General features: G+C 39.3%; 1 protein-coding gene across 1 annotated transcript; it reads left to right on the top strand.

Moving 5' to 3' along the window:
* Positions 1-11,637: 11,637 nt before the first annotated feature.
* On the top strand, positions 11,638-49,461 carry THBS2 (thrombospondin 2). Its single transcript, XM_074863053.1, has 22 exons — positions 11,638-11,726; positions 16,094-16,168; positions 17,123-17,679; positions 19,188-19,272; positions 23,664-23,857; positions 24,632-24,772; positions 25,023-25,119; positions 26,310-26,480; positions 27,293-27,469; positions 28,802-28,975; positions 29,404-29,531; positions 29,638-29,790; positions 30,858-31,076; positions 34,325-34,432; positions 36,200-36,359; positions 37,808-37,926; positions 38,535-38,769; positions 41,832-42,059; positions 42,517-42,788; positions 43,730-43,827; positions 46,065-46,204; positions 46,896-49,461. Exons 2-22 carry the CDS (start codon positions 16,099-16,101, stop codon positions 46,901-46,903), a joined length of 3,534 nt encoding a protein of 1,177 aa, XP_074719154.1. The 5' UTR covers positions 11,638-11,726; positions 16,094-16,098; the 3' UTR covers positions 46,904-49,461.
* Positions 49,462-72,089: the final 22,628 nt, after the last annotated feature.

The following is a 72,089-nucleotide window of genomic DNA, read 5'->3' as shown; positions in this document are numbered from 1 at the left end:
GATTGGGAAGTCAGGAGTGTGGGAAAGTAGTGTTGGTCAGGAGATAGCAGAAGGACAGCAGATCTGGGGACTAGAAAAGAGAGATGAAGGCAGGAAGGGCATCTTGTGATTGGTGTTCCATATAGGGGACAGATAAGGAGAGAGTGTTAGGAGAAAGAGAGAGGACTATAGTAGTGAGAGAAGAAATTATGTCCAAGAGAGAAGTTAACATGTTAGAGAATACTTATAGATTTAACACTCTCACTGCAGAGTTGAACTTTTGAATGTCTGAGTCCATGGCTCCCAAAGAGGTGTGTGAAACCTGTAGGAAAGTGTAGTACCATCCTTGTCCAAAGGCTGAGGCATTACTCAGCCACTGCTTTTCCCACCGTCTCTGCAATGTCTGGCAGAAGTCTGTACTGATGATCCAACCTGTGGGTAAATGCATTTTGACATGAAGGAATTTCTGGATGTTTTCATTGGGTCTTACATCACTTTGTGAACCTCTAAATAATGGGGTGTGCTACAAGAGCTGGAATAATTTATTCTTTTTACCCTACAAGCCTGGCTGTCTCACAGGTTTGTCTTGCCATTATAGAGCTTGGAAGGTCAATGAGAAATTAACTCCCCTTCAGAATCTGGTTTTATATGAGTCCAGCTTTGACTTAAACATCCAGATCTATACCTGAATTTAGCACATTATACTTTCCTCTGTTTCTCTGTGATGGGCTCAATGTCCTCATTCATTCACTCTGGGATTTTAAGTACTCATTCTTCTTTGTCTTCACTGTTACTTTTCAGAATCTACATTTTCCAATTTTTTTTTTTTTGGCTACACATTGAATTGTGAGGCCAGGTAAAAACAAATTATGAACTCTCAGAGACTTTAAGCAGGAAAGGCCTAAGGGACCTTGGAAAGGTTAGATAGATGGTAACACTTAAGGAAAAAAAAATCTATTCAGGCTTATCAGAACAACATATGAGCTCTGACATCTCAGTCAGTTACTGTCACTGTAACCTTTAAAGGCATATTTTGTTCATTTTGGTCTTTGGTAAGCACCTCTGGATCTTGTTCATTTTAAACTTGTTTTTAGGAGGTGAGGAGTCATCCTCTGGAAATGTCTGTGTCTCTGTGTTGACCACAGAAAGAGTCATTCTAAGACTAGCTAAGACTTGTATAACCAGCTTCTGAGTTAAGTGAGAAAAAAATATATTTTTATAGGTAGGGAAGTTCTCAACCCATCACAATCTGAATTTTTCAAAATCTCACTGTCCAACTTTACATTTTTTCTTCATTAGCTAGCATAATTCAATTAGTTTTAAAATTCTCTTTATGGACCTGCTTCTTTTCCTCACAAAAATAAGAAAAAAAAAACCTTTTTTTTTTTTTTTTTTAAATTTACCTGGGAAAGGATGCTCTTTGACATCTTTGTAAATTGACATGAAGTTGTAGAATGGACCTAAACAGGGAACATCCATGAGACGACACCGTTCCGTGATCCTGTGTCATGACCTGCTTACCACTTTTACAATGCACAGGCGTACACCAAATCTGCTTTCTATCACAAAGGCAGATGACTAAATGAAATTGTGAAATAGATTGTCTGTAAAGAAATCCAGTGAAGATCAAAGAAGATCTCAGGCTGGCTTTGTGTTATAAAAGCTCTTAAACACATTTCCTTTTGTCTGTGTGTTCAACCTTACACAGACTTCTATGATGCAGAAGTCTGGTGATGTTTTAATTATATCTGGGACTGAATTTCTAAGAAAATCAGCATTCTAACCAGGCCAAACCTCAGAAAAGAGCCTTTATTTTTTTTCCCAACAATAATCTGAGATAATTTTCTTTTGCGGCACCACAGTCGTTCTTCTATAGACCTGACTTTTGCAGGCCATATGTCTAAGGCAGTTGGAGGCTACTGATTTTCCTGGCAGAACTATCACTGCAGATTTGTATGATAAGGTCAGACTGTGTCCTACCAGGAGCAGAAGTCACTATTGTATGTTTAAAAGAAAGATGATAAACACCCTCTTAACTGAGATAGTAGCAATGGTCAGTGAATGACTTGTATACCTATTACTACACCACTGACATAATTAGCCAGATGTCTTCAAAGCTTGTTTGTACTACAGCCCATGTAAGCTTAACTGCTACTGTTTCTCTGTGATGTATTAAAGCTGTCAGTCTCATGATCATCTCATAGCAGTCTTTTAATTGACATACAACAACAAAGAGGCACATTACATCCTGTTCACACTGAGCTGATGCAGACCTCTAAGGAGAAAGCAGGGTGAAAAGGCAAGCTTATGCATCAGTATCAAAAAGCAACTCTGTAAGACCCACCTAGGCCATGAAGTGCAAATAATCTCATCCTTTGGTTATGTACTACTCATCAGCTTCCTTCAGAAGGTGGTTTAAGAGGCTGGAAGCAGTATTTGGCTGAACATACCCTACTCCATAGTCCATACAAGTTCCTACAAGGAACCCCAGGCTGGCTAAAGAGATTGCACCATTTCTATTTACAGAGTGAAATCCACTGTTTTATAGGTGGTGTCTAGCTTCACTTTACAATCCAAGAGGCTGAAATAGTAATTCTAAACAAAAGTCAGGCAGTTAGGTTGTTATTAATTATTAAAAACTTGATTTCCAACAAACAAAGAACCTCAATCTAATTTTGGCACACAAAATCTACACACAACTTTTCATGCTCCAAATATTCCACTAATTTACATATACTGGAAATGAATCTGAGAAACTCATAACAACAAGAGAGCACTGAAGAATTTAATAAAGGACACAAATCAGGACTTAGTTAACTATCTGTGATGGTGTGAAAAATAAACAACTTTTAAATATCTAATAACCTCCAACTGAATTTGAAAACACAAACTTTGTTTATTATATTGAAAAAGGCTTATCATTACATGTAAGAATGTGGTCTCAAGGGGACTCACATGGGTATAATTACCCATAAGTTTTTGAAAGTTATAGCTACAGTTCTTAGTCAAAGAGGTTGACGCAAGGTTCACGTATGTCTTACTATCTACTTTCTATCTGAAGGGAAATGCGTTTCAGCTGACCAAGAACATTTTTTCAAGATCAAACCTGAACAGGGCTATAGACTATCTACTAACCTCTTCTTATCACAGTAATATTATGCAAGCCATACAGAAAATTGAAATATTAAACTAAGTCATAAGACTTTAAAATGAGCTACTCCAAAAAGCCATCTTATTTTTCATCTAGTATCCAAAATTCAGTGCCAGGAATATTATTTCCCCTCCCAAGATCTAGAAAGAAATTGAAAAAATAACCCCACATAGAAGCCTATTTCTAATGAATTATAGAATTACAACTCCATAGACATTCTCTAGGAACTAGTCACTCTAAAACTGTGTTGAGTTGATTAAAAAACAGCTGCTTTTAAACGTGGGAGCCAATACCATTTTAGTATTATTTTGGATGTCTGAAAAAATAAAGATATATAGACAGTTTTATGTAAAAAGCTCTTCAATTCTGCACAGGGTGGTAGTTGGATACCTACCTCTACCATCCTTAAACACATCAAACTGCCACAGTAATTCTAGGGCCCAATGAAGGAAGAAGCTGAACAACAGTTAATCTGAGAGCATTTGTGTAATTTAACAAAAGTATCTATCAAAGTTACAATATTTACTTTGGAAGAAAAGTATGATTGACTGTTTCAGTACTAAGACAGCACTTACTAAGAAATTTAGTAGGAAAAGCTAGTACAACAATATGTTCTCTTCTTATTTTTTATACGAGCATTTCTTACTCAAGCCCATAGCCTTACTTAGAAAGCAAGTTCCATTTCAGACAGAGACAAGAATATTTATATGTACACAGAGCCATCGATAGGTCCTCTTGGTAAGTGTAACAGGCGTAACAGTACATAATTTAAATGATTTAGATTTTCAGGGCATCTTCCACCTCAAAATATAAAAACACCCTTAGGCATGATTAATCTATGAAATAGTTCCATGAGGGAAGTAAGATATATTACAGACATGGTAGAAAGGAGTAGATTTTGCCAAACACTAAGAAGATTTTTATCAAAAAAGGTTTTTGTTTTTTCCTAATTTTCTTTCAGATTATAATTTACAAATTCAGTAATGTTGTATGCTTTAGAAATTTCCTGAGAGCAGGATCAAGAAAATAATGAATCGTTTACCAAGCCAAATCTAAACTCTTCTGCTATCATGTATATTAAGTGTTTGTTATTTTCTCTAGAAACTTTTCAACATAGATCCATCATAGATATAAAGCAGTTGTAAATAGAGCATAGTAACTGTTGTAATATTAGTTGTAAGTGAAAGATATTCACTGTGGGTGGCTGAAGAGTTAGTACTGCAGAGAGGTCCTACAAGGGGGTCTTCTCGATGTAGTTATGTTCAGTAGTTGTATGTATAGAATCATAGAATCATAGACTGGTTTGGGTTGGAAGGGACTTTAAAGATCATCTAGTTCCAACCCCCCTGCCATGGGCAGGGACACCTTCCACTAGACCAGGCTGCTCAAAGCCCCATCCAGCCTGGCCTTGAACACTTCCAGAGAGGGGCCATCCACAACTTCTGTGGGCAGCCTGTTCTAGTGCCTTACCACCCTCACAGTAAAGAACTTCTTCCTTGTATCTAATTTAAATCTACTCTCTTTCAGTTTAAAACTATTACCCCTTGTCCTATCACTACACTCCCTGATGAAGAGTCTTTTCCCATCTTTCCCGTAGGCCCCCTTTAAGTAGTGGAAGGCCGCTGTAAGGTGTCTCTTCTCCAGGCTGAACAATCCCAACTCTCTCAGCCTGTCCTCATAAGGATCAGCCCCCTGATCATCTTTGTGGCCCTCCTCTGGACTTGCTTCAAAAGGTTCATGTCCTTCTTATGTTGGGGGCCCCACAGCTGGACACAGTACTCCAGGTGGGGTCTCATGAGAGCAGAGTAGAGGGGGAGAATCCCCTCCCTCGACCTGCTGGCCACACTTCTCTTGATGCAGCCCAGGATACAGTTGGCTTTCTGGGATGCGAGTGCACATTGCTGGCTCATAGTCAGTTTTCCATCCACTACTACTCCCAAGACATTCTCTGCAGAGCTGCTCTCAATACACTCTTTGGCCAGCCTGTGTTTGTGCATGGGACTGTGTTGACTGGTGTGCAGGACCTTGCACTTGGCCTTGTTGAACTTCATGAGGTTTGCACGGGCCCACGTTTCCAAGCCTGTCCAAGTCCCCCGGATGGCATCCCTTCCCTCCAGCATGTCAACCACACCACGCAGCTTGGTGTCGTAGGCAAACTTTCTGAGGGTGCACTCAACCCCACTTTCCATGTTGCCAACAAAGATGTTAAACAGCGCTGGTCCCAATACCAACCCCTGAGGAATGCCACTCATCACTGCTCTCCACTTGGACATCGAGTCATTGATCACAACTTCTTTGAGCGTGACCATCCAGCCAATTCTTTATCCACTGAGTGGTCCATCTGTCAAATCCATGTCTCTCCAATTCAGAGACAAGGTGTCATGCAGGACAGTGTCAGATGCTTTGTACAAATCCAGGTAGATGACGTCAGTTGCTCCTCCCTTACCACCAATGCTGTAACCCTGTTCTAGAAGGCCACCAAATTTGTCAGGCACAATTTTCCCTTAGTGAAGCCATGTTGGCTGTCACCAATCATCTCATTTTCCATGTGCCCTAGCATAGCTTCCAGGAGGATCCACTCCATGACCTTGCTGGGCACAGAGGTGAGACTGACTGGCCTGTAGTTCCCTGGGACTTCTTTTTGTCCCTTTGCAAAAATGGGGGCTATGTTTCCCCTTTTCCAGTCAGTGGGAACTTCACTGGACTTCCACGACTTCTCAGATGTGATGGATAGTGGCTTAGCCACTTCATCTGCCGGTTCCCTCAGGACCTGTGGATGCATTTCATCAGGTCCAATGGACTTGTGCACCTTCAGGTTCCTTAAATGGTCTTGAACCTGATCTTCTCCTACAGTGGGCGGTTCGTCATTCTCCCAGTCTCTGCCTTTGCCTTCTGCATCTTGAGCAGTGTGGCTGGAGCACTTTCTGGTGAAGACTGAAGCAAAAAAATTGTTGAGTACCTCAGGCTTCTCCATATCCTGAGTAACCAAGTCTCCCATTTCCTTCTGGAGACGAGCCACATTTTCCCTAGTCTTCCTTTTATCACCAATGTACCTATAGAAGCTTTTCTTATTGCCCTTCACATCCCTGGCCAGATTTAATTCTACCAGTTCTTTGGCCTTCCTAACCTGATCCCTGGCGGCTCAGACAGTGTCTCTGTGTTCCTCCCAGGCTACCTGTCCTTGTTTCTACCCTCTGCAGGCTTCCTTTTGTGTTTGAGCTTGTCCAGGATCTCCTTGTTCATCCATGCAGGCCTCCTGGTGTTCTTTACCTGACTTCCTCTTTGTCGGGATGCATTGCTCCTGAGCTTGGAAGAGGTAATCCTTGAATATTTATCAGCCTTCTTGGGCTCCTCTTCTCTGAAGGGCTTTATCCCATGCTACTCTGCCAATCAGATCCCTGAAGAGGCCAAAGTCTGCTCTCCTGAAGTCCAGAGTAGCAAGCTTGCTGTGCTCCCTCTTGCTGCCTTATGATCTTGAACTCCACCATTTCATGGCCACTGCAGCCAAGGCTGCCCTTGAGCTTCACACTCCCCACCAGCCCCTCCTTTTTGTTGTACCTGAAACAATATACTAGAACTGTTGAGGTTTTCAAATTACACATAAATTTGAGGTGGTTTCCCTTAAGAACACATATATCAATTCAATGAAGTGTGAGAACATAGGAAGTAGTAACTCTAATAAAGATTTGTAAAGGGTCATGATACAATAATTAATTGAACAATGGATCCAGCACTATTTTAGGATTATGAAAAAGCATGTAAACCTTGGACACACAAACATATGCAAATACTGAATAGAACAGCGAAGATATTTTTATCACTCATTTGACTGGAAAACTATATCCATTTCTGGTCATAACATTTCAAAAATATACATTGATTTTGGATACAAGGGAAAAAAAAGAAAATAAATACAAGAAGAAAATAAAAGAAAAGGAAAAGGAATAAAGGGTATTGAAAAAGAATGAGAACATCTGAGGTGGAAGAAAAGCCCAGACTCCCAAACTCAAAATTTACATTATCAAATAATCTCTGTACCAGGACCCTGAAGGAACTGGCACGGGAGGTTCCAAACCCAGCAACAAATAATTTGAGTCTCACAGGAAATGGGGAAAATTAATATAAATATATTTCATAAAAAAGAAGAGAGCAAAGCAGATCTGAGTAATGCATATGGAATTTAGAGTAAATACTGAAACAAAGAATAAATGGGGAGAAAAACTGGATAAAAACAAGATGCATTTACCAAAGGAAGTTCATGGTACCTTTTATGCTAAGATAGACCTTTTAGAGTAGGAAAACGAAAAATATCTAATTCTGCAGTTGTTAGTAAAACATTAAGCCCAGTGGCACATGGAGAATTATTAGTTAAACTGCAGGAAACGAAGAGTGCTACGAGACATGGACTTTTGAATGAAGAGCCATCCAGGTTGGCAGATAAGTAGTTAGCAAGCTGCCTTAGATAAACATTGTCTGAAGGTTGTTATTGAACTGGTTTCTAGATGGTTTCTGGACGGAGTGTGATAAATATGCAAGGGATTAGACCTGTAAGTGGATATCGAGACTTGTACACAGGTTTTCTATATTTTTATAGCGACTGTTAAACATCACCTTCATTAAGGATTCGGGGGCAGAAGAATGAGGGATAACAGTAAGCACAATTAAAATTAAGTGAAGAATTACTAGTTTCCTTCTTTAGTTTTGAGAAAAATGTATTAAATCCAAATGAAAAGCCAAATGAAAGGCATTATGCTGTATTTGAACAATGGTTGTCTGATGACAGAATTAACATGTAGCATATGATTAACCAAAACAAAAGAGAAGTAAAGCTACACATTTTTACCCAAACTGGGTCTGAACTTCAGCATCTTTAATCTAGCATAACACAGGTAGTTTCCAGGGATATCGTAGTGAGGGACACATCTTTGAACAGTCACACACTTATGCTTACACAAATGCATTAACAGAACATCATGAAACCTCACCAATATGCAGGCATCCACCACCAGTGACATGAAGATGGGCTCATCCCCACCTCTACAAAAACATTCACCCAGCTGCAAAAATGCCACAACCATCAACTTTACTTCTCTTTTCCTTAACGTTGTGAACCATGCAAATTACCATGCAAATTTAAGATGCATTACGTGGTTAGCTGAGAGAAAAATGAGACAGTTTCTGGTCAGCAGAGCTTTTCGTGAAGTAGAACCAGCTTTGTTCTTGTGTGTTTTCCTAGAAGTGAATATTCTCAAAACATAAAATAAACAACTAAATAAATATAAGACAATAATAAATATTAATGTCCCTCTTCGTTTGATGAATATCAGTCCATTCCTGTGCCCTGATTTCCAGCACATCGTTGTGAGCCTTCATGGAAAGGAAAATGAAGCCATGTTAAGAAAATTATATCACTAGGGAGAAGTGCGGTTAATTGCTGCAAGGTAAGTAAACAAGCAAGAATATTAATATCAGTAAAACATGCATAGGTTGAATTATATCACTGTTGATTAGCTTATAATTTTTATTGCCAGAGAACATGGATAGAAAAAGGAAGACTATGTTTTGTAGGAAGGGGAAAAAATTGCAGTTTCCTTATAGTCTTTACTGACATGAAGCCAATTAGGTCTTAAATACATTGAAACATAGAAATAATTACAAATAAATAAATAGCTAATCACTTGCAAGAACTGGCAAGTCTGCCACAAATGTGTGTGGAGATACACTGTTTTGTTTCTGGTGTCTGCTGTATGACATTTTTCCCATTACTCTAGTTTCCCCAGCATTTCATTATATGACTAATATCAAATTGAATAGTCTATGGTTATCATAGGAGTAAATTTCTCTGTTCACTTTTCAAGAGTACCAGAGACAGCCACAGTGGAACAAGGAACATAACAACAAAACCAATTTTCTTCACCTTTGAACTATTTCAGAGGGGTTTTTGAACTCATTTAATTCTATGTGGATGATGGCTTTCAGAGCCATTTCAGAGTAAAATGGATACTTGTAGGCACGAGTACTTTAAGAGGCCCCACTTTTAATATGTATGCCCAAGCATTTGTTTGGGAGTGAAGGTGTGCTGACTGGGCAGCTGAAATGCTGCCATCTGACTCCTCTGACCATTCACAGCTAAGCAAGATGATTTGCATTTTATATATTCATCAATAATGCAAGTAATGGCTATTTGTGCACAGCCAAGTAATGAATGTGCTAGGGGAAGCTGTGATCTGTGTGTGGATGTTCTTATGGGGGGAAAAAGAGGCAAAACACATATTAGAATTAAAAAAATATGGGAATTATTTGTTCAGCTTTAATCATCATAATGATTATCAGGCCACAGCTGAATGACGCTCTTTCTCCCACTTAGAGACCAACAGCCAGCTGTAGTACTTTCATGAATTGCTTGCTTTCATCTCTTCATTCCATCCTGTGGGACCCACGACTCCATCTGTGGGAGTTTTGAACATATGGAGAGATATCAAACCCCCAGGCTGTTCTCTGTGGCCTTTCAATTTTTTTGCATTCAATTTCAATTCTTTTGAGTATGTTTTTTTCTTGCCCTGTTGGGGCTTTCATCCATTTGGTTTCTCTTCCTAGTTGCATCTCTTGATCTCTTCAGACTCTGTGAATCCTGTGTTTCAGGGACGCACTGTACCTGGTGAGACCATACTTTGCTGTTGGCCAGCCACCCTGCTGTACCTACAGAAAAATGGAGGGCAAGGGGAAGGGTGCAGATGCCCAGGCCCTTGCTGGGAGGAGGGAGAAAGCGTGGCAGAGGCAGCACCCTTGGGCATGAGGCTGCATGTGTGCCCAGGAGCAGGGCTCCTGTCCTGTGTTTGCACCTAAAGTCTCCTCAGCCCCCGCCCAGCAGCCAATGCACGCAGCAGTGGGAATAATCTGGATTTCATGGGACAGTTGTGCAGGTAAGTCAAGGACCCAGCATGATCCTGGTGAAATGCAAATGTGGGTCTCATTGCCATAAAAAATTCTTTTTACACTGAGATAATTCAAACATTTACAACAACTTGTTAAGCTCTCAGTAAGTGTTTGGTATTTTATTTCACCTAAATAAGTGAAAAGAAGCTAGGCCCCAGCCTTCAAAGGTAGTTTGGCTCTACCTCCTCCTGAAATGAATGGCATCTGGTCCCCTGAACAACTTTTATAATCCAGTTGGTCCACTGAAGTTATCTTTTAAGTTGTATTCACTTACTCCTCAGCTAAAACTACTACCAACTGCAGTATGTTTTACTTCTAAAGATTGAATCCAAACCATCTAAAAGCTTCGACCTTCGGGCTGTCTTTGGACATATGTAAATACAACAGACCAAATTCCTTTTGATATACAGAAGACACAGTACTGCAAATAAGATAAAAATTATCATAATACAGCCTGGATAATAAGGATAGTTTTAGATGTTTAAAAGTCAGTGCTGTAGTGATGTATTCTTTTCCTGTTATAGTGACACTATCAATACCTTTGTGATAGAATGTGAAACTATGTAACAAAGTTGTAATAAAAGCAGGTCTTAGGGTAATAAATCTGTTCTGAATCTAGTAAAAGGGGGTTTTTGGAACCCAAAGCAACAACGTGGGATTTACTGAGCATTTTCAGTGCTCATTTGCATTGCACTTGGTAGGGGAATGTTCCTTTTTGGAGGCTGAAAATATTTGGCAGCCCTAACACGTTCAGCAGCTCACACGTGGGGAAAGAATACAAAAATTCTGTAAAATGGCTAAGGACACATTTAACTGTTTGTAGACGGATATTTGTTTTGTCATATGTACTGTAAGGAAACGGAAAAAACAGTTTCTGACTGTGAGTTAGAAGCCTAGGGCTCCACTTACAGCTCTTTCCTTAAGTTATTGTGTGACACCCATTAAATCATGTAGGAACCAATTAGCAAAACACTTAAACATGTGCTTAGCTTTAAACTCCAAGTCCTCCTGTTGAAACCACTGAACAAGCTTTTATGTATAAGCATTTTGTTGAGTAAAGATGAAGTGCGTAAACAGGTGGTGGCAAGATTTCCCTCTTTGACAAGATTACTGTAAAAGTATACCAGCTGGTACTTGTACAGCCCATGGCTATTTGTTCTGACAGAATGTGTTAGCATTTCTACCTGGATACATTTTATACCCGGAAATTATTTAAGGAAGGTTGGAAATAAACCACTTCTCCCTCTGAATCAAAGAACGGAAAAATAAGTACCTAATTATGATGCCCATTTTTTCTCTCTACTTATGCACCAGAACTTAAACCAAAGCATCAATAAAGCTTTGTCAAAAATAACTTCCTCTCTCATCATAGGTGAATTCACCGTCCCTTGTGCAATCTATTCCAGTATTCAAAATCTGCATTTAGCTGGAGTACTTACAACATGTTGTCTGAGGAACCATACAGGTCTCTCTCCGATTCACTACAAGCTCATTCAAAAAACTGAGTGGCTGAGTCACATGCTAATCTGAAGTAATCTCTTTCAGCTTTGGAACCCCGATATAGTGAATTATGAAAATCAAACCTCACCACAGGAAAAAAACTGAAAAGTTCTTCATGCCTGCAGGACAGCATTTCAGAAAGCATGTTTATCAGTAACAGGTGAGCATCCAGGACTGCAGGATAAGACCTGAAGGACTATTCATCATATTTGTTCAACTAGATCCTTTTCAATTAGTGGGGATGCTTTTGTGGGAAAAGAAAAAAAAAGTTGATCAGGATTTCACCCTGCAGAACTCATGGAATTTGTCTTCTGGCATCATGCCACAGTAGCTTCAGTTTTATCAGAAAAACAGTCAGAAAAATATATTCTATTATTCCACTCATCTAATGAGATTTCTTCTAATGTAGGATAGTTCAAGTCTTGCCCCAAGCTAAGATAAGCCAGAACATCAGTGACAAACTCCTAGGCAAAACCCAAGAATTATTTGGCGAAGATCCATCAAATCACAGTTCTTTCTGATAGTGCCAGACCATAATCCTGCCATTCCCCAGTGATTTTCAGTAATGAATGTTACCTTGCACAGTGCTCACATGATCCAAAATGGAAGTCCCCTAGGGCTGGTGCAGAAGGGAAAAAAAGCAATAACCCAAACAGTAGACAAAAAAAGGCAAAGGGAGGTGCATAAAAAAATGAGAAGTTAAGGACCTGCATAAAGGAATGAGCAGTTAAGGACCTGTGCTCGTGCCCGATGTGCCAGTCTGAAGCAAAACGCAATGAAAGGTAAAACACTACAGAAAACCTTTAGTATGAGAACTACTGTTACCTCACTAGCGTTCCTAACTGTTAGGAAATCAGACTTTATTATCTCTCTGATTACCATTGCTCGCTTTCACCTTGTACTAGAAAAGCAGGTAGGTTGAGAAACATGAATGTAATTACAATGTTTGCTTGTGTACATTGGCTAGCTGGGGAAAGCAGAGTGTGCGTTCATTCCTGTGAGCTTTTCCATGAGGAATCTTGGAAAGAAGAGGATGTTTACCTCTTCCAAGGTGGCCAGGGGAAAGTGAGCAGTGAGCATTTTCACAGTCGTGGAAAGAACAGAACCAAATCTGTCTTCTCAAAGGCCATCATCCTAAATATAAGTCACTCAGCTTGAAACAATATGCTATCAATCCTTCATTCCTGTAACACCCACAGAGATGGAAAGAAGAGTTTTGATATGAGGTAGCTGGTTAAAAGCAATCACAATCAAATTTGTCTTTAAACTGTCCTTTTACTGACTTAAAAATTTCCACTGTAAAACGTATACGTATAGGAATGTACAAATAGTAAACTGCACCATCTCAGAGATACCTTGTAGGTCTCTTAAACACTTTGCTGCCCTCTCTCTCTAACGGGAAACCCAGAGCAGCTTCCCAACAAGAGTTGTGCAAGAGCTGTTCAAAGTCTTGTGGCAAACGCACCATACAACTACATATAGAGATACAAAGACTAAGTCGTAATATAGTGGAGAGAATGAGTAAACTCAGTAGAATTTGAGGTTTTGTGAACTTCATTAGCTATTTTTTTAAATTCTTGAGGTTTCGCAAAACTGAAAACCAAATGTCTTAGGAACACAAAAAAGCCCTCTCCCTCCTAGCTTGGCTCAGTCTCCTGGACCCTGTGAGAAAGGGGAAGGCTCCTTGGCTCCCGCTACCCTGCAAGGCCAAGGCCAGCCAAGTTGGAAGGAGCTTCCATGGCAAAAGGAAAGGCAGCGATGCTTGCGTTGGCGTTTTCTGCTCTAGTGACAGATTGAGCCTTTTGAAGTCTTCTGAGTTCCGAAACGTCAACACCTTTTTCTACTGGAATTTCAAATTATGATGAGTAAAGTTGATGACTTCCTATGCTGTTTTTTCTTTATATTTCTTTGAGGGGTTTTTTGGGTGGGGTTTTTTTGGTTTTTTTTTTTTGGTGTTAATGTTTGTGGTGTTTATCCACCTATACATTTGACAGGGCTCCATTTCTTGGATTCTGCAGGCAACTCAGCCAAATCCATGCCTCTTTGCATCAGCTACAGGATCCTTCCACAGATACTCCACAACCCCAGTTCAGGCCTCAGCAGCAGGGATCTTGGTCTCGTTTGACTTCTGAAACGTTTCTGCATGCCAGGGCATCCGTGGACCCACCGCAGGGATCCAGTCTCCTGCTCCACACGGAGCATGGTGCCTGCAGCCGCTCTGGCTGCTCCTCAGCACGGTGACCCGCTAGTCCAAGGGTTGGGACTGGAGTCCTTGCTTGCGGAGATGCTTTCTAGTCCTTCCACCGAGGCTGGGAGCAGCCCAACTGCGAGATTTCTTGTGTGCCGCTCTCATTAGCCCGAGGCAAGGCTCCCTTCCCGAGGAGCAGCGCGCCTAAGCAAGGCCACTGCTCCTTCTTTGAAAGGGATCAAAGGGGACGGTGCCTCCTACGGGGCGAGCGGGACCGGGGTGCCGGGCTCGCTCCAGCGGCTGCTGGCTGACCTCCAGTCAGCCCCGTACAAACGGGGCGGGGGAGGTGACCGGGGCAACTCTCGCCTCTGGGCTGCTCTGTAACTTGGAAATAAAAAGGATAAACCCGAGAGGATTCAGGCCTCGGGAAGGCGGAGTTTCGCCGCAGCGGCGGCAGGAGCACCGAGCTCTCAGCCGGCGAGGTTTCGCGAAGCCCCCGGCCGGGCCGGAGGGGCCGGGGACGCGCTCCCCGCCCGCGGGGGTGCGGGCTCGGGAGGCCCCGGCGGCGGGTGCCGCCCGCGCTCGCCTCCCCGCTGCCGGGACCTGACGCCTCCTCCAGGGCTCATCCCCCCGCCAGACCCGGGGCGCGACGGCGCGCTCGGCCGCCGCTCTCTCCCGCCTCTCCGCGCCGCTCCGCTCCCGCGGGGGCGGCCCTGGCCGCCCGGCCCGCCTCCCGCACCGCCCCTGCGCCGCCGGCGGAGGGCGGCCGGGGCCGCGGGGCGGGGCGGGGGAGGGCCCAGGCCCGGGATGGCCTCGCAGGTAGGCGAGCGCCGGCCGCCCGGTGGGGAGGGGGCGGCGGGGGGGTTGTGTCACCGCCGCGGAGGCGCGAGCCGGGGGCGCTCCCCGCCGCCGCTGATTGACAGCGGGGCCCAGCCCGCAGCCCATAAAGGCGGCGGCGCGGGGCGCGGGGCCGCGGAGGGACTTGCGACGGCGGCAGGGCACCGCGCTCCGCTCCCACCGGCCTCCCCGGCACAGCCTCGGCGCGCCGTCGGCTCCCCCCATGCCAGGTGAGGCGCAAGGCGGGAAGGCGCCGTGCCCTGCTGTGAAGCCCCCCCCGGGGGGGGGCTGCCACCGCCCGGCGGGGCCGGGGGGCGACGGGGGCTGCTCGTCGTGGGCAGCCGCGAAGCCCCGGTCGGAGCTCGCCGTGGGCAGGCGGGTGGGCGCTGCCGTCTGCCGCGGGTGCCCCGGGTGGAAGGTGAAGAGAGCTGCCCCGGGTGGAAGGTGAAGAGAGCTGCCCCGGGGAGGGCCGCCCAGAGGCGGTGTGCCGCAGCCGTCGGTGTGCCGCAGCCGTCGGTGTGCCGCAGCCGTCGGTGTGCCGCAGCCGTCGGTGTGCCGCAGCCGTCGGTGGCCGTGCCCGCGCCCTCCGGGCAGGGTCCTCTGGGGGAGGCGCTGGCTTTGAGAGGGGAGAGAGGCTTCCTGGCTGTAGCGGTGATACCTCCGGGTGACAGCTAGTGAGAGTTCCCTGTAGGAAACATAAAATATAGACAGTAAAAGGTGGCATCCCTGAGTCCTTATAAAAATGTGTGGAATTAGCAGTGTTGAAGCGGTGTGGCTGTATCCAGAGAAACGTATATCTGCACGTTCCAGTGAATGGCGTCTGCTCCATTCATTGTGAGTGCAGACACATCTGGAGATGCAATTATGTGGCTTATGACTGCATAGTGCTTCAGGGCAAAAACGGCATCACGTTAAAAGTCACTTCATCCAGCTGTGCTTGGGTACAGAGGATCATAAGAATGGGTAAATGATAGAGAGATAAATATAGAGACAGGAAAGAGAGAGGAATTTGCATGATGGCACTGACAAAGGTACTGAAAGGTACCCCTAGTACTCAGAACCAACATCTAGTGAGATGCCATTATCCTGCAAGGAATTTCAGCTGGACGTTGTGCTCCAAAGTAAAGATGCAACTGCTAATATGTGGTATCTTGTGTAGTGTCATGTGGTCCCTATGCCAGCTGCTGAAATATCATGGGAAAAATAATGGTGTATATTATCTGTATGTCTTTCCTTTTTATTATTAAGGACATTTGCATAAAAAGGAGCTTTATCGTCCAGAATTCCCCTTCCATTTGCCTGATGTCATATTTTACTTCTGGCATCGAAAATAACCCCAGAATAAGTATTACAAGAATCAGACAAGATAGAGATTCTGATTTTATATGTATAGTTGCTTATAATGAGAGTTCTGTTTATGGCATTTCATGAGGTAAATTAAAATATTTGTAGTTGATAAATATTCTTTCCCTAATACTTACTACTTTTTGGTTTATTCATAGGAGTTATGCTGCAGAGGAGTGGGCTGTTGTGGCTTGCTGTCTTGATAACCCTGTGGGTTTCCTCAAATGCTCAGGGTAAGTTCTGACACTTCTTAACTAGATACAGAATAACTGCCAAAGCTAAAAGTTGGTGTAAAACATTGGCTTACCTAAGCTACAGTGGGCAAATTAATCATATATGATCTTTTTAGAAGTGCCTGGAATAGTAGTTGCTGGGGGTATTTTCAGTAGATACATCTTACTACTGCTAAATGAAGATTCCCCAATAAATATCCAAAAATTGCTTTCTTTATAAATTATTGAACAAAATGTATATAATATCAGTAATACTTGCTATTATACTTTCCTCTGCAGTGGAAGCATATGGTGAAAGTAACATAAAGAGAATCACTGAGTGGAGTGAACATTTTAAAAAGACAGAGGTAGAGAAATAGACCTGTACAGACCAAATATAAGTAGAATGTAAATTGGCACAGTGCAGAACCCTCGTTTACATCTGACTTCTTAGCCTGAATCTTTAAAAAGCAAATCTCTTGCTTCCTATTGTCACGTGGCCACATGGCTTCTCATAATTTGATTTTTATTAGCTGATAGTCAAAATACAGAAATTGGCTCAACCTCCTTATCCATTCATATATATTAAAAATATTTAACGGATGCGTTGTTACATGCATCCATGTGTAGACATATACATGACATACAGCATGTGTGTATATTTATATATACAAGTGTGTATTATGTAGTGCTATAAAACATATAACCATATGTTTAGTTATATAATTGAACATACTTAGACCTACACACACAGAAGTAGAGAGTTGTCATGTAAATGAAAATGACAGGTGGAAAATATGATTCACTTGCATGCCAGTAGGAACAGTTCTGTTTGTGGAAGTAAAAAAGTATTTGGTTTACGCCGCTGATTCTTACTTCTGTCATATAATTGCAGTTGCTAAGTATAGTGTGCAGAGTTGTTTCTTACAAGAGACTTTTTATAGACGCATTGTCACACACTCTTAACTTTTTCAGATGGTGACAAGGAAGAGGAGACTACCTTTGATTTACTTCAAATCAGTAACATAAACCGAAAGACAGTTGGAGCAAAATTGTTTCGGGGTCCAGACCCCACTATCCCAGCGTATCGTTTCATTCGGTTTGACCATATACCTCCATGTAAACCAGAGAAATTAAAAAAGATTATCAGACTCATACGGCAGAATGAGGGCTTTATCCTTTCAGCCACCCTGAGACAGGACAGGCAATCTAGAGGCACTATCCTTGCTTTAGAGGGGCCTGGCATCAGTGAGAGGCAGTTTGAGATCATTTCCAACGGCCGGGCCAACACCCTGGACCTTATCTATTGGGTGGATGGCTTCCAGAACGTGATTTCCCTGGAAGATGTGGACCTTGCAGACTCACAGTGGAAGAACCTCACCGTGCAAATAACAGGGGAGAACTACAACCTCTATGTTGGCTGTGACCTTATTGACAGCTTCATCCTGGAGGAGCCTTTCTATGAGCAGCTGAAAGCAGAGAACAGCAGAATGTATGTGGCAAAAGGGTCCATTCGGGAGAATCATTTCAGGGTAGGTAACCTGGAGAAGCTTGGGTCTCTGGTGAAGTAAGAAAGTAACTGCAAGTAGGTTGAGAAGATCCAGTATATGCAATTTTGTTCCCTCAGAGCCTTTTGGATTTGATGGGGTCACAGGTGTTCCCAAGCAGAATTTCTCCAGAGTGTGTTTTTATTCACTGATAGATCTGTGTTGTGTGAATTTGGGGTTCCTGAAAGCAAAGGACTGATAAAATAAAGTCTAAGTCCAGGAAAGGTGCACAAACCCACTTTATGGGCTTTCCTGTGGAAACATCCACTTTCTTTTCCAGATGTAAGACTGGATGTTGTATGTTTCTGGTGATTTGTAGAATTATTTGGAAATTTCTTGAACTATTTTTCCATTGAAAAATGTCTATTCAAGTCATAAGAGCCTGTTGATATTTTTAAATCTTATTTGGAAGAGGAAGGGGGGAAAAAAAAGAATTTATAAAGAAGCTGAAGCATGTGGTGTTGGTCCATCCCCTAACAGAATATCTTGGTTTGCCATTCTGAATAACCTTTTATTTCCATTTAAAAAAAGAAAAAAATAAATTTGAAAAAAAAATAGAAAAAATGTTTCCATCAGTCCTGTAAATGAGATTTTTTTGGAAAACATTTATTGTTTCTCTTTTCTTTAAAGTGAAGCAATTACAAACTTTCTGGTTTTCCTATAAAATGAAAATTACCTCCTGCCTCGTATAGTGATGTGATCTGGCCCCAGTGCCTTAAGGACGGCTTCTTTTCACTCACAGCTGAAATCAGACTTGAACTCATGGCTTCAAAAATTTCACAAAGCCCTTTCTTTCTCATCCTGCTGTGCCATCTAGTTGTCAGCCAGAGCATGACATGCTGGAGTGTGGTTCGGTGGGTTGACCAGTTTTGGCAGGGAGGCCAGAAGTTCGTGCCCAGACCCTCTCCATTCCTACCTCCATGACTAAGTTTCTCCATCAGTTGTGCTCATATAACTGATTCTGGAGCTGTACTGTTAAGTGGGTCGCTGAAATAGTCTGATTTTAAAATATTTTTTTTCTTTGAGTCTTTAAGTGAAACAGATACCAGTCTGGTTTTATAGTGTTGTCTCAGGGTAGTGTCAGCACAATTGAGGATGCAGAAAAGTACGGTGCATGGAAATAACTGGCTAAGGATGGAAGTGCAATGGGCCAGGAACTCCAAAAGTTGGCTTTGACCTCATGATGAATGTCTCGTTGAACTACAGTCTAAACTGGCTATGAAAATGGAGATTTGAGCTCATACCTGATTAAGAACTTCTATTATGACTAATTTCAGAAGATACCTATTTTGTTGCATATAGTATTGAAATTGTACATAACAAAACTATAAACACTTTTTTTTTTTTCAGTGTTTAGTGCCTTGTAGATTGGTTTTTTATATATTTTTTTTATGGCTGAATCCAGTCAGTAGCATGAGATTGAGACAGATCTGTTATTAGTTACTCCCAAATTAATGTAACTGTTTTTAATTATTTTTTTATTATTATTACAGGGTCTTTTGCAAAATATTCAGTTAATCTTTGATACTTCAATAGAGGATGTGCTGCGTAAAAAAGGATGCCAGAGAAGCCAGTCAAGTAAGGCTTTTTTAGGTCATTAATACTGTTCAGTTCACTGAATATGAGAAATGTCAATGGTGACATATTTTCCTAAAACCATGCAACAGATCCCTTTGAAATTAAAATGAAAATTAGTTGCTCTTTGGTGGTAATAGGAACATATTTTTTAGCTATCTTGAGATACCATTTCTACTCTCTAGCCTACTATTTTAGTTCTTATTCCTTAGGTTTATAACTCTGAGCCTCTGTTTTTGAGTTGTTAAGTTGTCTAGAAGTAGAAGGAAAATATCTACGAAAATATCTACATTGCTTCATGAGATGTCTGTGATTCTTTGAACTTCTGAATTCTGCTTCTGACTCTCAACGGGCCCATGAACAAGTCTGCAAGACTTCAAGACACTGAATTCCTCAGCAATAATTTTTTTGACTGAAAGAGGCTTTGGGTTTGAATCCCGAAGCATTGTTAATCAAAACAACCTAGGGAAAATAAGAAAAAAACCTGAAGAGATATGGAAGGCATGTGTGTGACAGGCTGACATGTTCTTATTAGTCTGGTTCATGCTGACCTCACCAGGAGGGAGCCCTCTGTGTGTGGGAATATATTGGAGTCATCATGAAAGAGTTATGAAAATTTGTCAAATATGCACTGAGGTTTTGTACTCGAGCTCACAGGAGGTGCTGGCTATTTTACTTTCCAGTGTTTGTAACTGGCAAGAGCTCAGGCAAGAATCAGAGACAACTGAGTCCATCAGAGGAATGGGGTGGGTGCACAAGGCAGTCAGAACTTCAGGGTTTTATTAGAAATTCCTGCCATCTGAAATGCCATTATTTCTGTCACTTTGCTAAAACATACGACACAGAGCAAATCAGTTAAGCTGACTGTACTCAACTTTTTTCCTTGTTTATGCAAACCCCCGAAATTAATCAGTGGTGCGTCTTGACTTCTTCAAAGGGGGCCAAAATATTGAGATTTTGTAATGAAAAGTCTCTTTAACATATATAAATGTGTGTATATACATATGTATGTATGTATATATCTATATAGGGGTGTATATATATGTATATGCACAAAAAATTTAACTGAGCTTACTAGTCTGTTTTTAAATCTTGATAAAGCATATTGGTTGGTTATTTCATACATTCCAGAGGTGTGCCCTGGTGCAGGACCTCAGACAGAAACGTGACGATGTGTTAGAGTCATATGGGATGAGCTGGAAGGAAAGTGGTCTTAGATGGCACAGGCAAGAAGATAAGCCCTCATTTGTTCGTTGTCATCTCTCCCAGCCAGGCTGTTTTCTGTACTCAGAAACTATTGAGAAACTACTCAGAACTGCTGATTACTGGTTTTCAACTTTGTTAGTGGAAGAAAATGCTTGAGGAGAAGAACTGCTGTGGGAAAATAGAACGTGTATTTAGGTCTAATTGTAATCTGAATAAAAGAGAAGGTTAGTTTCAGAAAGGATACAGTTCAGCCATCCTGCTTCACTTGCCAGTGGATACAAAATTCCCAGAAGTCAAGGTGGAACCTTAAGGGCACATTCAGTAGTCAGAGTCAAAACAGTCTCGGTCAAGAGGATGGGATCCCTAGGTGTAGATGAATTGAACCGGCGAAACCAATGAAGAATAGTGTCTCCAATATTTTTTATATTATTATTGGTTGATTACCACAAAGGGAAATAGTGTTACCAAATGTTTTGAAATATCACCAAGTAGAAATGGGATGTTACTGTATTTCTACTATGAAGAGGAAGCTGATGGAAGCCTAAAGGGATAATTGGGTTCTGCATGCTGATACATACCTTCAGAGGAATTCTTATATCCTTCAGCTGTTGCAGCTATAATCAACAGATAATATTTCCTTAATGTATTTTTTATCACATCTGTCAACTCCCACATTTTCAGGTCTGATTAAAATATACAGATTTTTTTTGTTTGTTTTATCCTTCCTGGGAAGTATTTAGCAAATAGTTCAATTCACAGTGTTTTTACTTTTACTTTGCAAGACCAAGAGAAAACTACAAGATGGAAATTACTTGTGCCACAACTGAAGACGCTGTGGCTTGAGGCCATCAAAATTACTTGAGAGGCTTGTTACATGCATGGCTGATTTTCTAACATTGCCTATCCATCTTAATTACCACAGTTGAAAAGCCATGGGCGATATGTTACTGACCACAAGGTACATGTTTTCTCATTTTGATGGCTCACTCATTGAGCTGAGGTGCAGGCACTAAGATGCCATATTTACATGTGAGTGTCCTATAACAACATGGCAGATGTTACCAATGAAGTGCCCTCAGCTTTGAGGACACAAAAAGCCTGATGCTTTTTCAAAAGCAGGACTTGTGTTTTCCTACTGTATTTTTAATCCTAGTATGAGAATGTGAGGTATGGTGAAATGGTAGCTTGGGATTGCTGTTAGATTGAGGCTAGGAAAGTATTTCTGTAGTGTGGTGTCTGTAAATACTTTAGGCAGGGTTTACACACAGCGCTGGGTAGGAGAGATGACAAAAACATGCCTAAATAGGCACATCAATACAATCCCTTCAGCTAGATCAACAGAATGACATTTGCATATGTGAAAGGATGCACATTCTGCTCTTCTGGTTTCTCATTTTAAAGATAATCATGTGGTCCTTAGGAAATTAGCAGGAAGCCAGCAGCAGAGAACTGATTTCCCAGTGATCCCCAGGCATCTTCTTTCAGTCACTGCCAAGTACCAGTAGGAAGTGTGGATTTAGTTCTTCTAACATAGTTTTGGTTTATGTTTCCTGCTGAGATTGCAGCTTTATTAATGTCCTCAGAATGTTCCGGTCAAGGCACACTCCATGTTGGCTTGAAAAATATGAAATTAATGACCTGAGAAGTGCTATGGGGGAATCTGAGAAACCTAGTGTTTCAATGCGGTAGGAAAATTGCATTCTTTCCAGGGAATCAAAAAGCAGCTGAAGTAAACAGTTATGACACAGAGTTCTGATCTGCTATGTGGTATATTGGTTTTCTTCCATCCTGTAAGTGAAGCTGGACAATTACTTCAACTCTGGAATACTGCGAACAATTTTTTGTAGACCTTGGCTAGCAGCAGATACTTCATAGCTAATTTAAAAGCACATCAAGCTAATAATTTTAAGTATGGTTGAGAAGTAATTATTTAATATCATCTTATGGGTTGGTTCTTTGCTCTTTTTTTTAGCCTTCTAAATGAATGAAGAATATTTTGCTCCCATTTCGTTGCTTGTACATTTAAATATGCCATTTTACTTTGTATAGTCAAGCATCAAATTAAGCTCTCAAAATTCTTGAAGCATTGCCACCTCCTGTGACTTCTGTGACTTGACGCATATGTTTTATGGCACATGTTCCTGTGCTGATTTATTCTTTTTAAATTGCTGTACTCTTTGCTTCTCCTTTCTGTTTGGTAACCTTAAGTTATTACAACATTACTAAATCTGGTAAACAAGTCTTTTAAAAAGACAGGGCAGTATGGATTTCTGTATAGCTGACACCAAATTTGAGAGTACAATGAAGTCCTTAGAGAAAGCTTACATGGAATCCATAAGATATTTACCTGGTGGAGACTTAAATCCTAAACGGAACACAGACTGTTTTATTTAGTTATCTATGTTCTTTTTTTATTAATTGCTGCTGATGCTTTCTGTTATATTCTTTTTCAAAAATTTGCTATAGACAGGGAGGTCTTTTAAACTGATATTAGAAAATGTCCAGTTCTCTCTGTATAATGCATGCAAAGTTCTGTTTTAATTGTGATCTGCCTGATGGATAAGTGTTTGGAGTGACAAATCAAATATTCAGCCCGATCTTAGCTTGACTTCCATTTCACTTCAAAATTAAACTATCATTATAACAGCTCCTCTGAGTTTAATACCAGGCAGTGCAACATAGAGCAGAGCAGAGTCTGGTATAAATTGTATAATGGTTTGAATTTGATCCAAGTAACCATGGAATTTATGGGCAGAGCAAGGACAATGACGTTCTGCAAGAAAACTTTCTCCTGCTTTTTCTCTGTATCAAAAAAATGTGAGGATCATGAACAAATCTGAAACCTTTCATGGCTCTGAGTGGATAAAATGGGTTTGCTTTTTTGATACTGTGTCCTTCTGTTATACCTTCTTCATAAATTAATGTTGCAGTGCCAACAATGTTTTAAAGTGAGGGCTGTGTGAGACACAGCTTGGCTCTTAATTTTGAATAGGGAAAACCTGTAATTGGAACCAGCTGACATCTAACCCCTCTCTTTTATTCATGGGTATAATCTAGTGTGAAGCTGTGCTAAAATAGATGTGTTTAAACCCTACCCATGGGTGCCAATCTGTGATTTCAGCAGGAGTCTGTAATCTGTGGAAGAACTCTGTATATACCACTCTTCTCTTTCCCTCTCTTGCTACCAGCCGAAGTGAACACCATCAATGAGAGCACTGAAATCCTTCACTTGAGCCCTGCTGTCACAACTGAGTACGTGGGTGAGAAACCAGAGAAAGCTGAGTTCTGTGACCGCTCCTGTGAAGAGCTGGGAACGATGTTCACAGAGCTCACCGGCCTGCGCATTGTGGTGAACAACTTAGCTGATAACCTCCAAAAAGTGGTAGGTAGCTGTAAGTCTGAAGAACTGAAAGAGGTCTGCCGTGCAGTTAGTAGGGATTGCTGTATTACATGTGTATACCTGTTGGTATATCTATATAATGTAGAGGTGACCTACATTTTCAAAGTGACTAGTTAGGTAGTTCTTGAGTATAACACTTTAATGAAGACTTGGTTTTCACAGATTGGGTTTAAAAGAGCACACACATGCACTCATACATAGTGGAAGTCAATTCTCTTAAAGGTTACTGCAGCTTTGGTAATCAAAAGCTAATGAACCCAACCTTGCCTGTGTACTATTTAAGTGTTGTTGCCATGCTTATACCATTTATGAATACACCAGCAAGTGGCTACACAGAGTACCTAAACTGTACGTAAATGTATGGGGTTCTCATAGTTGAAGTATGATGGTGACATTTTACTGTAGGCTTCCTCTCTTCTTATTCTGAATCAGTGAATTCTTTCTGAAGCAAGTTTATTACTATGCCATATGTCTCAGGACTAAAATCTTCCCATCTAAAGATGAGCGGTACTAGAGGAAAGCAAAACTGCTATAAACAGATTTCCCTTAGTATTGTGTGACTGTGTTTGTACTATTATCTGAAGAGTTGCTATGTAGTATTGTGGTACCTGAGATCATCATCTTTATGTACGTAAATATGTAAAAAATTTATTTTTTTAAATGGAAGAATTAAATCCAGTAGTGTATCAGGTTTGTTTATTTAAAACAGTATGCTTACAAAGTACACAATTTGTTTTCATTTCCTTCATCTTCTAGTCTGAAGAGAACCAGATTATGTGGGAATTGATTGGACCTAACAAAACATTAAAGAACCAGTCAGTTTGCTGGCAGGATGGCCGTGTCTTTGCAGATAATGAAAGCTGGATTGTAGATAGCTGCACCAAGTGTATCTGCCAGGTAAGGTTTTGGAAACATTCTCTTCTCTGCAGAAAGGGATAGTGTGTTTAATCCAGACCAACTGTCCAGGTCAGGTCATGTTTAGTCAGAGCTTGCCCTAGACTTACTGATGTTTATAAAAAGTAGACCCCATGTCCATGACGGTTAGATAAAATCAATGAATTTCCACACATGAAACTTCCCCAGATGTGCACCTTTATTTATCTGTGTATGTGAGCAGAAGTCTGTAAGTTGATTTCTTTGCCTGTAGGATTCTAAAATTGTGTGCCATCAAATCACCTGCCCAGCAGTCTCCTGTGCCGATCCATCTTTTGTTGAAGGTGAATGCTGTCCAGTCTGCTCTCACTGTGAGTATTTGGCCAAAGAGAAGGATACTCTGGCAACATTTAAAATCACTACTAGTGTGTTGGAAAGATCAAAACAAGTAAGAGGTCAAGGCGGGTAAGGTCAGATATAAAACTTGTATGTATACAAAGATCATATGAAATAACTTGTCTGCTTGAGGTTACCTTATGGAGGAGTTGGTCTCTCTTCAGTGATTATACTGGTTCCTTAGAAGTAAGCTGAAAACTTACCTAGCTAACTTGGACACTGAAGGTTAGATGCATGCTCCTCCCCGGTTGTGTGTTCCAGGGCTGGACATTCTGATTTTCGTTGGTTTGCCATACCACTGTGCACTAATGTTTTTTCATACTGCCTGGTTAAAGCAGACTAACATAGGTTAGGATGTCTTCTTGGCTCCTTGTGGAGGATGTTTAAGTTCCAGATCAAAAGCTTCATGCAGTTTGATGCAATACTTATTAAGAATGTAAGTTATTTTTCCTCTCTGTTATTGTCATTCTGTTACTCTGTTTATTTCTTCTGTCATATACCCTCTTTTGGTGTAATGCTTTACTTTTGAATCTTGACAATGTTTCACATTTAAGACAGCATTGTAGACTGTGAACTAGGCTTTGGAATGACAATGTTTTAATAATTTCACTGATTAAGTGACTTCAGTGTGGGTTCAGTACATTTCCCTTTGTACTAGACAAGTCTGTTGCAGAAGAAAATGTTTGCTTAGATGTTCTAAATAAAATTGCATTGGAATATACTCAGAGGTTTTTTTCCTATTTAGAGCATAGGGAATATTGTTACAATGTGCTCTTGATAATGTTCACCGTTATGTTGTGTTCAGAGGTGGGGCCACATCTCATCTTGCTGACTATATTCTGAAGTCAAAGGCAGTTGGGACTTCAGTTTTTGGCTCAGTCCATTCTAGAAATAAGATGTTGTTCTTCCTCCAAAGGTCACTGCCTCGTGCAAACACACTGCACTCAAGTTCATGAAGATCCAGGATTCTTATCTGGGCTAATGCCTCATTACATTAAACCATAATTCCCTAGCTTCAGTGGCATCTTGGGAAAGCAAAATTAGAAAAAGAGAGATCTAAAGGACAAAGTACATGTTCTACAGAAAAAGAGAAGTCAATAATCTTCTAAATAGGATAAGAGTGACTTTCAGTGCTAAGCACTTTTTCTTACCTGTTGCTCTGCAGCTGATGACAGTGAGGAGGGCTGGTCACCATGGTCAGACTGGACGAAGTGCTCAGTTACCTGTGGCTCTGGGACTCAGATGCGAGGAAGGTCGTGTGATGTCACCAGGAGTGCTTGTACAGGCCCACACATCCAGACGAGGATGTGCAGCTTTAAGAAATGCGACCATCGCAGTAAGTAATAAAATTTCTGGTTTTTAAAGCTTCTGTGGACATCTCCAAGTGAAAACAAGCTTATTCTAGATTTTCTATGAAGTCTCACTAATCAGGACAGTATATATTGGAATATTTGTATACATATAATTAAAGTAACTATCATTAGATTTCTTGTAATCTTCCCCCTTTCAAATATTTCTCCTTTTCCTGACAATTTAATAGGTATGTGCATTCTGGGCTCAGATCTGTTAAACAAAAAGATTTTGCGTGATCTTTTCTTTAACGTTATGAACTTGAGTCTCTTGTTTGAAGTCAGTTTGGAGACAACACTCAGTTCATAATCATGATACATGGGGCCACGTTTTGGTCTTTCATTCATTCACGATTATTGGCCCATTCCATTAGCTTAGTAGTGTTTAGAAATACAGTTAAGGCACTTAGAAGGATCATACTCTTGTCTACAGAGCTGTAGTTAATACTATTGCAGGTAGCTGCTCTATCCAGGCTACTGTAGTACGTAAGTCTATTGCTGAAGCTTCTAGATGTCCAAATGTACATTTTAAACAAGTGTTTGTTTCATTGGAACAAGTTTCTTGTTAAGTAAAGTATCTAACATCCGTGTTAGTCATATGTTGCTGACAGATTCTTAAGAAAGCTGTACTTGAATGCCTGTGCTGACATTCTAGGCTTTGTAAGTGACAGTGGTAGGAAAGGCATGGGACATTCTGCAAATGTAATGACAGGCTTATTAGAAGGTTAACTTCACAAGTGAGTTTGTATTACTGCTGCAGGTGGGCTATTTCCTTGAGTTTTGCTCTTTTCTCTGACAGTACGTCAAGATGGTGGCTGGAGTCACTGGTCTCCCTGGTCTTCCTGTTCAGTTACCTGTGGAGTAGGAAATATCACCCGCATCCGCCTCTGCAATTCCCCTATCCCCCAGATGGGTGGGAAAAACTGTGTGGGAAATGGGCGTGAAACAGAGAAGTGTGAGAAGGCTCCATGTCCAGGTATGTCTCTGGTCTTGAATCCAAGGTGATGCCATAATATTCCAGCTGAATTTCTTTTCTTTATTCAGATCTAAATTACAGTGAGTTTCTGTGATGGAAAATATAATTTGTAGCTCAGGGGTGAAATAACACACAAGGATGCTTTTAAAATGAGGACAACAATGCAGTTGGAGGTTTTTGTAAACTTCCCAAGTTATGACTTGGCTTTAAACATTAAGAGTTTGATAAAATTTCATTTTATAACTTAGTGATATATCTCTGCATATCAAAAATATGAACACTTTCTATCTCAGAGGAAGTTGATCCTGTATATGTTAGGAATAGACATACAGTCGCCTGATAGTCAGGTTTCTTTGAAAGTATGCATACATATTTTACACATATTCAACAGATTTAATTATTATTATAATTATTTATCCCTCATCTACACTTTTAAACCTTTTTAGAGACCATTCAGCCCACTCACTTTCACTTACCTTACATATAAATTTTACTGACTTCTTTCCCTTTGTATATCTTTCTTCATTCCCTCTGTTCAGCCTTTCCTTTCTACTTATGGGATATGAGCTTGAAACTGATGTCAGGCTTCTAACCCAATAGTACTTAAATAACTGTACGCACTTCATCTGATTTTTGATCTACCGGTGCATTCAAAGTTAGTGAAAAGGTTATTTATTTAAGGACACACACCATTGTCCTTCCTTTTTTTTTTTCAATCCCAAGATCAAACACGGAGTTTGGTTCGAAGATGTTAATTTTTCAAGAAAATTCAGGATTGATGACAACAGGATCAGTAGAGTTGTACCAATATAAAATGTGCAGAAGAATCATTGAAATAAGTTATTTATACTGAGGCAAGCAATTCTGTTGAGGATACACTGATGAATGAATTGCGAAACAAGAATAATAGCTGCAGCCTTGCTGAGCATAGTTTTGCCATAAAAAAAGCCACAGAGCTCAGGTTTGGCTCAGCAGAAATTTGTATCCTGTGGTCACACCCTGCTTTCTGTACAAAATGAAAGCTTCGTAGGGAGCTTTGAAGGCATTGTACTTGCTCTGATCAACTTAAATGGAAATATACCATGCCAGTGAGCACGGCATGTTGTTTTGAATTACTAGCCAAAAAATGCCTATAAAGCAGTTGGGTATTTTTTATTTGTTTGTTTCTGAAATATTGCTATCTTAGTGTGAGGCTTTGCCAGCATCTTTCTTCCTGTGTGTGTAGTGAGAATCTGTCTCCAGTCAGGGATCTGAAGAAAGGCTTTTGTCATTGGCACCAAATGTTGTCCCCAGTATACATCCTGTGATGCTCTTCTCTTCTACATATCCTAGTGAATGGCCACTGGGGTCCTTGGTCTCCATGGTCTGCCTGCACTGTTACCTGTGGAGGAGGAATTCGTGAGAGGTCTCGCCTCTGTAACAGTCCAGAGCCACAGTATGGGGGAAAGCCATGTGTGGGGGATACCAAGCAACATGATATGTGCAATAAGAAGGATTGCCCAATTGGTTGGTATTTAGTCATTCTTTATTCAGTCTGAGTCATTATCATTGCTGTTATTTCTTTCATGGGTAATTATGAATTGACTCTACAGAAGTCTCCTAATTATACCTTTGTTTCAGGAAAGCACATTTAACTATTTTGGGTGCTGTTTAGATCAGTGGGATTTTATATATATTCTTAATACTGAGTTCTCCTGAACAAGGATATGTTTCTTAAACTGGGCTTCAATATGCTGTAATGTATTCAAATGGATGTAGCAATCTGTAATATTTTCATACTAAATCAGTAGTATATTAAACCCTAATTATAAGGGTTTTTATAAGAGTCTGTTGCAGATGTGATTTAAGCTAGTGAACGGAGAATACCTGTTTCTTAAATGAAGTTTTATATGCCTTTTATGTTCCTAACTTAATTTATTATGTGTCTTTTCCAGATGGGTGTTTGTCAAATCCTTGCTTTCCTGGAGCAGAATGCAACAGTTATCCGGATGGGTCTTGGTCATGTGGGCCATGCCCAGCAGGTTACCTTGGCAATGGTACTGTCTGTGAGGATCTTGATGAGGTATCGACTTTGTTTCCATTAACATCAGGAACTCACTGTGAAATTTTCATTATCTGAGAATTAGACAGCCATCTAACTGGTTTCTCCTTTCCTTCTTTTCCTACAGTGTATAGCTGTGTCAGATGTTTGCTTTAAAGTGAATCAAGTCCATCGCTGTGTAAACACAAATCCAGGCTTCCACTGCTTGCCGTGTCCTCCACGCTATAAAGGAAGTCAACCCTATGGGGTAGGGCTGGAAGTTGCCAAGACAGAGAAACAAGTAAGTGGTGTCGAAGAGAATTTGAATTGGCTTTGAAACTGAATAATTCGACCTGAAAATACCTGTGAATGAAAGCGTGTGATAAACTTGGGTACCGAACAAAGATAACTTGAAATAGATATCTGCTGTTCCAGGGTATTTTTGTTTCGAGTAACAAAACGCTGAATTTGGGCTTGGGTTTTTTTTAAGGATTTTATTTTCTCTAGGCACCTGTACAGTTGCACCAAATGAGTTTAAGATGCCAGGAGCAAGCATTCCCCTGCTTTGCATTACTGTCTCTCAGACATATACACCTACTAAACAGACCGAACAAGGATCTGTTCTCACCATAAATATCAATGATTGTTCTCTCTTCCATATATAATTATAATGCTGTAACATATGTCTGAAGTTCTCACTCCCTAAATTCCATTGGGCCAACACCTATCAGTGATGAAGGACAGAAGGAAGTGAAGTATATTGAAGACTACGGTTTGATAGACAAAACAAAAACAATAAAATGGATAATACAAGAAATCTAATATGATTGATATTGAATCAATCTGTGTTTGGTTTGACATGTGAAGTCTAAATGTAAAACATCTGTATAAGATTCTCAGATGTTGTCAATGAAAATAAGCGAAGTGATAAGAAAGAGGTAACAAAAGCTTGAGGGAAACGTGAGAATTCATTAGTGTCTCTTTGATTTAAGAAAATAAGATAGTCCTTGCATACTGACAGGCAGAACACTAAAGGAAAGAGGTGTGTACAGTCTACTTTCTGTTGCAGTTAATTTCTAGGGATTAATGACTTCTGGAAACAAGCAGATAGAGTTCTGAAAATGTTGAACACTTTAATTGCTTTTTGAATAATATCCAATTTTTCCTGTGGTTTGTTTTAATTATTTTAATTGTACACATTGTCTGGAGTTGTCATACTCTCTGTCAGTTTACTTACTAAGCACAATTAAAACAAAGTTCCTGTCTTTAGGTATCTAAATAACTGGCCTGATTTTGACGAAGTTGAGGCACACACAGCTGGCTGTGAATGTTATCAGGTTTCAGTGAATACACTCTTATCTGTTACAGGTCTGTGAACCTGAGAATCCATGCAAGGACAAGACCCACAGCTGCCATAAGTCTGCAGAGTGCATCTATCTGGGCCATTTCAGTGATCCTATGTACAAATGTGAATGTAGGACAGGTTATGCTGGTGATGGACGCATCTGTGGTGAGGATTCAGATTTGGATGGCTGGCCTAATAATAACTTGGTCTGTGCTGCTAATGCAACATATCACTGTGTGAAGGTAAGCAAAAAAGGTTGATAAAAATGCCATAACCAAACTTTCTGTCTTTTTTCCTAAATAGTTGTGAATAACACTTTTCAGCATCAAGCTGGTGGTTGATTTCATTAAACTTTGACTGTTACAGCGTGCTCATTTCGTAGATGTGAAATGTGTAATCACTTAGCACTAAATGCAGTAAGGAATCCTCAGAATGAATTCCAGAGTCCCCTGCTTTGGATTTCTTCCTACTCAGAATACATGGAAGGTTGGGATGCTTATGAATAGAGTTAGCACACTGAGCAGGAGTTGCCTAAAGCATGGGTGTGGAGCATGCAGTTAGTGAGAACTAAATAGGAATCTCTGGGTGCAGGTGAGTATGAAATCCTTCCTGCAAGGCTTGTAACAAGACACTGACAGCAAGGTAAGGTCTACAGTTTCAAATTCTTTCTTGAACTACCCCTTCCTTTTAAAGAGTTAAGTAGGTCACATGGTGAAAACTGGATTCAGAGCCTGAGATAATTTTTAGCAATAGGAACCTAAGAGGAATGAATACAAGTAATTACACAGAGGAGTTCTCCTTATTGCAAAAGCTCAGTGGGAGGAGATGGGAGATTCAGCCTCTCTTACCCTTCAGAGATGTGGAGTCCCAGCTTTCACCCTCCTGAGGAGAATAACCTACCTGCCACCATTGGCTCTAGACCTGGCAGGGGACTGTTCTCCCCTCTTGCTGCTGCAACCATGCCATTGTAGTGAAAAATGAAACATTATACACCGAGGAGAAAATAAGCATCAGAGAGCCTAAAAATGGTGGTATGTAGGTTTAGCAGTGGGTGCCCACCATGGTATGTTCCCTAGGACCTGGTTCTGTACTCATCTGAAGCAGTAAGTGATCCTTAGCTCCATGGCTTGAGTTTCCTTCCAGTGGAAATTGCTCAGAAATGGTGAGCCTGCTTGGATGTCTCACCCTGATGCAGTTACACTGCTGTGCAAAACCAGGCTGAAAGTTGTTCCAGGTCCATCAGTTTAACAATGGCCCAAATAGCTGAGGGGTGAAGGCACCCCCAACAGGTAATTCCCTGGATCCCAGTTCTGAGTGGTGGCCTCACTGATGGTTGAATGACAGGCACAATACAGAGGGGCATACACTGTTTGAAGCAGCAAATTAAGCAACTGGGGTGAGCTTTATCTGAGCAGAAGGCATAAGCACATGCGCAGTTTTAAATGCCTGTCCATGGGACCGCAGACAACACTGGATTGCCTATATGCTTTCACTAGGCAGGTGCTCAAGTATTTTGTTGAATTAGTCGTGGCTACAAGGGCAATGCTTTCTCTTCTGAGGTGTTTAGATTTTTTTTTTTTTTCTTTAGAACTGAAACATTTTGGTTTCTCCTTCTCCATGTTAAAATGATCGACCTCTAAACTCTCATGAAGTTCTAGCACAATAACTTCTGCTTAAAAAATGAGAAAAGACATGCAAAATTGAGTTCTAGACCACTGTAGTAGTCAAAAAAATCAAATACAGATCGAGAGACTGGGAAAGTTTGAAATCAGGCTGTTTGAGAGAATCAGAAGTCACTCAGGTGTAATCCACTTGAAGTTGTGAATCTGGGCTTTATCAGCAGAAGTTTCAGACATTGATGGAAATTTGAGCCTCAGATGTTGATTTTTCTCACCATAGCTCATGTCTGTTCATTGTGGATCCAGCCAATTGAGCGATTGCAGTTCATACATTCTTTTTTGGTTACTGTGATCAGAATCTGCAACATGTTGACTCAAGATGTAATGCAAATGATTAGTTTTCATTAAACCCAACATGCTGAACCCATTCAGAAAACACTGTTTCCAAAAGTTGATTCATGGTTTCTATAATATATGTGTTGATGTAATGGACACAAGTACTTCATTTAAGGGCTGTGCCCGTGCCCCCCCCCCCCCGCCCCCCCCCCAAAAAAAAAACCAAAACCCAAGACCCTAAAAATACCAGTTATTTTCAGGTCCTTATATTCATTATGAAATATCCTAGTTGAGTAATTCAATTTTAAAAAAAGCAAACCAAAACTTCTTTCCTTCAGCTGATAATCATTGAAAACTAACTTACTGTCTAAGCAAACCTATATGAAAGCAAGTACTTGTAAATAATAATAAAAAACAAATCTTAGCAAGCTTTGACTTGTTTCAAAATTTTTTTTTTTATATCACTGATAATCAGTGTTGAATTGGACAGTCAAGGCTGTTCACAGATATTTGGTAAAAAAGTGTCATAAAACAGTTTGGGTTGCATTGGGGTTTTGATATTTATCACAAATTTTCCAGTTCTCTTTGTCTTAAATCATATTTACTATTAGAACCACTGAGATTGAAAACAGGGCTAGCAACCTTACTATAATATTCATTTTCTTAGGGTGGTGTTACAAGAGATATTTCTACACTTTATGGGAAAATTCAGTTTTGGTCTGAGGTAGAACATAATGTGAGAAAAAGTGAGAATAACAAAGTGGGTTTTTATAGATTTATTTATTCTTAGCCAGTGGTAGAACTGCAATCCATTTTTAGTTGACTTTAGTATTTTAAAAAGGAATACATGTTAAAAGTTTGGCAAACTATTTCACTTGTTTTTTCAGCGTAACCTAAGATTTGTTCCTTTAAAATAATCGTTCTTTACAAAGCTGTGATACAAAATAGAGATACATTTGCCTTTTATTTTCAAAGCCATAGGAGCTTGGGAGTGCAAAGTTACTGTTTTGCAGAACAGTATAAAAGCATGTTTTTCAAAACCCTTTCTTACAATGTTCCCCTTCATTGTTGTGTACTATTTCATTCCAGTAACTTTCCATATGAACAATTATTTCTGAAGACCATCTCCTGGCTTGTATCTTTATTTTTCTGTCAACCAAACCCGGTCATTTTATATGTAATCTTCAAACATACTTCATGAGTTGTCTATAAAAAGTTGATGTAAGAGTGCATGTGTATGCGTGTGGTGTGTTTGTTCTCTGCCAGATAGTTTAATCTAAAATTTACTGGAAACATCCCTTTAACAGAAGGAGAGCTGAGAAAGAATGATTTGCAGATGTATTTCACTTACTTTACAATATGAAAGCATCAAATGAACTACTATCTTTGGCAGCAAACAAACAGGCACTTTAAAAACTATTTGTGATTGATTGTTCTTGTTTTATAGTCTCTGGTGTACCATATCTACTCTTCTGCCCAGGCAAGTCATTCTGACATAATGTAAACATAATCTATTGATTATTTCTTTTGGCCAGGATAACTGCCCCCTTCTGCCCAACTCTGGTCAAGAAGACTTTGATAAAGATGGCAAAGGAGATGCCTGTGATGAGGATGATGACAATGATGGTGTTGAAGATGACAAAGTAAGATGTATTTCTGTGTCTTCAGTACATTTGACCTAAACATTTGGTTTTAAGGAAAATCATTGCAATAGATGAGAGCTTTATTGTTCAGACTTTCAGCTGAGTTATTCTGCACTGCCTTCCTTGAATGATTTCTGGTGCACAGTAAAGCTGTATTGGGTCAAAGGAGAGTAGCACTGTGTGGAGCAAAGCAGCCTGGGGAACTGGGGGCTGAATTACGTTCTCTGTATCAGTTTGGGGTTCAGCTGTGTGCATGAAAACAGTTTAATGGTAAGTGGTATTGGATTTTTTTTATTTTGCAATGGGAGAATGATAAAAACTGGTAAATATATCTGAGGTATGTTGGAAACAAGTTATGATGAATAATAACTATAAACAGAGCCAGCATCAAGGGGAAATGACAGAAGAAAAGTACCTAGCTTGATTCATACTTTCCTCCTTTAGATCTGACCACAAGACTGAAATTCATTTACCTGCAGAGCCTAAAAGATAGGCAGTTAGTCTAAACCTGTTCTCCCTGTACATTCAGCAAAAGGACAGAGACACCTTCCGAGTGGGCTTCACCCTGCCTTTTCTGAACATGTTTAGGATGAGTGAATTAGTTTTAGGAATTTAGTGTTCCTCTTTGTTCCCATCAGAGGAAGACTAGATGCTCTAGACCTTCAGATGGTTAAAGCTGGGTTGGAACTGTGTTCATGGAGCCTCTGTTTGGAATATTTCAAAACCCAAAGAATCATTTGATAAAATAATATGATTCAGAACATGTCTTTGAAAAATTGTAGCCAGAAGTTTTATAGCAGTATAAAATTTTGACTTGCCACTATATCTTGTCCTTGAGTACATAAAATGTATTTCAGGGGAATTTAAAATGTTGTGCTAAAAAAATTATTTCCCAGTAAGCAGGTTTTGCTTTTGCAGAGGAAAAGTAGTTTAAAGATTTTTTTCCATATGACCTCCCTTCAGATTCCATGACGGTGATGTCGCCCTCACTCCCACTGCTTTGGTTTGGTTTTGTTCTTCTTTGCTTTCCACACTGAGTATTTTCTCATGCCTGTGCAAAAGTCTGTGTGTTATCTGGGGATGTGTGAAACATAAGAATTCTTGTTCTGGCAGACTTTCAAATTAGGGACTAAACTGAAATGAAATTTTCAAAATTCTACTAAAAGGAATGGTCTCAGGGAAAAAATATTTTGGGTCAAGGAGGGCATTCCATTTTAACTTTGCATTTTGCAACTTTGTACATTTTATTATTGTATGTAATATAATACAGCCCACAAAAAAAGTCAATCCTTGTTTAAATTGTAAAATCAAAATATGCGGTTTAAAAGTGAGAATATTGATAATAGTTCCAAAAAAAGTCAGAGTAACAATTCTATTTTTTCAAAAAAATATAATATGCAGCTGAAACTGGCCTGATTTTGCAACATATTCTGATTTTTTTTTTAAAAAAATGCGTGTACCAGTGATACACTTCTGTTGAAATATCTGAGTACAGATCCAATTTAAAACGCCTGTTGCTCTCCTAGTGAGATATGTAACATATTTCACGTGCCTTGTACAAAACCACCAAAACAGACAGTGAGCCAGTCTGTCCAGATGCCATCCCGTTACCACCAAGATCTTCAGTGTAGGTACAGCTTGTCCATCCAAAAAATAGTGGTTTAATATTTTGATTTCTGGCCTCTGTCCAAGATGAACAGGAAGAGTTACCACTTCTTAGTATGTTGAGTTGTGATTTATATTCTGAAATCTGTTTCTTCTTACTAGGACAATTGCCCTCTTCTGTTCAACCCTCGTCAGTTTGATTATGACAAGGATGAAGTTGGTGACCGCTGTGATAATTGCCCCTATGTGCACAACCCTGCTCAGATTGACACAGATAATAATGGGGAGGGTGACTCATGTGCCGTGGATATTGATGGAGATGGTATGCTTTCAGTTTTGAGAATTAAGTGCTGTTCCACAAGTACACTCTTGCTTTACATCCAGTAAGATGGGCTACCTGCTTTTATACATGGAATAAAGTTGGGTCTAGCAGCTCAAAAATGCAGGAGAAGAACAAGAAGACTGAGGTTCATCTGTCCTGTGTAGTATAGTTGTCGATAAAGTCCCTAACTGACTACAATGGATAATATTGAAAAATAATTCACAGCAAGTCTTTTATCAGTGTAATCTTCAAAAAAAATTCTTTCCTTTGTCTGTGTTCCAAAGTAATCAGGGTCTAATATAACACTTCTATTGACTTTTTTTTTCCTTTTTTTAGGAAGGGAAAAGAACATCAGAACATCCATATGGTTAAAACAATATCTGTAGGAAATTAATCTGCTTTTTTATGAATGTAATGCAAAGCCCACAGTAATCCAAATACACATTTTTATGTGTCTTCAAATATTATTAAAGGTGTTTATTTCATCTACCAGTACATGCCTATATGACCCAGATTTGATCAGAATTAAGGAGGGGGAAAAGTCTTTCAGAAATTGTGTCCCTGCTGCATTTCAAACTTATGAGGATCCAGAAGTACTAGAAACTGAAGAAATGTAGTTTTGGATTTCCTTCAGTAACGTTTTAAACTTTTGGATGCTTATCTGACTTGAACATTTTGAAGTCCTCTCATCCTTCTGATTATCAGATTCTTAGTACTACTCACGGTAGTTCTTTAATTTGATCTAAAATGTAACCATATGTTATTGGCTGAAAGATTATGCAAATATCCAGAGACCATATAATGTAGGAAAGGGTCTTTGTATCCTTTCCAGACAAATGCCAACATGTCTTGATTTTGTTTCTTTTCAATGTATTATAATTTTGAAGGAGATTGTTGGTTGTATAGTAAAGTTTTCTGAGGAGGAACAGTTTATTTTGAAAATTTGGCATGCCGTACAATAAATGATGCACTTGTTTTGGTAAAATTAAATTATTTAGTGCTGAGGCAGCTGACCATTAATGCAGTTGTTCCTATACAAAACTCTTCAGAAATTCCACCATGATATAGCTGTGCATTTGATGTCATTTCTTACAGTGTGGGAAGAAAACCCAAATCAAATTATTTAAAAAGAAAAATACTCCACCTCTTTATCTGTTATTCTATGAAAAAGGGCTGAATTCTTAAGATATAATCAGCCCTTACTCTAGCAAAATTCCTTAAGAAAATGCATATAGGAGACTTTATCATAACAAGAAAAGTGGAATTGATGCCACAATTTTTCTTTCTAATATTCACCTTTTCACTATTTCATGTTGTAGCATCAGAAAGTATATGAACCTCTTAAGAGCCTTGCTTCTTTACTGGTGACTCCTACAGTCTATGGCTGTCTGTGCTGAATGCTATATCATTCCAATTTCTTCAATGTTTTGTTCTTTTTTTCCTCATAGACATTTTTAATGAACGAGACAATTGTCCTTACGTCTATAACACAGACCAGAGTGATACAGATGGTGATGGAGTTGGTGATCAGTGTGATAATTGTCCATTGATGCATAATCCAGACCAGGTAAATGTTAGAGACAGTTTCCTTAGTGGTAATGTCAGAACAAGGGCAGAGTTTTAAAAGAACACAGGAATTGCTATCAGTCCCTGTTTACTGTAGAGCTGAAGAGGTGGATCTCTATTGCTCATTTTCACATCTCAGGTTGTCAGATCTCTTTGTCAGATGAAAGGGAAATAGAGTGATGATGCCTTTAATCCATGGTCCAGCCTTTGAACTGTCTTCTTTCCCCATGGCAAGTGAGTACAGCCTCAGGGCTGCATTTGGTATGCTCAAGTTTGTTGGTCCACATGCAGATAAGTAACATGAAGTATATAGAAGCAATCGGAAAATGTGCTGCCCAGACTGACACTCCCCTGTGATGTCTAGAATGAGAGCAATGAAGATTGTGTCCAAAGACCTGCCCTGGAAATGTCTTGGGGACCAGATTTTATACACTGATAGCAGAATAAGTAGCCATATTAGTTTGAAGTTATGTCATGGTTGTCATCATGATATCACTTGTCTCCAGAGAAATCCTTGAAGAGGAGTGTTGAGAAATTACGTACCAAGCTATCTGTACTTTTGTGTTTAGTAACAATAATAAATTTACTCTTTAAAATTTTTTTGGGTAGACTGATGCAGATAATGACCTTGTTGGTGATCAGTGTGACAACAATGAGGACATAGATGAAGATGGCCACCAGAACAACCAGGATAACTGCCCTTACATCCCCAATGCTAATCAGGCTGACCATGATAAAGATGGTAAAGGCGATGCCTGTGACCCTGATGATGACAATGATGGTGTCCCGGATGACAGGGACAATTGTCGCCTCAGATACAACCCTGAGCAGGAGGACTCTGATGGTAAGAACAATGTCATGTGAATGTCGTTTAGTTCTTCGTATCCAGTTCTGATCTTGGAGTATTAATACGTGACAGAGAAAGACTTCAGATCAAACTGAGCTGCTTTTGACATTCGAGACACCGTGGATTTCAGTGGAATTGAACTGGCCAGTTTGGTCCAGGGTGAGAGCATTAGGAGCCTCTAATGGGACAGGGGCTCAAACACACACATACTTATTTATAGAAGGACATCTTTAACAAATTTTAAAAGAAATTTATTTTTTAATTTGTTTATACTTCGGATTTTCACTTTGAGTTGAAATATTAAAAATCTGGCAAAATATTTAAAATAGTTTGAAATTCAAATTTCTTAAAAAATGAAAAATGAGCTGCTTTGATTTCAAAACAAGTTATCTTCTGAAAATTAAAATGGGAAAAAATATGGTTTACTGCTCTGTTTTATTTTGAAAAACAGACTATTTTCCCAGGTTTAAGTCTAAAATTCTTGTTAATTTTTAACTACTTTTGTAAAAAAAGATTTCTGAGCAGGTTTTCTCAAATTTGCTTTGTAGGTAGCTTTAAACATGTCTTGATGATCTACATGTCACAGTTTAAAAAATGGATATGTAATTGTTCTATTCTCCAGTACTGTAGTAAAATGTTTCTGGTCACTCTCAGACAGTTCTACTCTGTGCTTGGCAGTATTTCAATAATGAAATAGTGATAGTTTCACATCATAAATGTAATTTATGATCCTTTGAAAAACATCATAATATGTCTACAAGTAACGGCCTTTGCAATAAACACAGGTGAGAAATTTCTGTTCTGAGTTATACAGTTTGCTGGAGTTATTCCATGGTTACACTGGTGAAACTGAAAGCAGAATTTAGTACCTACACAGAATGGTTTTATTCACATGTAGAAGGATAAAATCCTTAGCCCTGACTGATTTCCTGGGAAGACAGCTGCTGGCAGTAGGAAGTTTCTGGTTGGTAGACAGCAGTAGTACTTAAGTACTTAACCCTTCAGTCCAGTTATGTATTTGGAATGTCTTTGTACTTACTAATCTCTGGAATAGCCCCTTGATTTGAGAAATATTCCAGAATAAGGGTGCCCCCAAACTGGAATAGTTTCTTGTAGTCGTCTGTCACCCGGATCTTGCAAGGGAGACTACATTTATGTATGGAATAAGGATTCACAAAAAGCGTAAATTTACAGTTTAGCTGGCTCATCAATATCATTAGCAGCAGGCCCAACAGAAATCTTGGAAAAGTGATAAATAAAGCTAAAAGATGTTCCCACGCTCTTGAAGATGTGAGCTATAGCATATAAATTTGAAGCCCTGGAGAGAGCTGTTGGACATGGCTGGGTAAGCAAATGCTTTCTAACTTTCCTTGACAGGGAATCAGTATTGTCAGCAGCTGCTCAGTACCAAATGAACATCAGCAGGACTTTCAGTGAATAATTAGATTCTTCTGTGACTCAAGAATTACCTCTTTGATATTGGCAAAGGGAATAAAATTGGAAATTAATTCTCTTTCCTCCAATAAGTACTAAGATGAACAGGTGCAGGAGTATGCAGCTGGTCAGGATTTGGAGTTCCCCATGGCTGATAGCCAGGGTGGAAAATGGGACCGTTTTACCACATATCTGAACTGCAGAAAGTCTTTGAGATATTAGATGTTTCAGCTTTCTCTAACTGTTTTTTGGCTGTTGCCTAAAACTCATTCAGCTTTCTCTCTGAAAGCTTCATACTTGGATAATGCTGTGCTGGTTAGGCATAGTAATGTAGCTTTCCATTTGTCTGTGGAGCAGGTCAGTACTGAATGAGCTGGATCATTGCTGTTTTCCATTGTGTTAATTCCCATGTTCTTAGAGCAGTCACAAACACTTTAAAAAAAGCAGATGCTCAGTTACATGAGGATAGAAACAAATTAGCTAACAGTTCTGATTTTACATTAGTACCCAGTGTAATATCCAGTGGTTTCTGTTTTAAATGTCGGAGCATTTGTGTATTTGTTTCTACACTTGTCTAGCCAACTTTTCCTACTTTATTTCAGGTGTTTGTACTATTGTATGCCACTGAGTAACAGTGGCATTGGCAATGAGATTTTTTTTAATGCCTCCTTTCACTACCTACTATTCAAGGCAAATCAAGGCAAATCTCCTGGTTTCCAGCAATATTATGGGTAATTAAGAAAGGAAATAATTTTTCTTTTTTTTTTTTAAATATTGAGTGTAGTAAAAGTGTTGAGCAGAAGCACAACTGTAGCTGGGCTGTATGGATGTATTTTTAAGTTCTCTAAAAATCTTCTTGCAATTCATATAACGAAACTTAATATTTCCATTTCTCCAAGGCTAGTCCTGTTGGATACAGTTCTTCTTTCTTTTTTCTTACATTTTTCTGCAGTGCTACATTTTTCTACAAATTTTTCTACCTGCAAGTGAGTGACTAAACATGTATGCATATTTTACTGCAATACTGTTCCCACTTTTTTTTGACATAAACATGACACTTCTGCAATCTGTAGCACCTTAGATTGTTGCTGAAGGAATCTTGAGACAGAGATAAAAGGAGTCTGAAAAAAGTTTAGTATCTTCAATAGTATATAAAGATTTAGTAATAGGCAGGAAGATTAACAGTTTAACACTATTGTTTGAATTCATTTACATTGCACATATTAGAATGTGGCGTTGTATCCACATATGGGACAAATCAAACTGAAAATGTAATACAAACATTAGTGAATTACATCAACACAGCAGACTTCCAACTTTTCCCACCCTGATTCCAAAGCAGCGTGTAGACTGGGACCAGATTGGTCACTGTCATAAACCACTGACAGGACAGTTTTATTTACAACGATTTTGGCCCTGATCTAAGTTGATGACTTCTGGTCATTACCAGCAACATTTCAAATGGACTTTCAGAAAATGAGGCTTTCTTTGGAGTCATTTGGAGTGTTCTTTGAGAAACAAGAGAATAACATATATATCATAAATTTCTTCCATCAGTGGGAGAGCTGTTAGGAAGGTTGGATAAATTGCTAACAATTTCATTTGCTTATTCACATTGCTTATAGGTGATGGCAGAGGTGATATTTGCAAAGATGACTTTGACAATGACAATGTCCCAGATATTTATGATGTATGTCCTGAAAACAATGCCATAAGTGAAACTGATTTCCGAAAGTTCCAGATGGTCCCCCTGGACCCCAAGGGAACAGCTCAGATTGATCCCAACTGGGTTATTCGCCACCAAGGCAAGGAACTGGTGCAGACTGCCAACTCTGATCCTGGAATAGCTGTAGGTGAGTATCACATGTCAGCCACCATCTTTGGAAAAGTAACCAGTCATCTGGTGATAAGGAAAAAAAAAAAAAGTGGATAAACATACCTTTAACATACCTTTTTGGTGCTGCAAGCTTTGGACTGACACATGGGGACAGTGTATATGCCCAAATTAAAAACAGCTCAGTGCTGTTTGCCTTTGACCATTCATCTCATCACTGACAATAACTGTTGAAGAACTTGATATAAGCATAGTGCCTGCTGTCGTCAACGCCCCCTGTAAACAACTTATTTCTCTCCAGAAGCATCCATGCGGTAGGTAGGCAAGTATAATTACTGCCTTTTCTACAGGTAAGGAAACTGAAAAAGCTAGTTTACGACTCCTGGCAAAACTCAGGATAGAGCTGGGACTCTTGGGTGTGGGTGGCCGGACCCAGCATTGTAACTCAATGGTTTGTCTCTTTTGTCCTCTCCCAGGCTATGATGAGTTCAGCTCCGTTGACTTCAGTGGGACATTCTATGTTAACACAGACCGTGATGATGACTATGCCGGCTTTGTGTTTGGCTACCAGTCCAGCAGTCGGTTCTATGTTCTGATGTGGAAGCAGGTCACTCAGACCTACTGGGAGGACAAACCCACCAGGGCTTATGGCTATTCTGGTGTGTCGCTCAAAGTAGTGAACTCAACAACTGGTACTGGTGAACACTTGAGAAATGCTCTCTGGCACACAGGGAACACCCCTGGGCAGGTGAGAGATTTAAAACTTCAGGCCAACAATGCATGACTAATATTTTAAAAAGAAGGGAGGTGTCTCAAAGAATTTCCTTTCGCACCTCAATTTTTGCAGACATTTATCAGCTTTTCTTCAATTCCCATATTACTGGTGTCAATAATAATATTTGCATTATGTTTCAAAGAAAACATTACACATATAAAAGATTATGAATGGAAAAAATTACATGTATAAAAGGGAAGATGTGGTGTGGTCCAAAGAAAAAGGAGTGAGAGGTCTCAGTTATCCACAAATCCTTTGTGACCTCTGTATTCGCGCTTGCTTCTTTGGCATTCCAGCTTGTTTGAATTATATGTGGTTTAGAGTTCAGTAACCAGTCACAGCCAAAGACAAAAGAAATGAAAACAAAGAAAACTGCTGCTGTTCCAACTAGGGCCCAGCCGTGGAAGAAACTTGTGCCTTTTGGAAATGAAGTTAGTGGGGCTTTGCACAGGGATAGGAATTTCATGCTTTGGAGCTCCTTGCAGGAAAAAGACCTTGACTGAGTGTGAGAGACTTCTAGGAGCAGGCCACAGGCACTAACATCTGTGCAAGCTGCAGTCCCCTCCTTTGTATCTGGACTGATAGGAGAAGTTGCACTGACTCTGTCAGTGTGGGTGTGTATGTACAAACAGAGGCAAGACTTCTTAGGGGAAGTTAGGTTTGATGCTGTCATGGTCTTCGGTGACTCCAACTATGACACTACAGATGAGTAATGATCAATAATTTAAGACAGAATTTTTCATTACTCTCACCCTATAAGAGAGATCTGTTCATCATATCATCGAATGTTAAACACTGTTTTCAGCTTCATGCACGGCAGCAAGTAAGCTTTGACTGCATGTACAGTTGCTATAGTGGATGTAGAGTTACTGGAGCAGTCTGTTTCTAATAAGGCATTTGTATTCCTACTGTAGGTGCGTACTTTGTGGCATGATCCCAAGAACATTGGCTGGAAAGATTATACTGCTTACAGGTGGCATTTGATTCATAGGCCTAAAACAGGATTAATAAAGTAAGAAATGTTTCCGCACCCCTCTTTTTTAGTAGCAAAACTTTTTAGTCTCTGTTGATATAAGAGCTATGTTATCAGTTTCTTTGTTCTGATAATGATGATACTTGTGTAACAGTTTGTTCTGATATTTTAGGGACATTTTGTTATCTTTAGAATAAGTTATTTTCATTTTCAGATGTATTTAATTTAGTCTGGATGGTTCAATTTTTACATCAGCTAAATATTCTTAAATTAAAAAAAAAAAAAATCTTTCTCAATAGCCCTTCTGTAAAGGGACCAAAAATTCCTGAACAAAACTCAAAGCAAGATTAGAACACGAGATTCGTCTCCAGCCTCTGGAATTTGAATGAATGAAATTAATTAGAAACACCAGAATTGCTGCAGGGAAGTAGGCCAACGGCCTGTCTACTTCAGCATCCTGTCTCCCATAGTGGCTTATATGAGATGCTGCAGAAGTAGCCATGAGAACATCTGTAATGCACACAACAAGGAGCTATGGCACATGACTTTCCTTAGAGCCCAGCTGTTTATCTGATGTTCCAAAGAATGAGAATTAACTGTCCATGTTAATTTTATCTTCTACTAACTGTAACTGTAAAGGATGTTTTTCATGGAACAGAGGCTGACCTTACCTCTTTATGTCTTGTTTGTGTTTATGAGCCAGGAGAGTTTCGTTTGACTGTGAAAGACAAAGGGTAGACAAATTTGGATAGACTGAGTTACTAAGTTACCTGTTTCTTGGAAAGAAGAGTTTCTTTATGCATCAAAGTATTGCAGTGCAAAGCTCTGACTGATAGAGGTCAAAACGAAACCTGAGTTTCTCATTCATGTTGCTGTTACCATTTCAGAATCTACTTAGTGTCAGACAAAGCATGTTTCAACTGGTATCCCATTAATCTACCATGAGAAATTCTAAGGTCCAGGGCATTAAATTCCTTCATTCTTTAGGGGGTTTTTATAGAAAATAAATAAATAGACTCAATTATTTCACTAATATAGTCATAAAACCATTTTATTTGTACAGAAACAGCAATTTTGTATTAACATGATTAGAGCTGCATAAATTTTTCTGGTGGTATGAATAATTTATTAAAAACTTCTCATATGTTTTTGGTTCTTGAAATTTTGAGAATTACATTGAATGAAGGAAAACCTGTTATTCTTTTTGCTGTTCTTTTTACCATCCATTAAGTACTGTTTTCAGGAAGTAGTTTCATACTTGTCTTTGGGCACCTTTCAGAAAATAAAACACTTCAAGGTAGAGCAAGTACTGGACATGCATTTCTGCCTAAGCAGAAATCTGTCCCTGAGTTATAGGAAGTTGCTCAAATGTATTCATCCTCATGTGAAGCCATCTTGCTTTGTATAACTAATGTATTGTCAGTCGAAGCAGGACCATAATCCCTTCGTCCAGACACTGTTCTGATTTACAGACTATAGAGTCATCTCTCATTTGGCCTAAAAGCTATTTTAAGAGACTGAGAGCCTAAGAACCTCGACTATCTCAAAGTCTCCCATGAGAAATGGAGAATCCAAGTTCAAGGAACTGCAGTCTATCTGACAGAGAAGGAGAATGAAGAGACATCTTTAGAAGTCTTTTGGCTGCGGGGTGGATGCTTGAAACACTACCAAAAAACCTAAAAAAATCCAAACAAAAAAACAAACCAAGTTCTCCTTCTTTTCTAATTTATTGTTTGTCTAGCTGTTTGTGTCCAAATCCTTCCAGCTTTCACTAAGCTTTTAAAATGTCTGAAACTGAGATTCAACATGTCTCCAAATAATGTTTTGTTTGACTTTAAAGGGATGGTTCTGCCATTTTCTGATGTTGGCCCTTGCACCTAAAGACAAATAAATCAGCTGTTCACACAGCTGTAAAGACAACTTTGCTAAGTGATGTGGCAAGGTCTTGCACTAACCTCTGAGTTCACAGGGACAGGAGCTTATCAATATACATGACATAAGTTCATTCCAGGAGACAAGACTGCCGTAAATAAAGAATTAGGAAATCTTTTGCAGATGGTGTCCATAAAATTTCTTATGGAACAGCTCCACTGCTTCTGATTAATGTGTTATGGCTAACAGCCAGGTGGGCGTGAGAAGTGATCCTTACAATGAAGTTGGGTTTTCTGATGCCTTGTTGAAATTAATTCTGTTTCAGTTCTTCAGAACTGTTAAAAGCCCTTAGCAGACATTACATTATCCTTCTTGTCCAATGTAAATTATGTTCTTCTTTACAGAGTTTTAGTGTATGAAGGGAAACAAGTCATGGTGGATTCTGGACCAATTTACGATACAACCTTTGCTGGTGGACGATTAGGTCTTTTTGTCTTCTCTCAAGAGATGGTTTATTTCTCTGACCTCAAATATGAATGCAGAGGTTAGTTACAGAAAATGTCTGGAAAATGCTGAAGCCTTTGATAACCTGTGGAGAAGGCACAAAATATGGAAATTAAAAGTATTCTCTAGTACTGAAGGCAATGTGTAATCTCATAGCACGGAGTAAACCGTGATTTGTTGAAATACCATGAATGCCCTTTGCCCTGATAGTAAGCTCAATTTGAATAACAAAACCCAGATGTTTAATACTGCCCACCTGGAAAAAATGAGATAGAAATGTCTGAGTGAGATACATGCTTAGAATTCTCTCTGTATATCTACTTTCCTTTGTAGGCTATTTCAGTGTGTCCTGTGGGCAGACAGCTACTTCTGGATCACCCCTTTTTCAAGAGGCATGAAGGAGAGAGCAGATATTTCTAATGAGCATGTCTGTCTGTAGTGCCTTGTCCAAAATGTTTTGAAATACAGAAAATGCTTTCCCAGGTTTTCTTACATATGATTTTTTTATATACATTTAGATATATAGGTGCACATACACATATGTGTGTGTCTCTAGGCAGATAGATACCTATCTTTATATAAATGTCCTCACATTTGTAGGAAATGCAGAAGAGGAAACATTGTGCTGCATCCCTGTACTGTATCATGATGGAGCTCTGTTCTTGTGTGATTGACTTCCTAACCAAATGAAGCAACCACAGTTAATATTTTTTTTTTCCCATTTCTTTCAGATGCTTGAGCAATGGTTGCTGCATTACCAGCAAAGTACTGTAAATGCTATGCAACCTAGACACCTCAGTACATCCTGGTACTCCCAGTTTCTATTTTTGTGTACCTCCTGTCCTCTGTCCTCGTGCTCCACTCACCAGGCACCTCCCTGCTGCCAGGAGTGCCTCAGCCATCCCTCCACCCAAGTGCCTTCTCACAGCCAGGACTAATGAAACCTAAATGTGAGCGTCTGACCCACCACTGAAGCAAAAGCAGATTGATACATTAGAACACTTTTGTAGAGTGAAAATTTAGCAAATCATGTTTGTTTGTTTGTCTTTTTAAAGGAATGACGTTTACATATAAAAATGTAATTACTTAATGTATTTATATATATATGGAGAAAAAGAGGGGGGTGATGATTATCAGTCATTGTCTTTAAGTGAGGAAAAATGTGTTTGAATAACTTTTTTAGGTGTATGGTTGACACTTCCTTGCTCTGATCAGAACTGGACTTCAGTAACACAAAGCCTCTGGGTCTAATTTTAGCAAAGTGATGGGGGCCACACCAACAGTATCTATTATAACAATGAAAATGCCTTTGGATAATAAAGTAAAGATCAATTATGAACATTTCTTGATCCAAAAAGATGTTGTTTAGCTGATGAGGATGCTCTTAATACACCTGTTAAAATTACAGTTGGTAGAAATGTCAGATTTGCAGCCTAATGCATTGTCTAGTAGAGGCTTAATTCAGGCCCAACAGAATTGAACTAGAAACTCCCATGTGAAAGGGAAGAGTTAATTCCAAAGCTATCACTACTGTCTGACTTTCAAAAAATTATTTCCAGTTGTTCTGTTTCAGTCATATTTTGCATTCCCTTGTAATAAAGAATATACCATGACCATGTGGAGCAAAATGAACCTGAACCACTTTCCCACCTCTGCTGCAAAAAGCACTTTGACATCCTGAATCCTGATGTGGGTTTTTGAAAAGGTGGCAACGCCACTATTACTTAATTTGGTAACGTATGAATTTAAGGTTCCATTTATAAATATTTTGTTAGTATTTATTATGATTATCACACCGAGCTACCTTCTCTGATAATTTATTTTAAAGCATGTCATATAATGCATCAGTAATACATTCACAAATAATAATATTTTAAAGCTATTTTAAAAAGCATATCACAATATGTAGATATTGTCAAAGCATGGTATACACTTAAGTATAGTTTTATGGGTTATATTCATGTATGCTTTAAAGTTAAATGAATAATAATAAGGAATTTGTAAATGGAACCTTAATATATAGCCAGTTACCCTAATTTTAATATTTTGTAATGTTACCTATGTCTGCTGTATATAGAACTTCTTAAATAATGCTGAAGGGATACCAGTGTTTATTCTAAACAGATACAACAGTTACTCAGATATACAATAGTATAAACATGTTTAACATTTTTTTGTTTTAAGTTTTATGAGCTTTGTTCTCAAAAAGAACATGTGCTGGTGTAATTTTATTCATAGATGGGTTAACTAATGGAATACTGCAGTACCTCTGCCTTCTTATAGGGCTCAGTGAGCTAAATGTTGAATCAACTTTTTCTCCCTTGAAATAGATTTTGTTGCTATATTCATTAGAAATGAATCCACAGTTGCTGGCTTTATTGCACATTTTATAGTGTTCATATTATCAAATATTTTTTTTGTTTTGTTCCTGTTTGGTTTGGGGTTTTTTTCCCAAATCATCTTCATGAGGTTTTTAAATGTTTCAGTTTTTTATTTTTGGTGTTTCAAACTGTATCCCCAAGTCCCAAGCAGAAGGGAGGGTGACTTCATTAAATGTAATGATTGTAATGGCTGTGTAGGGTTTTTTGTTTTGTCAGAGAGAGACATCAGTGTGGGGATGAAGATGTTAATATTTGGACTGTATCATAATTTTCCTATTCTATGTAAATTATTTATGATGTTTTTTTAATTTCTCTTTCTTTTTTTTCCTTGCAAGTGTGTGTGAGAGTGAGATCAATGAAATTTCATTTTGTTTTGCCAAAGATTGTAAATAATTATTTATTTGTTTACAGGACAGAACTTTATCATTTAACGTCCTGATTCATTTAGTCAGATCCTCATTTTTTTATATATATATATATATTTTAAGAAATTACTGATAGGAAATAAACTGTAAAAAGGTTTTATAAACAAAATTCTCTTTACCTTTTTTGTAGTTAAAATGTTCCTTTAAAGAAACTATTCCATTCCCCAAAGCCCTTAGTTAAATAAGCCTCTTGCCTTGCTATAAACCAGTTCATTTCAAGCAAACCAGCAAATCTGTTGCTTGGTTACAAGTCACTGACTGTTTTCTAAGGTTCTAAACAGCAGGTTTCCTAGTCTTTCTGACAAGACATCATTCCCCGTGAAGTCTTTATCTGGGAAACTTTCAGGTTTTATTTATGGCATTGCAACTGCGAAATTTTGGTCCTGCTTCTTTTTTTTTTTTTTTTTTTTGCTGGACTTGTACACACATTCTCAGTATTGTGTCTTGGCCGATGTGTCTGAACAAATATACCATCCTACTCTGTAACTGCTTCTGCTGTGAGTCCCATCGGAGTCATTGGGATGTGTTGGTGTGAGCAATGATTGCCTTCCTGCTGGAGATTTTCAGGAATCAGTGAATTGTCACTAATCAAACAGAATAAAATACAAGAAAATATTCTTAGCATAAGAGATCTTTGCCATGATTATGAACTGTTCCCAGGGAGAGGAATTTGACTTGGATTAGGAAAAGTAAGAATGACCAGCATGGCAAAATTTGAGGTGTGAACTCAAGTCATATTCTCTTATAAATATCCCAACTACTAACTTCTATTGACTTCATGAATATCCCAACTATTCACTTTTCTTGGCCTTACAAATATCCCATCTATTCGGTTTCCTTGGCTTTTGGGTCCGGTGTGAGTACTCAGAATATTACACAAGAAAGCTATATACTCTTCAGCACAATCTTTTGATGAGTCCTTTAAACTAATACAAATGTCCAGTCTTGTAGAGAGGTGGCTTTCTTCTATTTATGCTGCAAAGACATCAATTATTGACATCATTGTTCAGGTAATAGAGTGATCAAGATCTTGTTACCCATGCTCTCAAGAGTCCCAGTTAAATGTCTGGTATGGATCTGCAAGAGAGTTTTGAGTCTGAACACTTAGTGGTGATTCAAAGGGAGAAAACATAAATCCCTTTTTTCCAAACAAAACCCCATAAAATGGACTCAGGGAAATAAAATGACTGGAAACATGTGAAACCATAACAGCAGCACTTCAGTACTAGTACAGAGTCTCTGAGAAAAACGGGAAGGACCAAAAAAGCAAATATTAATGCTGTGAATGAGCAGGTTCATATAAAGCAGTGACATTCTCTGACCTCTGTCTATTGTTCTAACTACAGGCTTTTGAAGAAACTGAGGAATATTTGTGTAATTTATGAAAAATGCCTATTTAAAAATTTTGCAGCCTCTGCATTTCTGGTTCCCAGAGAGATATGGGTATGGAAGAAGGCGGCCTGAAAACCCTGCATAGAGGCTGTTTTTCTCACAAGGGGAAGCAGAGTAGAACAGGAGCTGATTCTGCCACTGACTCCTGCGTGATACTATACAGAATTGTTTTAATTTCTCTGAGCATCAGGCTCCCATCTACTAAAAGTCAAGGGTAAATTTCTTCCTCTTTAAAATCCTTGTAATAAGTTTTATGTATCTTAGTTTCTGGACCAGTCAAAAAAACGTGAAATACTGAAAACCAAAACCCCCCTGAAATTAATTTCTGATGTGACTTATTGACCACTTTTAAAACATGGATTTTTCAGATAAACTTTGGATAAGTCTCTGAATTCTGAAAAGTTAAGCTGAACTCACAGCGTTTAAGGATTTGTCCATTATAAGTGTTACACATTTACCATGATTTCTTCCAGAAAGGAAGGAAAAAAATCCACTCAAGGATTATACCTGTGATTTCACACATCAGGCAGCCCAAATATTAGCATCATGAATGCTAACATCTGTGTCTACTCCTTGCTAGCTACACAATGTCAGCAGAAGCTGAACAGACTATCACAGTCAGTGGGCCAAATCCTCATCTTGGTCAGCCCAGTGGGAGTTTTGCTGTGGACTTGAGTGATATCTGGATGAGATTCAGGGTTCAATTTATGCTGCAAATGTCCATAGAGGAAGAACTCTAATGCTCGCATGGGAACATCTGCTGTCTAAAGCCATTTGAAAAATAAATAACTGTGTAATAACTTGGCACAGCGTTGTTCCCAATGTGGAGAAGACCACCCTTGAAGATCAGGAAGGGGGACTTTAAAGCAAAAGAAACCTGGGACTGATTAAATCAAAGGTCTTTTTAATCCATTCTCCTGCTTCTTGAAACTGCCGGTACAAAATGCACCAGAGGAAGGTGAAAAATATTTATCATTAAAAATCATGTATCAGCATGCCTAGAAGGGAAACATCATTCCTAGCCTCAGGCAGTTAATGGGTGGTTTCTGCCTTCATGCCTGCACTAATATAACTGCAAATATTCTTTTTATCATATAAATACCTTGGGTTTTTAATCCCATTTCTCAAACTATTGACAATTCTGGAGGTTGATTATACAATATACAGAATAGATTTCCTTTTACCATTTTTAGGTCTGTTACTGTTTAATTTCATTGATGGGCTTTATTTCTCACAGACTTTGGGAAGGAGTGAATAGTATATATTTCATCATAAAACTGCATGTTACAAAAAAAATATTCTGCTTTGCTTTTACTGCTTGTGTGCATGTGTCTGTAATGGGTTCATGCAGTACATCAAAGGTAGCAGAATTTCCTCTGCTTGCTGAAAAGATCAGCTGTCATGTTGTAATTCTGTTTGCGTACAGGATGCTACCCATGGTTATGGCCTTCTTCAAGGCTCTGTCTAGCTCTTGCATAGACATGTCATATGACACACACACACATCTACATACTTTGCAAAGGATAGGTGTTATTCTGTGCTTGTCTTGTTCTTAATGCTTTCCCTAGCCATCTACTACTGGCCACATTTGGAATCAGGCAAATGAGTTGGACAGATATTTTACAGTCTTTTATCCTGTCAATTATCATTGATCATTACCTGTTCATTTGATATTTGTAGAGCTAGATGTGAACACATTTAGTGTTGTTCCCTTAGAAGCAAGTGAATTTCTTTTCAGGCTCCTGCTGACATCGCTGGACTCTTCAGCACTGCTGAATGCACCAGTCTCTGAATGCTGGAGGCATATATTGCAAATCATACTTCAAATCTTAGCAACAGTTGTAATAAGGTAACTTGTAACTTAGAAATTGTTTTTAGTCATTGAAATTACATAGTCATTCAGTAACCTTTAGGACATACAGTCTTGACGCTCCCTTTGTGAGCTGATTTCCTGTCTTTAAAACGTGCTGACACAAAAGAAAACAAGGGCGAAGGTGGAAAGCTTCAGGCACTGTCAACTGCTGCAATGGATAATTTTTGACCAACACCTCTTTATGTATGTGAAGAAAATGAAACCCAGAGTTTCCAGTTTCATGTGAGGCAGGTTTCTCTCAGATAGTCTTCTGACTGATCATTCAGTCCAGTTTTCTTCCTGGAGTTGTTGCTGCTGCCTTCTTGGAAATAGCAACAACATCCAAATAGAAATTTTAGGAATTGATCTGCCTGTCATAAACAGACAATGATTCAAGATATGGCAAAAACAATATCTCAGCTGGCTTTGACAGATATTCAGGAGCAGTGGCTACCCATTGTTAAAACACTCCTTGCTGGTGAGACTCGAGCACTTTAGACTTGGAGTGTGGAGCCCAAGCAAATTAATCTATCCTGATTTCTGAAGACTGAGCTGCAGTGTCTCTGCTCTAGGATTTTGCAGTCAGAAGTAAAGGACCACCCAGCTGGTTGTGGATGTAATCCAGTGGGTTTAACTATACACAGTAGCTCAGCTTTGATGCTGAAGAAGTGGGGACAATGTCTAGAGCTGAAACAAGTGGCATATGGAAGATCACTAGCTTTCTCAAGTGAGATTCAGTTACAAAGATACCGGCAATCAACGCTGTAGAGAACAGCACTTCTCCATTTAAAGAAAGAAGCTCCAATGTTTGTAAAGGGGAGCAGAAACAGGGAGGAAAAACAACATTATTAAATGTTCAGGTTCAGATTTGCACCATTTTCAAAGAAATGGAGCATCCATAGGCAGCAAAATTACAAGACCACATTCTTGGTTTTTTCTTCTTGGAAATTCTTCTTTTTAATTAAGTGCAGAAAAAGGAGAGAAAGAAAGAGTCACTGCATTCATTTTTTCATTAATATGTCACTAAAAAGCTCCCACTATTGTACATAGAGGGAACTGAGAGCGCTGTTATATAGTACCAAATCCATCCATACGATTTAATTCCTTGCTTTCAGTTGAAGACTTTATAGTTTTCTTGGTTTATTCAACAATATTCAAGTGCTCAAAAATAATAAATTACTCTCTCGGATCATCTTTCATGATGTCTCCATTGAAGACTGGTGTCCAGAACTTGAAATAGTCCTTAAATTGGTATTATTCATTAAATGGAAAGAAATTAAGCCATTCATGATTATAGATATGAAGAGTGCCCAACCCTGAGTAGGAACTGTATCCTCCATCACTGGACAATCAAGAAACCTATTGTTCTTCATGCCTAGCATCAGCCTGCCCTGTGGTGTGAGAAGATAATATCCTCTCCCTCTTAAACATGAGGAGAAAGAAGCTGTGGCTGAACAGAAATGAAGCAGAGGGCTTCTGAGCACTAGGTCAACGTCTTTATCACAAGACCACACATTTCAAAACAAACAGGCACAAGTCATCATGACAGCAATATGAAACCATCAGTTCCTGTTAAGACATTCATCTAACAATAAATTAACCTCCCTTTAAGAGAAATGAAGACAGACAACCACAAAGATGATCTTACTTGAATGCTTCCATATTCCCTTATTTATATCTGAAAATTACGATTATTCATGCAACCATGGGCACAACGCAGGAGAGGTAGATCAAAAGAATGCTCTCCTGCTAACTTGTTAGATTTGGCAGGTTGAGACTTATACACTGGAAGTCCCAGGCTTTCAAACATATCTCTAGTTTTGAGTACAGGAAAATGTTTCAGAACTAATGGCTACTTTAACAAATGACCCAGGTATTTGATATATTATCTGAGTTTATTAGTAAGACAATATTTCTGGAATATTTTCAAAAGGGGGAGAAATATTTACTATATTACATTTGAAATGCGTGGATAATATCCACTTTTCTGCAGTGATTGAAGGCTCTTCTGTGTAAAATCTTTTCAGCTATTAGGGTTTTTTTCGTTCCATTTCCATCTTTGGCAACTTTGTGAATGAAAATGAGAAGCTGATTTTTGTTGTTAGCAATCATTCTTAACCGCGTGGAAGACCTGATGCCTGATTATTTTTTACTGAAATCCTGTGTCTTGGGAAGGAAAGTTCTAGCCAGACCCATTTCTCTCTTCTGCAGAGAGGAAGAACTTTCTCTTCCAGTGGACATTGACAGCCTTCTGATGAGAGAAATAGTACAACTGAGTTATTCAAAGCAGGAGCTGGCACTTATGTTGCGATTCCACTTGACCCATTGTGACAGCCAAAGAAATAGCCAAGGTAAGAAATCCTGCATACAGCTATACCGTGTGCAGTCCCCTACGGAGAAGAGGGGGAAGATGTGCTAAGCCCACAGAGTTACTTCAAACACTGAGGTCTGCAGATCAGCTCCATGGCTGCTGTGTTGCCTGTACTTAAAATACTTTCCCTCATCTTCATGCCAGTGCATCTGTCTGCAGTCTAGTTCCAGATTTAACACCTGAATGCTGTGCTTAAGATATTTTTTTTTTAATGATGCGTATAGACTAAAACTAAACAGTTTTACTTGCTTATTTCTGGAATATTCATGCCAGTGGTTTTTTTTCTTCTATAAACTGGGGTTTCATAATGCTTCTGTATGTCCCAGAGGATGAAATAATGTTTTGAAAGAGTTCTTAAAAAAACTCCAGTGCAAAGCATTGTGATGTTGTAGCACTGTGAAGGATCATTTCTTGTGCTTTTTCATTCCTGTCCAGGATGAGCTCATAATGTGGTGGCTGCTATTTCTCAAAAAGTGTGCATTGTTTAGCTCTATGTTTATGTACATACTTTCTTCCCTGTATTGTTTCTTTCAACAGAGCATGAAATAATGTGATCTAACAATGCAGTTGGTAAATCACAACCTATTTCATATCAGCTATAGTTTCATGTCAGCTACTTAGGTCCTGCCCAATTCCCAAAACAGAGTGGAGCCACTGTAGTTTTCGCAGTACTTTCAGAAATAAAAAGTTACTTGGAAAACTACTGCATTAATTTCTATAGCTTCAAAAGAAATTAATGCTCCATTTGCACATATGGCCTTCTTATAAACAGGAAATATACTTTTCTGTCCAGTTTTGATTAAACAGTAACATGAATTTTACAAGGCTGACACTTCCAGATCCATACGGAAAAGATTTTGTCAATGTACATTTTTGTGCCCTTTTGTGTCTTTTCTGCCTACAATATTCTAAAAAGGTTTTAACACCGAAAAGTGGCTTGGAAAACCTTTGGTCTGTGATGTCTAAATAACTCAAGATGCAGAACTTTCTCAAGAAGAAAGATTAATTTTTACAAAAAATTGTGCTCCTATGCACAGAGGTTTACATTTGAATCATAATGAAAAAATGAAGCTCTTGCACAATTTCTGTTAACAAAAGCATAGCTGCTGATTCAAAATAGTCATAGACAAAAATATCACAGAATCACAGAATCATCAAGGTTGGAAAAGACCTTGAAGATCATCTAGTCCAACCATTAACCTCACACTGACCATTCTCAACTGCACCATATCCCTCAGCACTGGGTCAGCCCAACTCTTAAACACCTCCAGGGATGGGGACTCCACCACTGCCCTGGGCAGCCCATTCCAATGCCAAACAACCCTTCTGTAAAGAAATACTTCCTAATATCCAGTCTAAACCTTCCCCGGCACAACTTGAGGCCATTCCCTCTTGTTCTATCGCTTGTTCCTTGGTTCAAGAGACTCATTCCCAGCTCTCTGCAACCTCCTTTCAGGTAGTTGTAGAGGGTGATGATTTCTCCCCTCAGCCTCCTCTTCTCCAGACTAAACCCCCCCAGTTCCCTCAGCTGTTTCTCGTACGACATGTGCTCCAGATCCTGCACCAGCTCCGTTGCCCTTCTTTGGACACGCTTGAGTCATTCGATGTTCTTTTTGTAGTGAGGCAAACGTGCATGGTCTAGGGCTGTGAAAGAGAGTGCAGCAATGGCTGCCCTGTTACCCTTGGGGCACACAACAAACTCAGCAGCAAAACACCCCTCACACCTCAGCTCTGCCCGGGAGGCCCTTTTCTTTCCAGGGGGAAGGGGACAGGACATTGAGCCTGCCAGGACTGTTGTCAACAATGGACCAACCCTCCCTCCAGGTGACCACCCCTCAGCCAAGCGTCAGCCCCCACCTCCCCTCCCTCTCCCCCCTCAGGGCGGGGAGGACTCTTTATCAATATTTATCAATACTAAACTTACTGGCTCAGTGGCAGATGGAGACATATTGCAATGATTTGTACTGCAAAGGGGCCTCCGCTTTTTTAAAGCACCTATGCCAATATCACTTTACTGAAGCTATTGGAAAGCCAGCAGAAATCTCTCAGATGGAGACATGTAACATACCAGATGTGGCTTAGAGGAATGAGTGCAGGGAAAGCAGCAGCGATAAAATTGCACAAAATTTTATGGGGACTGACAAACCACACAAAAGAGGTGGGCAAGGGGAGAAAAACACTCTGCTCAGAGTCATAATCACTACTTGCAGAAATGTAAGATCTAGTCTGCAGAGATCATCAGCCAGTATCTGAACCACCTAAGATGCCTGGCAGGATCCCCTGGGGAACTGCTGTGATGTGTGCATCAGAAGCCAGCTGCTAGTCTTGCTTTGTCGCTGTGTACTTTTTATTAAATAGATTATAAAACCAGAGAGCCAAATTCTTGCTTCAGTTGTGCAGAGGCAGGCTGAAGAATTAGACGTATGCATAAAATACAGATGTTCCTTAGAGTGAGCTTACAGAGGTGGCATTTTTCACTTACATACTTTTTGGTGGGATCTTTTACTTTTTTCTGTTTTCTTAATCCTTCAAGAACAGAATGAAGACCAGTTATCTATGTTCATATCTAAGAATACTGAGGCTGCTTAAAGATGGAAACAGAAATTGAGATTGTTAATGGTGAGCTGAGGGCAACTGTTAAATCATATTTCCCAAAGGAATACTGGTTAAAAATGATTGGCCATTTGGTCTGTGTATCACAATGCACCATTTGCAGCTATAGCTGTAAGAAAAGTTCTATTTCCGTATGTGTGAGACAGATGATATTCTGGTAAATAAATGGAAAAAACCAAACCCAAACCAGAAATAGGATTTAACTATCTGATAAGTAGATACCTATACCTGGTCTAACTCTTTATACTTCCTTTTCAGTTAGTGAAGAAAAACAGGCTTCCTAGAAAAGAGTTGTTATTTTAATGTAGATATATAAAATAGGATAAATCTGAAAAGCTCAAATCCAAGCCAAAAGAGATATGCACTTACAAAACTATTATTTAGGATGCAGAAGGAAAGCATCTCTCCTGTTGTGCTCCACTCATAAGTGACTATAACACTAGAGTTATTGTATATTTTTTTGGTATAGTCTTGTGGTGAGAACATTTCTCTTACACACTCCTACTGGGGTATAAAAAAAAATATCCCTAAAGGTTTTTCAAGGTGCGCTTAATTGTATCTGGGCAAATAGAGCAAGTTTTCGTTTCTGATTATGCTGATTCAGAAGGATTCATTACCTGTGTTTGCTGGACCAACTTCATCCAAGTTGACCTTTGCTTTACTCACACCCCTGCTTTGAGGCATTTGAATAGAATGATTCATTAATGACATATCTGAGCTTAGGCAAAAAGACTCTGACCAGACAGAATGACCCAAATGGCTGTGATTCTGGATCCTAGCAGCTGCATTCACTTCACATTGCTAAATCTAGAGAAATCAACAACATTGGAATAGATATAAATCATCTCCTTAAAATTTAGGACCACTGCTGTGATATATAGGCCATTGGGAGACAAGAAAACTCATCACTAAACCAAAAATCAGTTCTGAGCAACTGCTCCAGCTGGATCTACTTGGATCAGCTGGGGTCGGCTAGACAGTTTCCAGAGGTCCCTTCCCACCTCAAGCAGTCTATGACTCTATAAAACATGGTGGAAAATTAAAGGAGCTCTTACACAGCCTGCTAGAAGCACCAGATTCAGGTGCTTCATCATCAATGGCAGAGCTTCAACAGTAAATTACACTGAGCAAGAAAATCTGTAAGTATGTTGTGATTCCAGCAGTGAACTTAAATCTGACTTTCAAAAGAAATGACAGTGATATGTGTGAGGCTGTATGGTTATCTTATGTTTAACCTGTATTAGTACCACATGCAGGACATCAAATTACACAGATCCTGAGGGAAGACTGACTATTCTATTAGACAGATGCAGGAAGTCGGTGTAGTCCTACTGAGACTAGAAGATGTCTAGAGCTGGCACTGGGTTTAACCATTACCAGAACTGCCTGACTGGTCCCAACATACCTGCTCTCCGTCAGAAAATCAGACAGTTGCAGAGCATAGTGATGATGCTTCTTTGTAAGGGCTTCTACCTCTTTTTTCCTCTGACTGAAAAACATTTGCCTTGACTGTAGCCTAAATAAGAAAAATATAAAATAGAAAAAAAACCCCAAACAGTTGAAAGAAGTAAACCATTAAGGATACAGGACATGATTTGTACTTACTAGACCAATTTTACAGTGAAAAATTAACTCAGAACTGAAGTAAGCTTTTTACTAATCCTAATTTCTCAAAGAAATGAAGCTGGCATGATCATGCCATCCATCTGTCTATCATCTGCTAGTAAATCACTAACAGAACTTTTAAGCTCATGGGCCAGTTTTAATTGACTTGACAGAGCTGAATTTGACAGACATTTCAAAGATTATTAAGTACATATGATTTTTGCACATATAGGATTGATTAAGATTTCTGTTCCATGAGGACTCTCTTTTTACGGGTAAGTCACAAAAAGACTGAAATATTTTCTCATAATTAGCAGATCTCTAATCTCTTTCTCTTTGATGTCTAATAAGGGTAAGGCTCATGAGGTAACATTCAGTGAAAAATTGGCTAAAAGACACAAATGCATTGGAAGACAGTCACTAGTTCCAGTGCCCATGGAGTTACTTGTGTCACTGGTGAATACTGGGAGAGCCCTATTTACAGAGTGGCTTATTTACAGAAATTTAAAACAAACAAACAAAACCAAGTTGTTGTAATTTCTTTGTTCTATATTAGCACTGAAAGCCCTAGCCAAGCTTCAGGGATTGCTTGCTAGGCACTGCACAAGTACAGTTTAAGATGCAGTTTGTTGTCCTGGAAAATCCATTAAATGGTCAAGATAGACTAAAGATACACATGTGCAAGCTTGTGTGGAAGTCATGAGTGGAGGGGAGGGCAGATGGAGAACAGTGTAATAGACAGTTAAGGGGGTTTTCCCAGGTTTCCACAGATCAGTGAGGAACTGAGAAGAAACCACAGTTTTCCCAAATGCCACTTTTTATTCTTTCTAGTCAGGGTTTGAAAAGGCAAGAAGAATGAGTTTAGTTTGTCCGCTAGCACATAAGATCTTTTAGACTAATTGTCTTCCTCCATGTTATTGACCACAAACATTACTGTCTGTGGTAATACACTTAGAAGTAACAAGTATGCATCCAGGGAAAAAGGTAGGAAAAAATTTAGGGAAAAAAAGTCATGCCACTCAAGGATCTGCTATTCTTTATATTTCAATAGAAACTAGTTTGAAATAGTTAAACTGTCTGGTAGCTCCCTGGCAGACTTTTATAAGGTCTTTCATTCCATTTTTGCTCTTTATAGCCTCCTAAACAACCATGGTATTTTACCTTCTTTCTTAGACAACCATGGTATTTTATCTTGCTTCTTGACATCCTGAAGAAAACATTCCCCCCCAACCAATCAACCAACCAAAGATTTACAGAATTGCATAATTATTTACTGATTTTGCATATTTCCCAGGACCTTCAGATATATTCATCTACTAAATTTTGGTTCCTTGGTTGACAAAGTGTTTTAATCCAGAGCTAAAGAAACTGTTCTGTTTAACTCTGTGTCTGTATCTATCCCAGTATTCAAATATACTTAACCTTCAATAATTTCATTGGATAAGAGTCTGGTTTATCCCAGATTAGCACTTGCTGTGGCTAATGGCCTAAATGAATGTCCCCCCTTCTCACTGGTGCATGAATCACTAAAGCACAAAGTTACTCTTCATTCATCTCATTCTATAAAAGGAAATAAGCACAAAGAAGCTGAGCGTATTTCCTAGTTTCTCATTTTATATACTTCTGTTAGTATTCCCCTGACTGGTCTTTTACTGTAATTATAATTGGGACTGAAATAATGCCCCGGATTTGAAGACTCCACTGAAAATTAGCCACTGATAGGATAATGAAATGTTTATTTTGCAACATAGTTTTAATACTGGAGAAGACAGAAGAATGGTGGAGAGTTTTGAAGATGAGATCTCAGATGTTGAGGAACACACAGAAAGCACAGAAGTCAATCAGGGAAAAGACTGTGCTGGTGGCAGTATGGTAAGTGATATGGATCAAACCACATGGAGAAAAAGTGGCTCTGAGCAAGGTGGAGGGTGAGGGGAATTAGAACAGACTCATACAAGTGAGGACAAAAATCTTGAATTGTAAATTATGTGTAAGAGAAAATCAAAGAAAGATTGTCTTAAATTGAAATTTTGAATAGTAGAATAAAATCTGAAGATGAAACAATGGATAGTAGGTTTTTTTAACTTTTTTTTTTTTTTTTAATTGAAACCTCTCTAAGGCGTGGACCTCAGCCCTTTTTATATTATATCAAATCATTACCACAGAATAGGAAAGATCCATGGTCCAGATCCATGCTTCTTCCTCAAGGCAGGGCAACCTCTACCTAACCCACTCCTGACAGATGATTTTCTTGGTCTGTTCTTCAGAACAGGGATTTCACAACTGCCCTAGATGTTCTGTTTAACCACAGTTACAGACAGAAGAATTTCTCTAATTCATAAAGTATTTCTAGCTGCTATTTGAGCCTATTACTTCTTGTCCTATCCACAGCGAACATAGAAAACAATTCACTGCCAAACTCTGTGGCAACCTTTTATATAGTTGAAGGCCTAATTTTTTTCTAAATCCCTTCCTCCCAGGCAAGCCAATATCAATCTTTTCTCATAAGTAACACCTTATAGGGCACGCAATGCTCTTCTTGTTTTCCACTGGCCTGTTTTCAAGCGTCCTCTATTTTTTATATGCAGAGGACCCACAACTGATTATGAGCAGAGCAAAAGGATTGCATCCTGCATCTTGCAAAACCATGCTCCAGTTTATAAACATCCAGTATGAAGTTTTTATTTTTTCAAAAGTTTAGTCCATGATCACCTGTGATGTACAGGTGCTTTTCTGTACAGTGCTGACCAAATTTTGTGCCACCTGCTTTCTTTTTGGACAGTTGGTTGCTTTTCTACTTGCCTGTGTCAGGTTGTCCCCTGTTTCAGGTGTACTGGAGGAACCGTCAGCCCATTTGAGAGCAGATGTGACTGACTCTTTCAAAACTTGGATGTCCTTTGCCACTGTGATCCTACTCAGTGCTTTGAAATCCATTCTGGACCAGTATGGATATAAGTTAATGAAGCAAATGTGTACAGTGTTGATGCCCTTTCTACACTGGGCTCTGTAAGCAATGTTAGAAGTTATCCCAGTCTCCACGGGGATAATTAGGTAAGAACATGGCTACAGATGCTGACTAGGTCTCTTTCGTTTCCTGAATCCACTCTTCTGTTTGCAGAGTCCCTTTGGTACAAGATTGAATAAACCAACTAGATTTCTTTAACAAAAGTCCATTAAAGAGATCTGTTTCATCTAGATTTCATGTTCAGTTATGGCTGTTCTAAAAACACACCCTTTGAGAGTGATATTCCCTTTGGGATAAAAATTGAGAGTGAACAGAGCTTGCTGAACCAGGATAAGTGAGGATGAATCCTGAGAACACAGAACTCTGGAGGAACTTCTGTTCTAAACTGTGGGGTTTCAGGTGGGTTTGGTTGTACTGAATAGGGAAGGGCGTAGGAAAATTTTTTTAAAAAAGGAAAATAGCATCTTTAGATACTTCTTGCAGTTTCTGAGGTCCTTTTTTCTAAAGAAGTGCTTTCTTTAAGTAAGAAGTAATTCTGTCTTAAAAGATAGTCTGTGTTTCAATCCAGCAATCCCAGTGTGGAACAGCTTATGACAAAGCAGGAAGCTCATTTGCTTTCTGACTACAGACTAAACCTGATTAAAGAACTGTCAGGGAACAGCTACCTAATGAGCACTGTTAAGCAAAAGCTAATGCATATATTGTCTATAGTACAAATGATTATACATCATGAATGCTGAGAAGAAACTGTGCTATTATACCTGAACTGCCCTTTACACTTTTGGCATCACAGCGGGTGGGCATGCAAGAAGGAATGTCCCCAGCAGATACTGCTGGCCAAAGATTTAAAATTCCAACCCCATACTGTGTATGCATACCAATAGTGGAGTACACATATGGACAAATACTTGAAGTGGAAATAAATGTTTCAGCAGTCACACTTCGTAACAGTAGTGAGAATCAGAACCTCATGTTTGCAACTCTTCATCACTTCTGTGTGGGAAGATCTGAAAACCTTAATTGTCCACGGACCTAATCATGAGGTGATGATCACTGCCAATGACGTGCTGAGAGCTCTCATCTCCCACTGCAGTCAGAGTGGGGAGATGAGGATACTCCGTACTTCGCAGCAGCAGCAGCAGCATCCTGCCTCTTCAAACACATATTGTTTTCTGAAGGTCCTAGCTGAGAACAATTCTTGTCACTAAACAAACAACAGCAGCTCAGCTGGAGTCCCAGCTGTGTTTGGGCCGACAGCCTCAATTCCCTAGCTTGGCTTCGAAGAAATCCATTTCCAACTTTGGAGGAGAAACAACGCATATGATCTGCGACCCGTGGAAGACCATTCCTTCTCCCGTTCTCCTGTGTCTTTCATGTCTCCTTGAATTGCATCTGCTACAGCCAGCGTGCAAGGAAAGCCAATTCTGGTGATGTCAACAGGACTCCTCCAAGTGGGCTACGTATCATCAAAGAGCTGCTCCTCAGAGGAAACCTGGAGCAGCGCCTAGAGCAAGCACAAGCTGCCAACCTCAGAGAAACATTTCTGTTATTGGATGAGGCCAAGGGGCACTAGTGGCCTGTCCTTCTTTTCATCAAATCAATCAGGCACCAAGGAGCAACTCCAGCAAAACTGTCCAAAGTAAACACTATGATTTTGAGAAGGATAAACGACACAAGAAGCCAAGGAGTCCTTGAAGAAACGATGTGGTAATATTTCATTAGACCACCTACTGCCACAGTTAAACAGCTCCATTATGTACGTGTGTAAGGTGATGCGGTCTTGAAAAGTAGGGGACCCCTGCAGAAAGGATGAGCCATATTCTCACCTTAAAAGCAAACTAAAAAAGAGCTTCAGAAGTCCTGTTCCCGAAACTTGTAAAACAAATAATGAGGCAAATTTACCTATAAGAATGCTTTAAGGTTATTGTTCTTTCTGGATGTATCTTGATATTGGTTGTTTGTTTGGGTTTTTTTTTAATACACAACAGGACTTTATTAAGGCCAGAACTATGATAATGGGATTACTTTCCTTGTCCTAAATCCCATAAAAAATGCCAGTGCGTGCGGTATATTATTTTCATTTTTACTGGTAGCTAAACTGTTGTGCAACTTGACAAAAAGGAAGTGGTTTTTAATGCTACTCTCCTCAAAATCTGTTGAGTTAGATTTATTCAGAAAAGTGAGATTATTTGAAAGCTAAGTCCCATATTACCAAATTCATGGTTGTCTTGCAGTCCTAATACTTGTGGTCCAAAGACTTCTGTCTTTCTGACAGTGTGGTTATTTTAAAGGGTACTGTAAAATTAAACAAACAAAATTTACATGTCACTTCACAGAGACATCAACAAAAAGGAACAATGTATTGAAAGGGACTGCCTGGTTCTCCCTTTAATCACCAGCAAACCTTGACATTACCTTCAATTGCCCCAGTGTGGTTTTTTTAACTTACATTGTTTGTGGTTTTTTTTTTCTTTTTTGTGTGCATGGTGAATTGAAGAAGTCTCTGGATTTAGACAGGAGAAAGAAACACTGAAATTTAGCATGGAGTATTTAGATGGTCAGCCTCTAATTGCTCCATGGTCACTGCTATTTGTCAGTCCTTACTCCTGCCTGCAATAACTCTATAATAACTGCTGCCCCTCTCCCATCGGGCAGCTTTTGCCCGGCATGGTGTTTTACCCCGCGTTCCCACAGCTGTGCGGTGCAGGAGCCATGCGGTTAGCAGGAGGCTGGGTGCCGTGCTCAGTGCCAGGGCTCCCTGGGGGCTGGGGGAGGGCTGCCTATGGGGTCCATTGGGGCAGGGATCAGCAGCCAGGGCACGTCCAACCCCCCAGCCAGGAGCAGGGTAGCCAGGGGGGCACTGGGGCAGCCCCAGCCCCGGGCATTGGACACGTCCCTGGGGACGGGGCCCCGCCAAGGCTGGGCAGGGACATGGGCCTGTGGGTGGGCGTCATGACTTGGGCCTGGTGAGGGGAACCAGGGTCAGACATGGCTGCATGAAAACATGGTAAGGCTGAGGGTGGGAGCATTGTTGAGGAAGCCCCCAAGGAAAGGGGGTCCAGCCCCGGCCGGGGTGTTATCCAACTCTTCCCTCACAGTAGCTCCTGCCCTGGGTGATGGCCCCGCTTGCCACCAGCTGAACCCCTAGAAGGGAGGAGGGAGGCCACACAGGGCCCTGACATATTGCTGTTATTCAGATGCACCCCACCATTATTCTGAACTTCTCTAGTCTAGAAGTCTTGGCAGGACTGACTCCGTCATAAAATTTTAGATATTTTGTGGTTCATACCAGGTTATGAAGTTTGGTGGTCTTTTAGTGAAACACAAAAACAGTCCTGCCTGCCAAACCAGGTGGTTTAGAGCTGCAAAGACTGTGTGAAAGGTTTCTGCAAACCATAGAGATCAGTTAAAAATGCATTCATGCTAACTTTATCAGAAACCAGAAAATCAGATGCATAATCCTGCAGGGGAATTAGACCCAGAAGTTGTCAGTTCTCTAGAGGTGCTTTCCCCCTGTGCTGTTTCAATACCAAGCTTGGCCTTCCAGCAGGACAGGGGTTATCCCACTGCATGAATTTCTGCTGCCTCTTCACTAGGGAATTAACTGGGACAGGCTGAGCTGAAATGAAGATTCAGTTTTGCTGGCATGCCACTAGAAATGACCTTCGGCTTTTTCAGACAAGTTATGATAATGACACAGGCCGGTCTGATGGAGGCTTCATCCTTTTCTTTCAAGAATTTCTGTCATGGAGAAACATTAGTGTGTTATTTAAAAAGTCATTAAAAATTGTTTCCCTGTTTTCACATCATTCATCTCTGCTCTTACTGGTACACACTCAGAATTAAAATTTCAGCCCTGCAGCTCTGTTTGGATGGATGGACGGACCACTCCGCAGCCCTGCACACCTTTTGAAAGGGTTGTGCCTGAAAAAAGGACTCTATAGTAACCAGGCACAGTTGCAGATCAGTGGTCTCACTGTGGTCTTTGTAATAGCCTCTTCCCAGTGCAAAATATCGTTAATTTTGAAGGCATATATATATTTACATTGTTAAATTAATACATATTAAACAAATGATCACATAACATGGTCTAGGACACTTTTGCCATGCTTAATTTCTGTGAGTGTGTCCCTACCTATCAATGATATGGTTTAACAAAGTGTTTCAGCATCACTTAAAAGTGTCCTTTTGATATGGCAAGAAAAGTGCTTAATATGAGCATTGGCAGAAAAATAGCATGGCGTCAGATTATGAGCATGTAACCAGAGAGCTCTGCAGGTAGGGATAGGATTGGGGTTGTAGGGACTGAAGAATCAGACAACAGCGAAACCTGTTAGGGAAAAGTGTCATTGAATACCTGCTTTTTGATAGTATTTAGAAATAAGTGGATAATAGTAATTAGGAAATGTTTTAAATATTTTACTGGATGCCCAAAGTCAAAGATGCAAACAAAAGGCACTATTTTTCTTTTTTTTTTTCCAAATAGAACTGGTTTAAATGGAAAGGGGAATCAATGACACATGCTTTCAAAAGTCACAGATGCACTATCACACAGTTTTCTTTTTTAGGACAATAGATGAAATTACATGTATACCACATATTCATGAACTTTACATGACAGTACACATAGATGTGCTCATATTATTATAAAAAAATTCATAAACAATTAGAGTAATTTTATATTATTTAAATGAAGACAATATGTATTGAAGTTAGGACATTGTAAAAGAAACTAATTTACAATCTAATCTAATTTACAATTAGATTGAAACATTATATAGCTTTTCTCATTATATAGCTTTTCTCATTATTGTATAGGCACAATCATAATCAAGCAAATGGAAAAGAATTAAATGGTCATTTCTAGTTCATGTTTGGGTAGAAAGATAAGTGCCATCACATCCAAGGCAGGACAAACTGTGTTCATATCAGCTGTGGTAGGTATTTACTACTGTGAACCTTGGAAAAAAGACTTTCTTTTAGTAAACTCTTTGTACAAGCCATTTAGTACTGTTATGTATTCCCCTGTTTTCTGACAGTCTCAGTTTGTTTAATCTTTCCTTCTAACTCCCATTTTTCAGGCAGTTGATCAGTTTTCAACTGTGTCCAGTTAGTTCACATCTTTCTTGAAATACATAGCCATACCCATTACATATCACTCCATTAAGCAATGCCTACACAGTGCAGTGGAAAACAGAACAACTTCATTTATTTTGCAGGCTGGACTCTTATTTGAATATGCAGTCATGGTTTTTTTGGCATGTTTTTTTCAGCTGTATAGCAGTGCTGACAGATTCAGCTGGTTACCAACTGTTAGTCCCACATCACATCCTTTAATTGTTGCTCTCCATCTTGTATTTGTCAGCTTGATTATTTCTTTCAGAGACTACCTGTCACTCGTTCTGATGAATTTCATCCAGCTTTTTTTCAGACTAGACTATATCTGAGATATATAAGTATCAAAATTATTACAGTACCCAGCATTCCTCATGGGGTAATTTGGTTTCTGCAAAGGCATATAAAAACACACCAACAACAGATGTACTACTTTTTTGTGACTTTTAAGGTCACAAACCCAGTTTCAGCTGCACTCTCTACTACGCAGACAGAAAATGTTTCTGTTTTGCCAGAGTTCCTTGGTCTGATTTACCACACTCTTTAGTTTAGGTCTCATTTGCTTATCAAAAAGAAGATTGCCTTGCTGATTCCACAGTGTTCAACCTGATATATTCTCTTCTGCACTAGAACAGAGGTCAGCTCTTGGAGAACTTGATGAGGAAATCAGACGCTTCCAAGAACAGTGAGATTTGGATAGCTGTCTAGACTGAGAGTTTTTGCAACAAGATGCCCTGAGGTTCTGACAACTGGAGCAAGCACTGCATAAGCACTTTAATAAACTTTCTGGAAAAGGAGGAATGGCTAGCCTCTGCAGATACATCTTGTAACTTAGCCAGTCTTCAGCAGTCATTAGAGAAAACTGGCATGTCTGGGTTGCTGGGAGCCCTGGAGCAGCATCTTCTCCTCATTTAAAATTCTCTGCTACCATTTATCAGGACATGCTAAGAGCTTTTTTTGCATCATTTTCTTGTCTCTAGGGGAATAAAATTATGTGGGGAATCTGTAGTATGCATCTGTACTCATTAACCTCCCAAGTTGCTTCATAAGCATACAAAAAACATCATACTGTGAGGGGATTGCACAACACCATCCATTAATTCATATCAAGGCTATAGTCTCAATCTTCATAATCTTTGGAAATCTACTCAAGGGTATAACCCTTGTAAGACCCCAGAACTATTTTCTCATGACTAGTGAGGGTTAGATAAACCATAGTGGGGTTCTGTTATGTATCTATGTTATATTTGTTTTATTTACTCATTTTTTTATTCACTCCCCTTGAACCTTTCAGAATGAAATAGTATTGCTTAAGTAGAAGAAAAAGAAATGCAAGCCAATGTTATAGAAAGAAACAGGAATATTTATAGTGCAGACAAATCTGTAATTGTTTTGTCTGGGTCAAAATGATATACCAAAGCTTCCTTGGCAATAAAAACTCAAATGAAAAATTTTGGTCAAATCTGATTACATTTGTTTAATAGTGATAGAAGTACTAGATCCTTCTGTTAAATAGATACATTCTTCTCTTTTTGTGCAATATTGTTTTGCTTGTTGATTGCAGTGCAGCATTCCTTGGAGGTTCCAGTGATTATTAGGGCCCATAAGTAGAGGGCAAGAGATGGTCTTCTCTTGAAAGGTCCTGCCATGGAAACAAGCAGGTTCAAGAAGGGGGAGGAATGACTAACACACATGATTTACAAATCTGTTGTTTCAAAATTATTATTTTTTAGTTGTTATTCCAGTTTTTGTCCACCAGTGACTTTTAATTGTGTTGGTTAGTGTTTATTTACTGCATGTTTGACAGTATATCAAATGTGAGTTAGTGCAGTGGTAGGTAAGAAAGGAAAAAAAAGACATTAGATAAAGCAAAGGCAGAGAAAGGTGAAAGTAGGAGGGTGGTGAAGGTGAGCTGAAGGAACTGTCTCTCTGGTTGGATAGGTGAACTTGCTAAGGAACAGAAGGAACAAGTTAACTAGGTAGACAGCATAGTTTTATAACTGTCAATTTCCAAAGATCCCTTGAGAAACTTTACTGCTGGAGATGATCCTCAGTCCAGTTATAACACAGAATTTTCTCTCTGCTATACAGCTCTCTGACAGAGGAAAGAGTAGAATAATGCCTAGTTCCTCTGTTAACCTTCCCTGTACAGCTTCAGAGAGTGAAGGAGAGAGGGACAATTGTTTTAGATCACTTTATTTCCTCCTGCTTGTAATGCTGCTACAACTGCATCTGCTGAATTTTCCGAGATGTAAGTCAAAGCACTAGGAAAGGAACTCAGACTGACCTGTCTTAGTGTCAGGTGAACTCAGGAGTGTGCTTTTGATGGGAATCTCCTGATCACTCACACTGTCCATGTTGTGGTCCTTGCAGAGTTGTCCTGGAGTGTGTGAACCTGGTGCTGTTTGAATGAGACAAAAGCAGCAGATGCACTCCAGAAGCAAGTCCCATGCCTTGCAACTGCCAATGAGATTTCTGTCCACAGGACAGAAGAAAACCAGCATGTACTGTCTGCTGCCCTTGAAACAAGTGGAGCCACGTGTCCCTCCCTCAAGTGGCAAATCTGTCCTTCTTCCACTTTTTTGTCTGCCTTCAAATTTCCAAACAGAGGTGGTGTTTCTCTGAAGACCCACTGGGACTGAACTCAAATCTTGCTCTGGTTTCATGCTGTGAGCTACCTCCTGGTCACCCGTGTTTTTGGGTCAGGGAGTCACAATTGTCAATATGAGAGTACTGTCCACTGTTACTCCTTATTCCTACTGACTAAAAAGTTTGCATGCCTTACATCAAGCCAATATAACTGTTTGATACTTACAGAGAGTGAAAGTAAAAATACAGAAAACTGCAGAGATGATGAAATAGTGCCCTCATCATCCTTCTGGTTTAGCTATAACATGAAGCTGAAAAGTGTCATGCCAGTTTCTAAGTCCATCCTTTAAAACAAAAAAAATGCTTAAATAAACTTTAAAGAGTGAGTTAGTCATCACTGGAATAAAGTTCAAAATTCTAGCTGATATGAAATTTACTAAAAAAAAAAAATAAATTATTCTCCTGTGAAAAGTTCCTTTATAGAGCTTGAGCTGTACAGAGACAAGATTTTGCATGAAATTTTTTTCCTCTCCTGTCTTGGTTACTACAATTACACTGTTTTCCCTTTAACACTAAAACTTACAAATGACTTGGAAAAACTTAAGCTCACTCTGTTGTACAAGGCAGCATCAAAACAATCCAGGCAAGTTTTGAAAAATGTGAAAAACAAATAAAATTTGTATCACTTATCATCTCCACTTGTCTATGAGTCTATACTTCAATCTATTTCACTATAAATATGCAATTTAGTAAATGAGTCACATAATTTCTTTTATGTGCATAGGGATATTTTGTAAAAAATAACCAAAACAACCACAAACAAAACAGTAGTAACTACAACATGGATTTTAGATTTAGTTTATTGTGCCAAAAGCAGTTGGCCCTGACTCCTGGGGCAAGGCTCAACTGGTAAATATTCAACAGATGCATTTTTTTTCTGGATTCTTTTCTTTCTCTAGTGTGTATTTGTGCTCTGGTTTTCCATTGAACCTTATTCCTGTGATACAGTTTTGGTGCACTCCTTAAAATGAATTTTATTTGTCAGAAAGATTTTTGTTTATGCTTAGGTCAAGCCTAGAAAATCACGTATGTCATTTTCATTTTTAAAAATCTGATCAAAAAAAGGTAATTGATCTCTTTACTGGAGCACACAAAACTTACTATCTTTGAAGTAGGTAACCCAGTGTGGAAATTTGCCAGGGATATATTGTACTTTGGCTATCCAGTCTGTGTTGTGAAACAAATCAGATCAGCTATGAGAAAGTTTCAATTTTATTAATTTCAAAGTAGGCTTGAAGCTTCCAAAGTTGAAATTAGCCAAATGAATTTTACTAGCAGTGACTGCCTTACTGCATTTATATAGAGTGAAACCAATTTGTAAGCCAGGTGAAAGTAAGAAATGAGAGGAAGAAGAAAGAGGTTGGCTGAAGCCTGAAATAATGTGATGTACTTGGGTCGGGCATAAGGAGGAGCCACGAATTTCAGGAGAGGGAAAAAGCCCTTAGTATCTACTCTGGGAGTTTTTGCCTGTATTAAGATAGAGATCATCATCTATAACCCCTAATCATTGCTCACTTCTTTTGGGCTGCACAAGACCTGTGCGACAACTAAGAGTCACTTATGTTCCCAAACACAAGTGGGATTTAAGCAGGACTAAGTAGCATATAGGCCTGATGTATATCCCATTCTACCAGGGAGGATTTCACCTTAGGAAAGTTAAGAAGCAGATGAGCTGCCCAAGAGAAAAAAAACAAGTGGCCTGGTTTTCCTTTGGTTTTGTTCTAAAGAAAGGATTAAGCGTCTGGCTTTGCAGTGGACAGTGTATGGTTTTCCTGTTACCATAAATCTATCAACAGAATATTATCTCCTTAGTAAGAAGTACTTCTACACTTCTTTAAGATGGAGAATTATCAATTCTGTAGGATGGAAGACATGTAAATGAGGTCTTCTAAGTAGTGAAATGAAAATCATATTCCACCGAGAGTCTTTTAAAAATAGGTTGGGCTTGAAAGTTAAAACTGGCTGGAAGGTTGGAAGAGAAACAAGCCTGGGGAGGTCTTAATAGAGAGTTACTAGCAATTTTGGAAATATTTGCGTAAACTGCATTAGCTCTACTAGACTATAATCTGGATGACCAGATTTGTACAGACACTACCAATATTCTGAAAAGGAGCATTTTGCCATCTTCTGTCCTTTTCACTCGTTTGCTGCTAACATCACAGAGAAAATTACATGACTACAAGCATTCTATAGCCTCCTAACATAACAAGTATCATTTCAAGTATGAGAAGGATAACTGCATTGCAGGTTTCAGCCTATTTTATATTCATGTGGCAAAAAATACTGTTATTTAAGTCTGGACAAATGTTCTGCATGGATATTAAAAACAAAAGACCAGAAGTGTCCTTTCAGAAAGCTTAAGAATTTTATGGCAGCAGGACTTTAGAATGGTTTGAATATTCTGTCTGAGAGTATCTTTAAACTGTGGATGTGTTTATTGTCCTTCCTGAGTTCTATATGTAATCTGCTCAGATCACAACTAGAAGGTTGTATCTTTTAGTTAAGAACCTTGCAAAACTCATCACAAAATCTAAAAGACTGTCTGAGCTCTTTCTGG

This window comes from Strix uralensis, chromosome 3 (assembly GCF_047716275.1).
Source record: "Strix uralensis isolate ZFMK-TIS-50842 chromosome 3, bStrUra1, whole genome shotgun sequence".
Lineage (NCBI taxonomy): Eukaryota > Metazoa > Chordata > Aves > Strigiformes > Strigidae > Strix > Strix uralensis.
The sequence above is the reverse complement of the archived record's forward strand: the minus strand, read 5'-3'. Positions and strand labels throughout refer to the sequence as shown.

Bases quoted from the DNA above. Each gene is read 5' to 3' on its own strand.
- THBS2 (XM_074863053.1), top strand. From the start codon at position 16,099: ATGCTGCAGAGGAGTGGGCTGTTGTGGCTTGCTGTCTTGATAACCCTG. The intron at 23,858-24,631 runs GTAGGTAGCTGT...TTCATCTTCTAG, and splicing joins CTGATAACCTCCAAAAAGTG to TCTGAAGAGAACCAGATTAT. The intron at 28,976-29,403 runs GTTGGTATTTAG...TGTCTTTTCCAG, and splicing joins TAAGAAGGATTGCCCAATTG to ATGGGTGTTTGTCAAATCCT.